This window comes from Gastrolobium bilobum, unplaced genomic scaffold, assembly GCF_033153095.1.
Source record: "Gastrolobium bilobum isolate Gb01-03AN ecotype WA unplaced genomic scaffold, APGP_CSIRO_Gbil_v1 utg54612, whole genome shotgun sequence".
Lineage (NCBI taxonomy): Eukaryota > Viridiplantae > Streptophyta > Magnoliopsida > Fabales > Fabaceae > Gastrolobium > Gastrolobium bilobum.
The window spans coordinates 1-72,089 of NW_026899184.1; the positions used below are offsets into that span (position 1 = coordinate 1).

At 34.2% G+C, this 72,089-nt stretch overlaps 4 protein-coding genes, 1 non-coding gene and 1 pseudogene across 6 annotated transcripts in view; 3 read left to right on the forward strand and 3 right to left on the reverse strand.

Annotated features, from left to right (window-relative positions):
- Positions 1-14,614: 14,614 nt before the first annotated feature.
- On the reverse strand, positions 14,615-18,431 carry LOC133288019 (uncharacterized). Its single transcript, XM_061485712.1, has 4 exons — positions 17,840-18,431; positions 15,959-16,425; positions 15,224-15,829; positions 14,615-15,169 (listed from the first exon to the last, which is right to left on the reverse strand). The coding sequence occupies exons 1-4, from the start codon at positions 18,429-18,431 to the stop codon at positions 14,615-14,617; spliced, it is 2,220 nt and encodes a 739-aa protein (XP_061341696.1).
- LOC133288022 (small nucleolar RNA R71) lies at positions 17,956-18,062 on the forward strand. Its single transcript, XR_009748322.1, has one exon. It is a non-coding gene; the product is annotated as a small nucleolar RNA R71 (small nucleolar RNA).
- A 17,828-nt stretch (positions 18,432-36,259) lies between the features above and the next one.
- Positions 36,260-39,027, reverse strand: LOC133288021 (protein HOTHEAD-like). The gene is made up of 5 exons (XM_061485713.1): positions 38,933-39,027; positions 38,027-38,671; positions 37,542-37,939; positions 36,720-37,273; positions 36,260-36,436 (listed from the first exon to the last, which is right to left on the reverse strand). The coding sequence occupies exons 1-5, from the start codon at positions 39,012-39,014 to the stop codon at positions 36,391-36,393; spliced, it is 1,725 nt and encodes a 574-aa protein (XP_061341697.1). The 5' UTR covers positions 39,015-39,027; the 3' UTR covers positions 36,260-36,390.
- Positions 39,028-45,484: 6,457 nt separating this feature from the next.
- On the reverse strand, positions 45,485-46,358 carry LOC133288020 (uncharacterized; annotated as a pseudogene).
- Positions 46,359-58,265: 11,907 nt separating this feature from the next.
- LOC133288017 (calcium-dependent protein kinase 26-like) lies at positions 58,266-61,969 on the forward strand. 2 transcript variants are annotated; one of them, XM_061485710.1, is made up of 4 exons: positions 58,266-59,717; positions 59,925-60,125; positions 61,007-61,435; positions 61,519-61,969. In XM_061485710.1, exons 1-4 carry the CDS (start codon positions 59,132-59,134, stop codon positions 61,749-61,751), a joined length of 1,449 nt encoding a protein of 482 aa, XP_061341694.1. In that variant the 5' UTR covers positions 58,266-59,131; the 3' UTR covers positions 61,752-61,969. The 2 variants fall into 2 exon arrangements, with proteins under 2 accessions (XP_061341694.1, XP_061341693.1); XM_061485709.1 differs by having other exon boundaries at positions 59,829-60,125; positions 61,519-61,968.
- A 6,275-nt stretch (positions 61,970-68,244) lies between these two features.
- Positions 68,245-72,089, forward strand: part of LOC133288018 (valine--tRNA ligase, mitochondrial 1-like) — a gene marked incomplete at its 3' end in the record, with an annotated part of 7,823 nt that continues 3,978 nt past the window's right edge. Inside the window, exons 1-10 of the mRNA XM_061485711.1 lie at positions 68,245-68,418; positions 68,704-68,754; positions 68,872-69,047; positions 69,127-69,199; positions 69,759-69,824; positions 69,903-69,986; positions 70,656-70,733; positions 70,842-70,925; positions 71,215-71,294; positions 72,087-72,089. The exon at positions 72,087-72,089 is cut by the window's right edge and continues 55 nt beyond it. Of these exons, the coding sequence (XP_061341695.1) occupies positions 68,335-68,418; positions 68,704-68,754; positions 68,872-69,047; positions 69,127-69,199; positions 69,759-69,824; positions 69,903-69,986; positions 70,656-70,733; positions 70,842-70,925; positions 71,215-71,294; positions 72,087-72,089 (779 nt within the window). The remainder of the gene's footprint in view (positions 68,419-68,703; positions 68,755-68,871; positions 69,048-69,126; positions 69,200-69,758; positions 69,825-69,902; positions 69,987-70,655; positions 70,734-70,841; positions 70,926-71,214; positions 71,295-72,086) is intronic.

The window sequence follows — 72,089 nt, forward strand, 5'->3', positions numbered from 1 at the left end:
TGGTACTATTCCTTGAGTTGTTTTGCAGTATGGCCGCTTCCGACGGTGATTCAACTCTAAATTTATCTGAAAAAAATTCTACCTCATCTGTGGTGACCCCTCTTGGTCACAATGATCTTCCAAATCTACATCAGAGTTATCGATTTGACGGATCAAATTATTTGTCATGGTCTCAGTTCATTCGTACTACCATCAAGAGTCGCAATAAGATTGCTCATCTTGATGGCCCTGCTCCTGCTGCCACGGATCCCGATTTTGCTGTTTGGGATAATGAGGATTCTCTTATCATGACTTGGTTGTGGAATTCGATGACTCCTGAAGTGGGTCGTCATTGTATGTTCTTGTCTTCTGCTATGGAGATTTGGGAAACTGTCCGCTCCACTTATTCCTTGAAACAGGATATGGCTGCGCGCTATAAATTGCGCAATAAAATATTCACTACAAAACAAGATTCTTTATCCGTGACTGAGTACTATGGCACCTTGAAGGAGTTATGGACTGAACTTGATCAATTTCAGAGTTTGAAGATGAAATGTACTGCAGATGCTACTGCTTTAGCCAAGGAGGTAGAAAATGAGCGTATTTTTGATTTTCTTGCTGGTTTGAATTCCGAGTATGATCCTATTCGGGTTCAGATACTTGGCAAAGAAACTTTTCCATCCCTTTCTGCTGTTTTCAATACTGTTCGGGGAGAGGAGAATCGTCGGGGTGTTATGATGAACCCTGATAAATCTGTCATGTTATCATCAAAAGATGGTGCTGCTTCTAAACCCACTGATGAGTCTGCTATGATTTCAACAAAAAAGGATGGTTCTACTTACAGGAGTTCCTTTCCAAAATATTCTGATGGAGCATCTTCTAGACCTAAGAAAGATGATCGCTGGTGTTCTTATTGTAAAAGAACAGGTCATATCAAGGATCTATGTTATCGCCTCCATGGAAAACAAACTGTCTTAGAAAAGATGGCAAGGATGCGTGGTCAAGCGCATTTTACTTCTTCTGATATAGCTCCTACACCTAATGAGACCCAACCTGCATTTCGTCCAGATGAGTTGGAACGACTTCGAACCATACTTGATTCTCTGAGTAAGCCATCTGGTACTAGTGATTTGGCTATGACTGGTATGAGCTCCAAAATTTCTTCTTTTCTTACTTCATGTATTGATTTTAAACATTCTTGGGTTGTTGATTCTGGTGCCACTGATCATATGGCTTGTTGTGCTGACCCCTTTGTCTCTTATAACCCTACCATTGGCACTCATACGATAGCCGTAGCTGATGGCTCCCATACATCAGTTGCGGGTTCTGGTAACATAAAATTACAGCCTTCCTTACATCTCAAAGATGCTCTTCATGTCCCTAAACTTTCTACTAATCTTCTTTCTATTCATAAAATTACAAAAGATTTAAATTGCATTGTAACCTTCTTTCCTACTCACTGTGTTTTTCAGGATCTCGCCACAGGGAAGACGATTGGGGGTGCTAAAGAGCAAGGTGGGCTGTATTATCTGGTGTCACAATCTCCTGCAACTCATGTTAAGGATCACATCTTACTGTCACATGGCCAGTCAACTGCTGATTCTCTGATTTGGCTTCATCATAAGCGCTTGGGATATCCTCCATTTAGTTTACTCAAGTCTTTATTTCCGTCTTTGTTTTTGTCTAAGTTTGTTGAGTCTTATCATTGTGATGTTTGTGAGTTTGCTAAGCATCATCGTGTGTCTTTCCCTTCTAGTATTATTAAAAGTGTTGAACCTTTTGATCTTATTCATTCTGATGTTTGGGGTCCTTCTAAGGTCCCTCATTCTTCTGGAAATAAATGGTTTGTTTCTTTTATTGATGATTGCACTCGTGTAACTTGGGTTTACTTAATGCATGAAAAGTCTGAGGTACCAAAACTGTTCTTTCAATTTTATAAAATGATTGAGACTCAATTTTGTAAAAAAATCAAAAGAATAAGGACAGATAATAGTACTGAATATGTCAATCACTCTTTTTCCCAATTTATACAAAATCAAGGTATGATTCATGAACTTACATGTGTAGACACCCCTCAACAAAATGGGGTTGCTGAAAGGAAAAATCGTCACCTTCTTGAAGTTGCTCGTGCCTTATTATTTCAAACACATGTACCCAAATGCTATTGGGGAGATGCCATTCTTACTGCAGCATTCTTGATCAATCGTCTACCCACTCGGGTTCTCGATCATGTAAGTCCTATTCATTCCATGACTTCCTTTTTTTCTTCTATTCCAACTTTGCAAAGTCTTCCTCCTCGAGTGTTTGGATGTGTTGTCTTTGTTCATATTCATAAACAGCATCGCAGTAAGTTGGATCCTAGGGCTCTTAAATGTGTCTTCCTTGGATATGCTCCTGATAAGAAGGGCTACAAGTGTTATCACCCTGGAAGTCGGAAATTTTTTGTTTCTATGGATGTTACATTTCAGGAATCTGAGTTCTTTTTCCAAGGTCCTCATCTTCAGGGGGAGAATGATTCACCAGAAGACTCATCACCTTCCTTCTTTGAAACTTCAGTGTCTACTCCTTCACATGTGTCAGTGTCTCTTCCTCTTGTTCCTGTTCCTAATATGTCTGTGACTGATCCTCCGATGACTGATACATCAAGTACACAAGAGATACGGAAGATTGTAACACCTGAATTGGTATATCAAAGAAGGAAACAACCCACATTGCCTCAACAGCAACCTCAATCGTCTGAACCACTGGTAAGTCCTGAATCTCATATTTCTGATCATGATACTTCTGATGACTTACCCATTACTACTGCTTCTGATGATTTACCCATTGCTTTAAGAAAAGGAAAAAGATCTTGTTCCAAGAAATCTTGTTCTTCCTGTCCCTCTTGTACTCAATACCCTATCTCCCATTTTGTTTCCTCTGCTAATCTTTCTGTGCAGCACAAAAGCTTTGTTTCAGCACTAGATTCTACTTCAATCCCAAAATCAGTACATGAAGCTTTGAGAGATGGGAATTGGGCTCAAGCCATGCAAGAGGAGATGAATGCATTGGAGAAAAATAAAACATGGGAGGTTATTGATAGACCCAACGGAAAGAAAGCAGTAGGGTGCAGATGGGTTTATACCCTAAAATATAATTCTGATGGCACTCTTGAGAGATACAAGGCTCGATTAGTCGCCAAAGGTTACACTAAAACCTATGGCATTGATTATGAAGAAACCTTTGCTCCAGTTGCAAAAATGAATACAGTGAGAATCTTGTTGTCCCTTGCTGCCCATTACAATTGGGATATAAATCAATTTGATGTGAAAAATGCTTTCCTCAATGGTGAGTTAGAAGAAGAAGTCTACATGGAAATCCCGCCTGGTTTTGATTCTGTGAAGGGGAAAATAAAGTTTGTCGATTAAAAAAGGCCTTGTATGGATTGAAGCAGTCACCTCGTGCTTGGTTTGGGAGGTTTACTAAGGTTATGATGACCTTAGGATATAGACAGAGTCAAGGAGATCACACTCTTTTCTTCAAGCACTCCCAAAACGGGAAGCTTACTGTGCTCCTTGTATATGTTGATGATATTATTATCACAGGTAATGATTTTGTGGAGAGACAGATTCTGCAGACACGGCTTGCCTCTGAGTTCGAAGTCAAAGACCTTGGGAAACTGAGATATTTCCTAGGGATAGAAGTAGCTCATTCAAGCAAAGGAATTTTTATCAGCCAAAGGAAATATGTTCTTGATCTTCTCAAAGAAGCAGGAAAGCTCGGGTGTAAACCCTCTAATACTCCTATTGAGCAGAATCACAAGATGGGCTATGAAGAAGAGAGTCCTCCAGTTGATAAAGGACAATATCAACGGCTAGTTGGGAAATTGATATATCTGGCCCATACTAGACCAGACCTAGCTTATGCTGTTAGTGTTGTCAGTCAGTTTATGCACAATCCAAAGGAAAAACACATGCAGGCTGTAGAGAGAATTCTTCAGTATCTTAAAGGTACTCCTGGTAAAGGATTGTTATTCCGACGTGATGGCAATCTATCTTTAGAAGTCTACACAGATGCTGATTATGCTGGATCCATGACTGACCGTCTTTCTACCACTGGTTATTGCATGTTTCTTTGCGGTAACTTGGTGACATGGAGAAGTAAGAAACAAGATGTGGTTGCCAGATCAAGTGCAGAAGCTGAATTTCGAGCTATGGCTCAAGGCATTTGTGAGTTACTGTGGCTGAAAATTGTACTTGATGATCTCAAAATAAAATGTGAGGGACCTATGAAGCTGCTATGTGATAATAAGTCCGCTATTTGTATAGCTCATAATCCAGTTCAACATGATCGGACTAAACATATTGAGGTCGACCGCCATTTCATCAAAGAGAAACTTGATAGCGGGTTGATTACCACTCCATACATTCCCACTGGGCGTCAATTAGCTGATCTATTAACAAAGGGGCTTCCTTCAGACAGATTTCAAGAACTTACTAGCAAGCTGGGAATGATAAATATCTATTCCTCAACTTGAGGGGGAGTGTTGTAAATAATATTGATTTAGTTATTATTTAGTTTATTGTTGTATTGGGCCAAGCCCTTTGTTGTATTGGGCCAAGGCCTTTAGGTTAAAAGTAGGTTACATATTCTCTATAAATAGAGAATCCCTTGTACACATTATTTACAATTCTAATTATATCAGAATACCCTTTTTCAAGTCGCTTTGTTCTGACCCTTATTTTGGGTGCTGCATTGGTGAGTTTATACAACACATGTAATCTGAGTTAACACAAATCGGTATTACAGAGATACAAAATATTTGGGGCTTTTTACGGTATACTCAAGAAACTCAAATCCTCTGTGAATCTTTGATTTAAAGCATTTAATCTGAGATTTCCAGATTTGTTATTTCATATGCTTTAGGGATTTTGAGTTGTTTAATCTGAATATTAAATTCTTGAGTTGTTCATTAGTATAAAAATTTATTGTTAAAATTTGGAATCTGATTTTTGCATCTTGATTTTTCTGTTTTGATTTTATGTGAATATCTTAGAAATCTTAATGCTCTTTGTGTAAGATTTGTGTTTCTAATTTTTGGGAAATATTGATTAAAAATATTAAATCTGAATTTATCTTTACATCTTGTTATACATTGTGTTAATTCAGATTTTTGTTTGAAATTTATTGTTTAGAAACCTAATCTTGAATTGTTCTAGAAATTTTATTGTTGGAATATTAAATCTGAATTTTCTGTTTTAATTGAATTATATTGTGATTAAAATTCAGATTTCTTTTGTTTATTATTAAAAGATTTATCTAGAACTAATTCTGAATTTTATGTGAAATTTTGAGATAAATTTCAAATCTGATTTTTCTCGTTATAACTGTGATATTCTTTTTAAATCAGATTTCTTGGTGTCCATCGATTAGAAAAATAATTGTGTAATATCAAATCTCCTTGGTGCATTAATTTTAGAGATTTTAATACATATGTCATTGGATTAATTTTCTGCATATGGCATAAATTTGTGGAGCTTGGTTTGATATTACTGTGATATATTTGGTGTGATAGGACACTGTAATTTTGGTTTATTTCACTTGTTACAATTCTGAAAATTTTGTATTGATTGTTAAAGTGGAGTAGTTGCGTGCTGTAAATCTGTCCTAGGTGTGTGGGTGCAACCGTGTGGGTTGGCGACCTTGTGCTTGGCTTGAGAGTGTGTCTCAAGGCTTGGAGCCTCAAGAATCCACTAGGGAGAGTGGAGGTCTTGTGTGAGAAGAGTTGGTGAACTCCGTAGGTTCGGCTTGAGAGTATTCTCAGAGCTTGGAGCAGTGTAGGCACTAGGAAGATTTTTGATATCTTGTTTGATTGCATGTGTGACGCGTGTTTGTAAAACTGGTACACTTGTGATAAATAAAATATCTGCAGCTACTTCAGTCTGGACGTAGCACGCTACTTAGGCTTAGTGGGTGTGAACCAGGATATATCGTGTGTCCATTGTCTCTCTGATTTAATTTCTGAATATTTTGTTTAGAGACTGACAGTTACACTAATGCTATTATAATTGCTGCGTTTATACTCTATAAGTTGCTAAGGTACGCATTCTGTTACTACATTGTTCTTAGCATTGCGAAAAACTATTTTGGGCATATAGGGATTGAAGAAAAATTGTGTAATTGTTTACTGAATTCAAAAAGATTTTGAAAAAGGTTAGAACACCTATTCATCCCCCTCTAGGTGTTCCGTAAGCGTTCTGTGTAAGAAGCCACTTGCCCAACATCTTTAACAATAATAACGGAGAAGCAACCCCATTCATTAATCTTGTTTTCAATGCTCTGTCAGCCTGAGTTTTGGTTCTCTCAATTTGTGTGTGTGAATATATATGGAAAGATAATAGCTTTTTGTTAGTTAGCGATTTCTACCTGAGCTGAAAACACCATAGTTTCGCATTACTTGCTTCCTTTGACAAAACTTGTGAACAAAGAAAAAAAGAAAAAGAAAAAGTGGATGGACGGGAATGTAAATGTTTTGGTTTCATTCCCTTGCATACACATAATGCTTCTTTTCAAATGGACATAGCATGGAATAGCATAGAAGATTACATGTTAAGCTAAAGCAGCAACAGGGCAACTCTCCCTTGGCAAGAAAAGACCATGGAATGATCATAACAATTTCCTGCCAAGAAAGAGGTGCCCTATAGCTGGTTTGCTTATTGACTACATCCATCTTGTGGGAACTCATGCTGTTGTACTCAAAATTCCGCGAGCATTATAATTTATATGCAGTTCAACTTAAGCACAGGACATGGAATAAACCAATAACCATAAGCATATGCTTGAGGGTTATGCTGTGAATATTCTTCAAAGGTTGTTATTATGGGATTTTGAGGGTCACTCCCATAACTAGATCATTTACATTCTCCATACCCTCCCTAGTCCTGAAAATGCTTTTTCTGAGCAATAGATTCTTTCTCTTCTGCTTTGGGGATAAATGGGGAAAAGTTGGTGAAAGTTAGATGCTTCTTCCATATTATGAAGGTGCCTCGGGTTGGGGTACCAGATGTAGCAGAGCATATGCTTATGTCTTATTCTGTTTACTTTAACAATGCTTTCTATTTTGCCTTTTTCAGTATTCGAAATTCCAACGATCATTTTATGATCTTGAGTTCGTGTCCTTTGAAATTAAAAATATATATAATGCACGTCATTATTTGAGCTACGAAGTGGATTTAGCTGTCATTTTTTAGGTCTATAAATCAGTGTTATTCTTACTCCATTTCCAGGTTTGATTGTCAGTTTATTGCCATTTGAAGTTGGAATATTTATTAAATAAAAAAGAATTTGAGGCATGATGATTCTTGTCATAGATACCAATATATTTGCTAATTAATTAGTATGGGTTTGTGTAATAATAATTAATCTTTCTTCTCCTTACTTTTGTCTCGAATGATAAGGTGATGTTGCAGAACACAATAAGTGCACCTAATGGCAAATGATAGCCCATCGGTTTACTTTAGATTATTTTTAAGTATTGAAGGCATGAAAAACCATGGCGAATGTATGAAATTTAAAGCAATACAAGTACAACACACAATCATAATCACAGATGAGCCATAGTGTAGGAACGAACGCTGTGTCTGAAATATTGATTTCCCTTTCATTGAGACTTATTTTGATGTGTTTTGTTGACTTGTTTAAGGTGCATCATGTGACACTAATATGAGAAACAAGATGGAAGGAGTAACATTGTTCATAGTGCTTGTTGATTCAGTGGTCTTGAAGATGGAAGTTAAAAATTTTAACTTCTCAGAGTCAAATTTTGGCTTTTTTGCTAACTTCTACTTTTTTTAAAAAGCTACCATCCAAACAACTAAAAAAAAGTTAGTAGCATTTTAAAAAAAAAAAAAAAAAGTATCTTTTGGGATTGGAGAAGCCGTTTATAATATCCCTATTTAGTAAATTGCAAGTGATTAAATAATTAATCATATATTATTGGGTTGAATTAAGTAAAAGATTTAAATAAAAAGGAATAAGGCCCATTTTGGGTCAGAAAGTGCAGTCAGTGAAAATTAAGGTGTAAAAATAGGTGTAGGCAAAAGTACCCAAAATATAAAAATAAAAGTAAAAATGTCCCTAGAAAATTTTTTCAGACCTTGGGGTAAAGTTTGGAAGTGAACGGAGTTAACTAGATAGATGAGCTCATACCCAGTTAAGATAACTTAACTATATTAAGTGTAAAGAGATCACAACCCTTCTCCATTTCTTCTTCTTCACGCGGCTGGAACGAGAGAGAGAGAAAAGGGAGGGAGAGACCACTTTGAGCCTCAAACCCTAACTCCATTGATTCTCCACCAAATCTATCTATTCCAAAGCCAAAAATGTAGAGAATCCTTCCCTCATTGCAAATCCTAGCTTAGTTTGAGTGGGAAGCATTGTGGAGTGAGATATCTTCCTCCCAAGAATTTGACCCACTTGGGGATTTGAGGAGTTTAATGGTATTTTCTTCCATGGGAGCTTAGGAGACAACCATTCATTGGTTGTGTGATCCTTTGGAGTAAGTTTTTGTAACATCCCCGTCTCGAGTCGGTTCAATTAACATACATATGATACTAAACAGAAACAGCTAAAGACTTAACCTTCGAAAATGCGAGCTAACTTTTTCCTTTTTTCTTTAATCCTATTTCACATGATATATCACATTGCATACATCTCCTAATTTAATTCTTATTTGACGAAGACGAAAATCGGGCAGAGTAGCCTCTGTAAATTGGACAACTGGGGATTTGCAAATCTTACTCTCAAGGGTTCCTGATAAACAGTTTATACCATATATGATTTCAGAAATACCAGATATCCATCTAGGACAATATACCCATCAATAGGCGCATGCATAACTTGGCTCTGTATGCAATTCCAACATGTAAGCATATAACTGAATACTACATCGTAATATGAACATGCCTGGATACATAATTGTACATGCATCAAAGCAGAAAACATGTACAAATCATATACATGCCATATACAAAATAAAGAATCAGACATCATGATCCACAAAATAATGGAATACGAAACAATATAAATACACTCCAAAATGGCAGTAGCCTACAACTACTCAAAATCCGATCCGTCGTAGCACCTCTACCCACGGGTCGTGTCCCTGCCTCGTGAGGGCTCATCGGAAAAAATTACTTGTACGAAATTCTTTTCTTTTTTTGTATTATATTTTTGAATTGTTTTTTTTTTTAAAAAAAATATTCTAGAATATTCACTTTTATAAGGATGTTGGTTTCAAGGCTAATTATGATAAATTTAATTAGAAGATAAAAAGTTTCATATGCCTGTATTATATTTTGAAATTGAAAAGCCACCAATTTCTCTTTTAGTTCATATTCTCAATATGAGCATGCAAAACAGAGCTTTCCAATGCATAATTACATTGAATTAGGCTAGGCACTTATACAATAGGCACTAACAAAATTAAAAAAAGAAGAAGGATAAATTAATAGTGATAATTAAAGCAAAAAAATTCCTAAAAGAACAATTTCTTTGAAACTATGTTGTTGGGTTGCACCGATCTAACATCTAGCACACTTCGAACATCCTTTGAAGAAATAAAAGATGGTTTTATGAGGGTCAAAGTAGTATGTGGCGACTTCGGCAAGTGCACCGGTCGTAAAAGTAATAAAGTGTACGAAGTACGAGATCGTTCCCACGAGGATCGGAATTTCAAGCACTAGTTTCGCTAATCACGTCTTAGTTGGACAATCAAGAATTGAGATGAAGAGAATGGTGTTTCCGAAGAGTAATTAAAATTAAAGACAAGTAATAATCATGCAAGAAAATTCAGATTTAAAAGAAAGAGTAAACACCCTTTTTAGTCTCTGTCAATATCTACGAAGTCCTTTTTAGTCCCTGACAATAAAAAAGGACCAAATTGGTCCCTGAAATTACAAAAAAAGGGGGCCATGTTAGTCCTTATGTCAACTCCCAAATATGCAGAGTGGCCCTTTTCTTGTACTTTCAGGGACCAATTTGATCCTTTTTTATTGCCAGGGACTGAAAAGGACTTCGTAGATATTGCCAGGGACTAAAAAGGGTGTTTACTCTAAAAGAAATCAAGAAGATGATGATGTTTTAAAGATTTTAAAGAAAAGCGTAGTTAAGGTTTCGATTTCCCCCAATATCCTCGTTATGTTATGAATTAAAGAATCAAGAACCTTTTCTTAATATATTGCCAATCAATCCTATCTAAGTTAATTAGGGCTCAATTCCTTGTTACCCTAAATCTATGTGATCTTGGAAGAACTCTAGTTCCCCGATTATTCCCCAAGAAAACATGCATGAAGATCAAGAATTATAAAGATTGCATAATTACCCTATGTCTATCCCTAGACCACAAGGATTATGATAAATTTATCAAGTAAGGGTTTATGCAACAACATCCCTATTGTCATACAATTCCCCAAAATCATTCTATAAGGAGCAAACTCATAGAAAGCATTAAAAATAGATAAATTTATTCAATTATAAAAAGAAAGAATACGGAGACAATTTAATCCATAAACATAACGATTCAATTGGGTTCCATCTACCTTTAACTACATAAAAGACTACTCACACATACTGAATTGAAAAATAAAGAAAAGAGAACCCCAAGCCTCCATTGGTGTGATGTTGACTTGGTTACTCAGTGTTCTAGCGCTTCGCAACAGGATTCCTCCTTCAAGCTTGGTCTATGAATTGGTCTCTGTGAATTGGTTTTTGGTCTGACCCTCAGCTCTTTATTTATAACTGTTGGAATGTCCAATCTTCCTTGAATCTCCCAATAATCTGTATCAGATTTGTAATTGATATCATCTTTGTTTCCTTTTGCGTTTATGATCTTGTAGATTGGTGAGAGATTTAAGATATTGAATCTTATTGCAATTTATCTTCAATCTTCCATGAATCCGCTTTGATATGTTTCCGCTTTAGTTCCGATATCATTATCTGACAAATCTTCATTAAATCTCAACGAATCTTGCTAATCTTTGCTGTCAGGATTGTGGTTGGGCGCTTAAGCATGCTGTTGGGCGCTTGAGCGTGCCAAATTGCTTGAAATTGATGTTGCTGCCTGCCAGAGCGCGCTCGAGCGTGCTTGTTGCATAAGATCGACAAGTGCACCGATCGTACCAAGTAATAAAAAGTGAGTAAGAATATCGTCCCACAAGGATTGAGGCACCAAATTTAATTTAACTATTCCTTTCTTATTGGATTAAGAAAAGAGGTTTTTGAGAGTAATTGTGTTGTGACAATTGTGAACTATTCAATATTTCGTGAACAATTCTAAAAGAAGTTTGAAAACTTAAAGTAAAAGGTTGAGATTGAGAAAAATATATAAAAAGATATTGCAGTAAAGGACTCCAACACCTTTCTGATCCCCACCTTGTAATATTGATTAATGTTTATATTTAATTACCCAATTGATCAAACAATTCACCATCTATTAATTAATTAGTTAAGCCCTAATCCCTTAGTGATCTTAACTTTATTAACCCTATTAGAATCCTAATCCCTTAGAAATCCTTTTTCAAGTTAATCCTTTAACCCAGTGAATTTTCAACGTTTGCAGTTCATGTAGCCTATCCCTAGTGCATACATGAACTGTTATTTTACCCTTGTCAGGAACTACAATCCCAATATTTCTATTGAAAACCCTAACCCTCGCAATCCTAATAGAGTGATCAATTCTAAAAGAATTAAAAGATGAAGAACAGGATAAAATAAATGTAATTTAAAATAATTAAATATAAATTTAACCAAACTACAAGAGGTTCACATCAAGGGTTGTGACCCTTACCACAATAATAAAAGACTAGCCAGACATATTCATGTCTGACAATTTAAATAATGAGAAAGAGTTCATGAAAATGTAAAACCGGAAGAAGAAGAAGTCTTGAATCTTCAGTCACCGAGAGCTTTCTCTCCAATTTCTCCTTGCTAAAAGATGATTTTCTTTTAGAGTTTCTGCTTCCTTTATATAGCCAGCTACTCAATCAGGTCATAATACTCTCATTAATTTGATTAAATTTCCATTTTCATCAAACTCCACAAATCAAGGAATGCATTCATGACGCCTGCGCGATCTGCGCCAAATCCGCGCGGATCACGCAGACAAACAGAAAGTAATTTGCCAAAATCACGCGGATCGTGCCATTTTCGCGCGTTTTGCGCGATACTATGCAATTTCAACTTCTCTCTTTCACTTCTTTTTGGTGTTTCCTGCTATCAAAATGCATAAATTGAGTGAGAGAATGATTGAGAAGGAATAAGCAATATTTCTTGCATTTATGAGCTTATTTTCACACATTTATGATTAATTCCTTGCTTCTTTTACTTAGAAATCACCATATGTTAGACACATATCAATGCTCCTTGGCGCTCGAGTGTGCTCCTCGAGTCTGAATTTGAGTCTTCTGGAGCGCTTGAGCGTGCATCTGCGCGCTTGAGCGTCCTATCTAGCCCAGTTTGGCTGTTTTCCTTGCTTGCACGCGCTTGAGCGCCCTCTTGTGCGCTTGAGCGTGCGTTTCTGGACCTTGAATTGTAATATTTTGGCTTCCTTTGGTCCATATTGAGCTTTCCCTTCTTCGTCATGATTTCTTTAGCACTTATTAGCACCATTCTTCGTGGTTTTACCTTCAAAATGCAAATATCATCAAAACGTCAGCTCAATTTCCTATTTCATGAGTTATATGCTATAAAACCTTGAATTCCATGCATTCTACTACATATTTCTCATATAATTTACCCTTGAAACATGGTAAACCAAAGGTTTATCAAACATTCCCAGATTTGAATATTGTTGTCCTCAACAATCAGTCAGAATAAAACTAAGGGGAAAATGGAGCAAGAATCCTCAATAGCATGGAATTTAACAGGAAAGACTTAATTAGAGACATGATTATAGAGCATTCAGATTCTAAAAAGTGATACATCAATCAACAACATTCATAATTCATCAGTTAAAAGATGCATCAAAATTTCTTAAGATCAAGAATAAGGAAAATTTTCTGAAACACTCCCTCACTAAGCATGTAATTCACTCACACTCAACTGTTTAGAGGGTTAGTGTTTTACTCTTATCCTACTGAATCAATACTACCATAGGCTTGCTTATATTCTTGCTCTCCACAGTTATCGTGACATATCTCACAAATCAAGAGGTCTTGCTTAGGGTTATAACTTGGCCTGGTTGAAGGAAGGAAAATTTAGAGAAAGAGTTCCAAGATTAAAATCCAGATTCAAAGAGGAATAAATATAATCGTTACAATTTGTAAACAACTTTCTTTCTTCTTTTGCAGTCCATTCTTCTTTTTCTTTTGAACTTTTCTCTTGTTCGTTGTTCTCTTTTCTCAGAACAATTTATTTTTTTCTTTTCACTTCTTTTCTTTTTCCTCTTTCTGAGTAATTTTCCTTTTCTTTGTTTCTTTTCATTCCAACCAACCTTATTTTCCTTGGCTTTTGCCCTTTTTCCCTGCACTTCCATACATCACAATTTATATAATCAACAATTAACATCTGCTCCTCAATTCAAATCTAAAATTTAATCTCAAATAAGGTGAGGATTTATATGAAAAGTGGCTTATTCATCTTCATAGGTTTTCAAAGAATTAACAGGCCTAGGCTCAAAGGGGTTCACTAAGGAATGTCAGCAAGGGTTGGCTATTTGGCCATCTAGTTCAAGAAAAAACATGCCTCAATCATATCCATAGAATATATCATATACCAATTCAAGCAAGAAACAAAGTAAGTTCTAGAGTATTTCATACAGTGGAATGCACTCTCAATAAAAATTTTCTGTCTAGGCTCAGAACCTCACGGCTATGAATGCACAGTTATTTTTCTATTCTTCATCTCAAAAAAAAATTCATCACTTAAAATGAATCACGAAAATCATTACATTGATGCTCGTTATGAAAAAATTTAAATAAGTGCATCATCATGCTCTGAATCAAATACTTATTAACATTTCCCACCTATCTTTCATTTATTTGCACTGAGAAAAGTTTAAAATTTTCACAAAAACAGTGGCTTGGGGTTTTTCAAAACAAACTAAATATTAAAAAAAATCAATAAAGCAAAGAAGAAAGGTTTTGAGATAGTTCCCTGTTTTAGCTGGATGTTCTGTGTGTGCTCATGAAGTTCCTCTGGCTTACTCAATTGTGCTCAGATGAACCGCGCAAAACAAACTAAAAATTAAAAATTCAATAAAGCAAAGAAGAAAGGTATTGAGATAGTTCCCCGTTTTAGCTGGATGTTCTGTGTGTGCTCATGAAGTTCCTCCGGCTTACTCAATTATGCTTAGATGAACTGCGCGTTCCCCATTCCCAGATTTAAATGTTGCTGTCCTCAGCAACAGATTTAAATCTAAAAAGAAATCGCGTCGAGAAATAAAAACAACTAATTGCTCTCTTGTTGTTTGTTCCCTTTTCTTCACCTGTAAAAATTCACTCAATGATAGCCATTAGTCTCAAAACATTCTCCTATCTTTTTGTATTTTTCTTAATTTAATAAAAAAAGAAAAAAAATCAAGGCTAAAAATAGTAAAATGGTGGGTTGCCTCCCCCTAACGCTTGTTTTACGTCACGAGCCTGACGTACCTGACTTATGATCATGGTGGTTCAAAGTATGAGCTTGGTGATGACCAAGGTCCATCATTCGTAAATTGTGTCCTTCCATAGTGCTCTTCTGCATATGGATGAGGTAAAGTAGTTTCAGGAACTTTGAACTTGACTTTTACATGCTTTCCTTTGCTATCAGGTTTCTCCATCTTAACTTTTGGCTTACTTTCTTGAGAAGACTCCTCATCGTGTTCATCTTCACCTTTCTTTTCACCAATATAGTAGACTTGATCTTTCGGTTGAGCTACAAATGAGGGGACTTCTTTGTCAAAGAACTTGAAAGTTGCTTGCTCTCCGTCTACCCGTAAGATCAGCTCACCTTTAAGTACATCAATTAGTGCACCTGAAGTTGCCAAGAAGGGTCTTCCAAAAATCATAGGAATAATGGCATCTTCTTCAATGTCAAGGATGACAAAATCAACAGGAATGATGAACTTGACTACCTTTACTAGTATATCCTCAATGATGCCATAAGCTTGCTTTGAAGAGCGGTCAGCCATTTGCACTGTCGTCGTTGTCGGCTTCACTTCAGTAATCCCCAGCTTCTTCATCATGGAAAGTGGCATGACATTGATGCTAGCTCCAAGATCACATAAGACGTTATCCACTTCCACTTTTCCTATAGTGCACGGAATGCTGAAGCTCCCTGGATCCTTGACTTTGGTAGGTAACTTCTTTTCGCTGATAGCATTACATTCCTCCGTCAGATTTATTGTCTCACATTCCCGCAACTTACGTTTCCTTGATAATAGATCTTTCATGAACCTTGCATAGTTGGGCATGTTCTCTAAAGCTTCGGCAAAAGGAATGTTGATCTGCAATCTCCTGAATATGTCTAAAAACTTTGAACATTGTTGCTTCTGAATCTCTTTCTTTAATCTCTGAGGATAAAGGATTCGAGCATATGGGGAAAGATCGAAAGGCTTGTCTTGTCTTTCTAGAGCTTTCTTCTTCTCCCACTTGAATAGTTTCTTTTCGGGTTTTTCAGGATTGCTTTTGTCAACTTCAATAGTATCCTTTGCCTTTTCTTCTTTCTCTTCTTCTACTGATGCTTCTCCATCCTTCTTTTTTTCTTCGGGCTGCTCCTCTATGGGCTGAATCACTGTCCCACTCCTAGTGGTGATAGCATTGCAATGCTCCCTTGGATTGACAACTGTGTTGCTTGAAAAAGTACCATGAGCTCTTTCAGTGAACTGCCTTGATAACTGGCCAATTTGAGTTTCCAGGTTCCGAATAGAAGCTTATTGATTCCAGAACGAAGCTCTTGTTTCTTCTCTGAAGGCATTTGAATTCTGTATATAATCTGAGGTTGTCTTGGACAGCTATGCAAATGCTTTCTCCCACTCTGATTGTGGAGGTTGTTGTTGCACTGGTGGGGAAGGGTTCAGCTGATGATTTGATTTGTAACTAAACCCTGGGTGTTGGTTAGGATTTATCCACCCTGGATTGTAGTTATTTCCATTTTGGTTCCTCCCCTGATTGTTCTGGTTCTTTTGATCGTACCAGACTCCGTTAACATCCTTAGTTTCGGGTGCATTGCAGTCTTCAGTAGCATGAGCACCTGCACAAATACCACACGTTATTTGAGCACTATTAGTAGAAGAAACTTGAGAATTAGCAAACTGCTTGGTGAGAGCATCAAGTTGTTCTTGTTGTTTCTTATGGAATTGCAGCATTTGTTCATTCTGGACTAAGATTGCATCATAGCCTTCAAGCTTCATGATTCCTGCTCTCCTTTGAGGTGCTGGAGCATTATCGAACTCCTGAGATGCTAAAGACTCTAACAATTCCAGTGCTTCCTCTGGAGTTTTTGTTTTCAATGATCCTTGATGTGCCTCTGGAAAGTGTGATTTTCTGTGTTAAAATTGATAAGAATTGAGTCATACTAGAGCAATTTAAGTATATATTTGCTAATGATATTGATTCTTTCTAATCCAATAATATTTCTCACCTATTAGTTGTGTTTATACAGGAAAAAAGAGTGAAAATTACAAACTATAAAAAGCCTGTAAACGCGACTCCACACAGATGTATCACAGTACAATGGACAGCAGCATGGCGCCAACCGGCGCCGGATTCTGGAAAAACTAAAAAAACATGTCAATAGCATGGCGCCACTTGGCGCCCAAAATGAAACAAGCATGGCGCCAAGTGGCGCCCAAAGTCAAAGCAAATGGCGCCAAAGGGCGCCCAAGAAAAGGAAAGTGGCGCCACCTTACGAGGAAGTTGTACCGGTGTTTGCAATTTGGACAGGGACGCGGCGCAAAGTGGCGCCACACCGGCGCCAACTGGCGCCAGTTTGCGGGAAATTATATCGTGCTGCACGAAGGGTATTTTTGGAAGAAAGAAAAAAGGCATATAAATAGAATCCTCATGACAGAATTAGGTATTCAGACCTATTCTTCTGAAGAGAGACGACGACAGAGCTTCGAGAGGATTCCTGAGATCAAGTTCTTCTTCTCTTTTCTCTTTAATTTTATGCTTTTAAATATTGGAATTTTAGCCATGATTATGTTTGGCTAGTATTCTTTTTATTGTAGTTAGGGTCACAAACCCTATGTGAACCCTTGTTACGACGGATTGGTTTACTTTTACTCGTTTATATAAATTGTCTTTATCTCTATCCTGCGCGTATTTTATATTTTCTTTATTAGAATTGATCATTCTAATAGTTGATAATAGTCTGAGGGTTAGAACCCTAGATAGGGATATTAGGGTTTTCATCTTGAAAGGGGGTAGGATAACGGTTCGTATGCATGCTAGGAATAGATGTGTATTGAATTGCGGATGCCTAAATTAAAGAGTTCATCGCTTAATTTTCATGAGGGGTTACTAAGAGACTAGGATTCCAATTGAAATTAAAGGGTTAAATTGCCAAGGGATTAGGATTTAACTAATTGTTTTAGATAATAATTTATCCGAGTAGTTTTATAAATGAATATTGTAAATCAATCCAAAGTAAGAAGTGGGGATCATAAGGTGAGTGCGCTCTAGCTACAATGTTTTTCTCATATTTTCAAAACATCAATTCTTATTTTATTGTTCTTTTTCTCAATATAAAAATACAAAAACAAGTCATTATTTTTAGTTCTCGATTTCACACAAATTGACAATATTTGTCAAAACTCTTTGAACTCATCCATTCTTGAAAGGACTATTAATTGATATACGATCACAATCCCTGTGGAGACGAATATTATTTACCACTTTATTACTTGTGCGATCGGTATACTTGCCGGGAAGCATCAATCCTCCTGCTGCAGCATTCACCAGTGTTCTTGTACTTGGCGTCATTCCTTGGAAGAAGATTCGTGCTTTCTCCCAAGCTTTAATGCCATGATGGGGACACTTTCGGAGTAGTCCCTTAAATCTTTCCCATGCCTCATATAAAGATTCGCTTTCTTTTTGTTCGAAAGCACTGATATCTGCTTTGAGCCTTGCCATCTTTGAGGCTGAAAAGAATCTGGCTAAGAACTTAGTTGCGAAGTCATCCCAGTTGGTGATGCTTCCTTCAGGCAGTGACCGCAACCATCCTCTTGCTTCTTCCTTCAGTGAGCATGGAAAGAGTCTAAGAAAGATGGCGTCACGTGAGACCCCGTTCATCTTTAAAGTGTCACAGTATAGTAAATTTTTTTCTAGATGAGTATACGGGTCTTTGGTGCTTCCTCCAGCGAACTGATCTTTTTGAATTACGTTGTTAGCATCCATGGCTAGTCTAACGATGCTTGCCGTCTGCGGTACTCGGGTTGGAGTCATGTAATCTCCCAACGTCCTTCGAGGATTCTGAAGTACGTTGTTGTCGGCCATTGTTTCTTCCTTCGGTTCCGTCAAGCTTGATGTTTCTTTCGCTTTCCTTTCTTTTGCACTTTTTCTGAGTTTCTTTTCTGTCTTTTCTGTCTTAGGATCAAACTGCAAGATTCGTGGATTAACCGTACCTCGCATAAACCAAGATTTAAAAGATGTGCAAAAAACAGAAAATACAAAAACAGAAAATAAAAACAGAAAAAGAATGCAGAATATGAATAATTATGTAGAAAAAAAATGCACAAACAGAAAATAGAAAATAAAAACAGAAAAAGAATGCAGAAAATTTAAATATGCAGAAGATTTAAATATGCAGAAAATTGATGCAGAATTTTTAATGTAGAAAATATATTTGAAGAATGTTTAAAGTGCAGAAAATTAAAACGTCCAATCTAAAAGGTAATTAGTTACTTCTAATGTTGAAGAATTCGATCCCCGACAACGGTGCCAAAAACTTGTTGCGACTTCGGCAAGTGCACCGGTCGTAAAAGTAATAAAGTGTACGAAGTACGAGATCGTTCCCACGAGGATCAGAATTTCAAGCACTAGTTTCGCTAATCGCATCTTAGCTGGACAATCAAGAATTGAGATGAAGAGAATGGTGTTTCCGAAGAGCAATTAAAATTAAAGACAAGTAATAATCATGCAAGAAAATTCAGATTTAAAAGAAATCAAGAATATGATGATGTTTTAAAGATTTTAAAGAAAAGCGTAGTTAATGTTTCGATTTCTCCCAATATCCTCGTTATGTTATGAATTAAAGAATCAAGAACCTTTTCTTAATATATTGTATATCAATCTTATCTAAGTTAATTAGGGAACAATTCTTTGTTACCCTAAATCTATGTGATCTTGAAAGAACTCTAGTTCTCCGATTATTTCCCAAGAAACCATGCATGAAGATCAAGAATTATAAAGATTGCATAATTACCCTATGTCTATCCCTAGATCACAAGGATTATGGTAAATTTATCAAGTAAGGGTTCATGCACCAACATCCCTATTGTCATACAATTCCCCAAAATCATTCTATAAGGAGCAAACTCATAGAAAGCATTAAAAACAGATAAATTTATTCAATTATAAAAAGAAAGGATTCAGAGACAATTTAATCCATAAACATAATGATTCAATTGGGTTCTGTCTACCCTTAACTACATAAAAGGCTACTCACACATACTGAATTGAAAAATAAAGAAAAGAGAACCCCAAGCCTCCATTGGTGTGATGTTGACTTGGTTCCTCAGTGTTCCAGCACTCCGCAACAGGATTCCTCCTTCAAGCTTGGTCTATGAATTGGTCTCTATGAATTGGTTTTTGGTCTGACCCTAAGCTCTTTATTTATAACTGTTGGAATGTCCAATCTTCCTTGAATTTCCCAATAATCCGTATCAGATTTGTAATTGATATCATCTTTGTTTCCTTTTGCGTTTATGATCTTGTAGATTGGTGAGAGATTTAAGATATTGAATCTTGTTGCAATTTATCTTCAATCTTCCATGAATCCGCTGTGATATGTTTCCGCTTTAGTTCCGATATCATTATCTGACAAATCTTCATTAAATCTCAGCGAATCTTGCTAATCTTTGCTGTCAGGATCGTGGTTGGGCGCTCAAGCATGCTGTTTGGGCGCTTGAGCGTGCCAAATTGCTTGAAATTGCTGTTGCTGCCTGCCTGAGCGCGCTCGAGCGTGCTCCTCGAGTCTGAATTTGAGTCTTCTAGGGCGCTTGAGCGTGCATCTGCGCGCTTGAACATCCTGTCTTGCCCAGTTTGGCTGTTTTCCCTGCTTGCACGCGCTTGAGCGCCCTCTTGTGCGCTTGAGCGTGCGTTTCTGGACCTTGAAGTGTAATATTTTGGCTTCCTTTGGTCCATATTGAGCCTTCCCTTCTTCGTCATGATTTCTTTAGCACTTCTTAGCACCATTCTTCGTGGGATTTGATGAGGGTGCTGATTTGACTTAGTCTTAAGTTAATGAGACGCAACATATATATGTATATGTATATATATATATATATATATGTATATGTATATATATATATATGTATATATATGTATAGCCCCTCTTGTTCCTTAGTTTCGTAAATATTTTTCTCTAATTTACTCCACTGAAACCCTAGCCAACATATATTATTTTTTCAGTAGGTTTATAATTTTTTTTTAGTACATTGTTTAAATTCTTTTTAATGTAAATTATAAATTTACATATAATTTTTTGGAAAAAAATATTTCTGCAGTTAATGCAGATAAGTTATCTGCATTTATTCCCAAAACGACGTCGTTTTGGTATTGAAATCTCAAAAAATCATAAATATAAAGACTATTATAACCCTGAAATAAATTAAAATAACAAAAAAAACCATGATTTCTATCCTAAAATGACGTCATATTTGCTTACTGCAGATAATTTATCTGCAGTAACTGTAGAAAAAATGAACCCTAATTTTTTTTAGTAACATTGATATTTTTTGTTAGAGTTAAGGATACAAAGGTTGTTTTACTCAAATTTAAACCCGACGTGCACACACACTGAGAAACCAGTGAACCGATCATCTGACCGTTATCACATTGGATCGGCCAAGTACCAAACCCGGTGCGACCCAGTTCAACCCGGCCGATTTTGGTGAAAATCGATGACCCTGTCAGTTAACCATTGACCCGACCCGGTTCATGTAAAAAAAATTTCAAAAAAAAAAATTCTAATTTTTTTTATAATTGGCATATTTGAGTGATTTGTTGCTTATTGACTTACATAAGTTATGTACCTACAATATTAATATTATCTTAGTTATGCACTATGTAAGGAATTTTGATTTGATTTATAGTTAGAAATATCATTTACTTGACCTGAAACACCAGTATCACAATCATTATATGTTTGTTTGATCATACTTTATTGGACAATAATGTATAAATTTTTATTTTTATATTAAAATATTTAAAATTTATATTATTTTTTCAGCTATTTGAATATGTTTATAATTTTTTTAGTACATTGTTTAAAAAAAAATTAAAGTAAGGAGAGTGTATTGGATTGGGATTTCAAAGGATTTTAATATATTGTTTTTGGACAAAAAAATCAATTAGTATTCAATTAGAATTTTAAAGGATTGAAAAAAAGTCATGTGGTATTCGATTAGGATTTTAAAAGATTATTTTAGAGTCTGCCCAAATCTGTTAGTATTCAATCAGGATTTTAAACAAAGAAAAAATAATCTTGTGGTATTCAAAAACCTGACTATTTTAATAGATTTTTTATTGGTTTAAAATCTATTATAATCCATCTCAAAAACAGACGATTTTTTAGAACTTTTGGAAGTTTAACAAATCATTTTTCAAGCTATGGATCACAATTTTTCTTAGCACAAAAATGCGTGAATTTTGTATTAAAAATAACATAAAACAATGGGAAAACAATAGGGGAACTAAAACCCTCAAAACAATTTTTATTTTACATCAATGAAACAATATCAATTTAAAGAAAAATTGAAACTTTCATAATATGAACCCTATATTTCGTAACAATACATTCATGAATGAAATTCCTTCGCTATAGAAAATGATTTCAATTTTTTTGTGTAAATAGTTGATAACTAAAGACTTGTTTTTCAAAAGCCCCAAAGCAATTTAAGTTTTCAATGTATCGATTGAAAATAATTTGAGAAATTTTCTAAACTTTCATGTAATAAAACCCTGAAATTCAAATTCGAAATTTTCTTAGAATACTTAACGAAAACATGCATATGATATATGGTTAGAAAACTCTCGTCACGTAGAACAAAAACTCCAAAGTTTCCAACGTATATTCTTTTCCAGCTATGCAGACCAGAGATAAGACAAAGCAGAGAACTGAGAATGACAATCGCTGCCTTCACCGCCAACGAAGTCGCCGCCTACGCCGCCGGCAATGTTGTCATCTTCTTTAACATTGTTCTTATTCTTCTATTTTCTAACAATCCAGGAGCAAGATGGCGGAGTACGTGGCAAAGATGATCGGTGATGTCGTTTTGTTAGTTGTATTTATCAATTCTGAAGTTGGGAAGGAATTCCATGAACAGTATCCGTTTCTCGTAGGCATTTTGTTCGCAGCCGTTTACTTAAAATATGTGATCTTGATTCTGGCGGTGTACGAGGGAAACGAGGAGAAGATTTTTTCATTTTTGATTTTAATATTTGGAATTACAATCACCCTTGTTCTTTACCGATTGATATCCCCAGCTACTACTGTCATAATACCCGCTGAGTGGATATTAGTGATAGTGGTGAAGAATTATAGCAAGCAAATCCAGAGGCTCGTATCACTCAATGGATTGGGCGATGGGTGCCGATTTTCCGTTCCACTACTACTGAGCCGCTGCTGCCTTATTAAATTTACACGCTCATCTTTAATTGGATATTATGATTCTGTAATAGAATTGGACTATATATTTGTGGCTGAAAATTTGAAGAAGGCTTTAAGCTTTTTCCATTATTCCATTCAATTCAATTTCATCACCACTGTATAAAAACAATACGCATCTTAGTTTTCATTTCGTAGATTCAGCTACTTATTATTATTATTATTATTAATTATTATACCTTTGGTTTCATCATTCGCTATTGCAAAGATCTTTCACCAACCGCGAGATTTTGATCTGATCAATCTATCAATCACGCAATGGTATTCATTTCTCGTTCTTTCTTTTTTTTTTTTTCTTTTTTTTTGTTGAAATTTGGTCATGATTGAGTCAATTCGAAGTCTTGTGTTGTGTTTGTGTTCTTTTGTGGTGCGAGATGAAATTAGACTTTGTTTGAAATTTTACTTTTTTAGATATGTTTTTTTTTTCTGTGTTGGGAGCTGATCTATATTGCATAGAAGCAGGATTTGGATCTTTGTTATTACCGAACGACATTGTAGGAATCTGATTATAGTGGATAGTGTTTTACCTTGTTGACTAAGCTGTTTGGACAAACAGCAAGTTCAAATTTTCAGCCACAAATTTACACTCAATAAATTTGTGGCTCCTGTGCATATTTTGTGGAGATAATTTCTCATGGATTAACATATCAGTATATTGGATGTGGGTGAAAAGTTTCCACTTTTTAAAACTTTCAATTATGTCTTTGTTTTGTTAGGAGGATTAACTGTGACAAACAAATGGGTATTCTAGATCTGTTCTAGGATCTATTACTCTGTTCTAGGATCTATTACCTAGCTAAGTTATTAAATTTGGTTATACTTTGATAGGGAAATTGTTTCTCATCTTTTGCGCCCTTGTTGGATACCAATAAGGTTTAGAGATATTGTAGCTTTATTTATAATCTTAATGCAAGAGATGCCTAGTCAATAAGCAGATTCATCTGCATTCTTTGGTTTAGCCAACAGTTACTTTGCCTTAAGGTATTAAAGGTCATGTGCAATGTCTAAACCTAAATGTAATGATGCTTGTAAATGACTTCATTCGGTGTCTAGTTTGGGCTTTCTTGTAAAGTTATACATGGTATAGTTATTGATTTCGTTTGTGGTTGCTTCCTGCTTCAAATTTATGGCTGCAAGATGCTTATAATATTAATTTGTTCCTGCAGTAGATTTGTAATCCTTCCTTTTTTTTTCTCCCTTTTCACCTGCTACAAACTTGCCTTTTATTGCTAAGGGAGTCTGTTAGGGTCCAACCAGAATTAAAGGTTACAGAAGAAGAAGACATGGAAAATTATATTGATAATAGTTGATTCAACTGAAATACAACTCGTAACAGTAAAATAGAGCAAGATTACAGCAACAGATCACATGAAGAAGAACTGTAAAATAACAAGAAAAAGGAAAAGATATTCCAAGAGAATTCGAGAGAACCCTAGCATATTTGAATTTAAAACTTTTACTGACTTGCATTCATTGATATTTTAGATTTATATTAGGCATAAGTGTAATATTATATATGTGATTCAATCTTAGTTAATAACAAATAAATTTAACCATTAATTAGAATTCAAAAAAAAGTGATATGATATTTTTTTTTTCTTACTAAGACAAGCGCTACGCAACTCAAGCATAGAACCCTCATTATGGGATTTTAAAAATTAATGTTTTCTGCTATGTTATTTTGAGGTACCCTCAATTATATTTTTACAATATTATAAGATAATACATGCATGCATCGTCATTTCTTAAAACTAACTAAATTCGGATAATATTTTTCTCCGTGTGATAGGATAAAAGGATAATATTGTGCGGGAGGAGGTAATACTTTCCTCTTTCTTATAAATATGGGGCAAAAAAATTAATTTAATGCTTTTTAATAAATTAATTATGCATTTATTACAGCTTTAAAAATAATTACATATTTATTGCACAATATCACGTCTAATTTGGGCGTCACCAATCACGCCTAAATTGGGCGTCACTCAAGAGGCAATCACGCCTAATTTAGGCGTCACTCATCAGGTGTTGACACGTGTCATATTTTTTTTTTCAAAAAAAATAATAATTTAATCATAAAACTTCTGAAGGCCATAACTTTTGACTCGGGTATCCAAATCAGGTAATTCATTTTTTGATTCCACATAACTTTTTGAGATCTACGCAATGACATCTCATTTGGCATATTTTATTCTCACAAACACAATTTAAATTTACAAGAATAGTATTATAAGAGCGGTTAAATCCAGAAAGAGTTCTGGGTTTGTGATTTAATATAAGAAATTAAATAAAATTTTGATTTGTGATTTAAATTTTTTTTATAATAATTTTTTTATTATAAAAAAAATTACGGTTTGTGATCTAAATTAAAAATAAAAATAAAAATTATTATTAATAAGGAAAACAAAATAAAGATTTGATTTGTGATTTAAACTAAAAAATAAATTTGAAAAATCTGTAGAAATAAAGAAAATAATTAAATAAATATTCTAAATCTCTAAGAAAGAAGGATATTATTTTTGAAATTAATGCTTAATGTTATAAGCTTCTGGGTTATTATTCGTGGTCTGAAATTAATGATGGCTTATGAATGTTTTTCAAAAATAAAATTACCTAAATTAGGCGTGATTGCCTCTTGATTGAAACTCAATTTAGACGTGATTGGTGACGTGTTAGGTGTTGACACGTGTCACATTTTTAAACTCAGAAGCCTCTGAGTTCTGAATTTGTGATTTAATATAAAAAATAAATCAAGATTTGATGTGTGATTTAAATTAAAAAAAAAATTATTTTTATTGTAAAAAAAATTTGGTTTGTGATTTAAATTAAAAATAACAATTATTATTAATAACGAAAACAAAATAAAGATTTGATTTGTGATTTAAACTCAAAAATCAATTTGAAAAATCTGTACTAATAAAGGAAATAATTAAACAAATATTCTAAATCTTTAAGGAAGAATGATTTTATTTTTAATTTCAGACTACGAATCAAACACAAATCAAATCTTTATTTATTTTTTTAATTTAAATCGCAAATCAAATCTTTATTAGTAGGATTGCTAAAAGATGATAAGTTGTATGCATTGACCTTTCCTTGGAAGTGGTAGTATTACCTCCATGAGGATAGTATCCTATGAGATTGAGAATTCTCATTGAAGGTCTATACTGAGGGGAACTTCCCTTGGAGTTAGCCTTCGGGACCTCCTTGTGGTCAGAGACCTAAGAGAAACAGCCCGTAGCGGATCTCTCTTGGAAGTTCCATTAGATGAGATTTTATATGAGGTTATTAGTAGGACCGCAGAAGGTCAGGGTTAAATATCAAGTGAATAGGTATGACCCTTGAGGAAAATAAAAGATAAAAGTGCTTGAACATATTAGTATCACCTAATTATAAAACATAGATTGAATCATGAATGAAATATTTCATCTTATGATAAGATGATGAGGAAAAGAGGAACTGATTAATAGGGTAACTTCGGGAACACAAGAAGAGTTCTCCGATAAATCCATAGATGATTGAACGAGTGATTTTGTCGATTTTGAGGACAAAATCGCTAAAAAGGTGGAGTGAATATAACACCCCTAACTTAAATAATTTAATTAATTACTTTCAATTAAGTAATTAAGCATGTATTAGTAAGTAAAATTAAGTATAGGGCCTAATTAAGTGATTTGGGGTCACTTTTGAGATAAAAAGTGTACTCAGTGAAAATTAAGGGGTATAAATGGGTGTAGGAAAAAGTACCCAAAATATAAAAATAAAAATGTAAATACTTCTAGAAAAATATTCCAGACCTATGGGTAAAGTTTGGTGGTGAATGGAGTGGAATAGATAGATGGACCAATACCCACTTAACTTATGTTAAGTGACGAAGCAAACAAAGAAAACCCATTTCTTCCCCCCCAACCCGTCGAACAGCAAGAAAGAAAGAAAGGAAGGAGGAGAAGAAGAAGAAGAAGAGAGAGAGAGAGAGAGAGAGAGAGAGAGAGAGAGAGAGAGAGAGAGAAAACCTAGCTCCATCAAACCTTAACCAATCTTAGTGATTCAAAAGCCTAAAGTGTGTTAAATCTCCTCCTCTACAAAACCCATAGCTTGGATCTTGTTGGGGGTCATTGTATAGGGAGATATTTCACCCTTTACATTTTGAAAATTTGGGAGATTTGAGGGTTTGTGGGTGATTTGGGTGCCTTGGAGCTTGATGAGTCATTCCCCAAGTATTCTAAGATGATTTGGGGTAAGTTTCCACCATTAAATTCTTGTTTTCCTTGAATTTTCATGAATCTAGGTTTTGGGTGAATAGTGACCACGAAATTCATCTATGTTGGGATGGATTTTGATGTGTTGTTATGTTGTTTTATGTGTAGTTATGAGCAAGGTGACCCTTGGGTAAAGGAGAAGCCTTTGGAGGAGCCATTGGAGCAAAAAACCTAGTTTTGGGTTGAAAGGATAAGTCAAGTTAATGTTGAAATTATGAGTAATGTAGAATGATTGAGATGTTTGTCTGGTCCTAGACTTAGTACTTATGTGTGGATTGAGTTGATGAACACATCTCTTGCCTTGAATATAGGTTGTCTTGGTGTTGATTGGAGATTGTGTGGTTTGAGGAAAGGAAAGCTTTAAGGAAAGTGCAAGAGCAAGGTAAACCTTTGGACCTTGGAGTTTATCCCATTGAGTGTTCCACCATACTCCGTTAAGGAGAAATAGTTTATGAGATGTGATAGTAATTGTATGCTCATGTATTGATTCATGCATTGATACATGTTATGATTGATTGATGATTATTGGTTGATGTTTGATTGTTTCAGAGTAATTGAGGAATGGTTATAGAAGTAGCAATAATGAATGAGGTAATGGTTGAGGATTGTGATTGAGGTTATGAGTGATAGTATTATGATGAGGATGATTGGTAGGAACTTCCCTTGGAAACAGTCCTATGTGGATCTCCATGTGGTTAGAGCCTAAGAGGAACGGCCCTATGTGGATCCCTCTTGGAGGTTCCTGTTGGAATTTTTTTAATTCCTCTAAATCTTATGGTGATAACTATCACCTACAAGCCAAGATCCATCATATCAAATCATAAAGAAAAATAAGAACAACATAAAGGTGGAGGCATACCTGTTTCCATTGCAGCGGAATAACTTTTATCTTGTCTCTTGGGGTTTATAGTCTTCCTCAGTCAAATCACCCTAAAACCTTATTCCTTAGTGCGCCGTCTCTCTCTTGATGGGGAAGAGAAACTAGGGTTGTTCATTTGACGTATTGGGGACCATAACCCTTTTTTATAGTGTTTTTATCTTTATTGTTGGGCCAATAAGCTCCCATTATACCTAGTTGGCCCAACACCGGTATCCACTCATTCGGCCCATACTCACTTAGGAATCTATTTGGGAATATTTAACTGATCACTTTAATTTACCCAATATATATAAATAACACAATATAATTATTAATATAATATGTGACCCACAATAATTATTAGAAAATATAATTTCCTAACAATCTCCCACTTGGGCCACATATTAACTTGAGATAATTATATCATATATCTTTAGTGCGCAATTGTATGCTATTTTTCTTTAGATTCCTCCTTAGATACAATCTGGTCCACCTCCTATATCAATATGAGATCATGGCGGCTTTTGTCACTTTCAAGCGTAACTAAACCTTCCATGGTCATCGCACCAATATATTCAATGACATAGATCAAGTATGGATGAGTGGCATGGAAATTACATGCAATGTGATCTTACCATGCTTATTTCCAACTGGTCCTACTTTAATCTTTATGAGATCAATCCTAAATTTTCTGCATACACAAAGCAGAAACACAAGCACAAAATATAATACATTCAGAGGGAAAATAACATGAATTCTTTATTCTGCAGAAAACAAACATAAGAACATTTCTTTTATTTATTTACATAGAACACCAGCATAAAGAACTCCCACTAAACCGTAGTGCCATCGAACAAAACAACACCCATATGAGCAGTATGCTCGTGAAAGACCTTAGGCATTAAGCCTTTAGTAAGCGTATTCGCAAGCATGGAGTTCGTCCCTATGTGTTCTATGGAAATCTGACCACTTTGAACTCTTTCTTTAACAACCAGAAACTTTATATCGATGTGCTTCGATTTTGAAGAGCTTCTGTTGTTGTTGGAGTACAACACTGCTGACCTATTGTCACAATAAATCTTCAGTGGCCTTTCAACACCACTCACTATATGCAGCCCTGTGACAAAGTTTCGCAGCCATACCCCATGGTTGGATGCTTCAAAACAAGCTACAAATTCAGTGACCATAGTAGAGGAAGCTACGAGTGTCTGTTTAACACTCTTCCAAGAAATAGCTCCTCCAGCCAACATGTAGACATAACCTGACGTGGATCTTTTACTATCTTGGCATCCAGCAAAATCAGAGTCAATATATCCGACGATCTCTAATTCATCTGACCTCTGATATGTAAGCATATAATCTTTAGTTCTCTTTAAATACCGCATAACCCTCTTGGCTGCTTTCCAATGATCCATTCCTGGATTGCTCAAGTATCTTCCTAACACTCCCACTATAAATGCTATATCAGGGCGAGTACAAACCTGGGCATACATAAGGCTTCCTACTGTCGAAGCATAAGGTACCTTTGTCATTTCTATCATCTCAAGATTACCTTTAGGGCATTGGGCGAGACTAAACTTGTCTCCCCTAGATATGGGCGTATCTCTTGACGTACAATCCTTCATGCCAAATCTATCCAAAATCTTTTCAATGTAGGCCTTTTGTGATAACTGTAGGATACCTTGAGCGCGATCTCAAAGTATCTGTATTCCTAAGACAAAAGATGCATCACCAAGGTCCTTCATCTCAAAATCTTTAGTGAGAAGTTTCTTGGTTTCATGCAATAAGCCTATATCGCTACTGGCAAGTAAGATATCATCAACATATAGTATCAGGAATATGAATTTACTCCCACTAAACTTGTGATACACACAATCTTCCACTAAGTTCACCTCAAAGCCATAGGAGATAATAACCTGATGGAATTTGTGATACCATTGACGAGAAGCTTGCTTAAGGCCATAGATGGACTTTTTCAATTTGTAAACCATAGACTTTGAATCTCCCAATACAAAGTTTTCTGGTTGCACCATATAAATTGTCTCATCAATGTTACCATTGAGAAACGCTGTCTTTACGTCCATCTGATGTAGCTCCAAATCCAAATGAGCCACAAGCACCATTATTGTCCTAAAAGAGTCCTTCGTAGAAACCGGAGAGAAAGTCTCTTTATAGTTTATGCCTTCTTTCTGAGTGAAACCTCTAGCAACTAGACGTGCTTTATATCTTTCGATGTTGCCATTTGAATCCCTTTTGGTTTTAAATATCCATTTACAACCAATGGGTTTCGCACCTTTAGGCAACTCAATAAGATCCCAAACGTCGTTGTCTTTCATAGATTGCATCTCATCTTTCATGGCATCAATCCATTTATGAGCATTAGAGCTTTCTAAGACTTGTTGGAAGTTGATTGGATCATCTTCCTTCAAGCTTAAAATATTTTCATGCTCTTGAAGAAACACAATATAATCATCCGGAATTGCATTTCTCCTTTCTTTAGTGGATCTCCTTAATGACACTTCTTGAGTTTGTTGAGTTTGTTCTATAGGTGGCATAGGGGGTGATTCATTATTGTCTTGACCCAAAGTAATGTCAGGGACCAAAGCCTGTTCCATAATAATGTCATGAACAGGGACATGATCATTAATTGCTTGTTCCGTAATTGCATCTTGAATGATGACAATATTAGGAAGAGAAATATTATTTTCTTCCTCATCAAAGACAACATTCCTTATTTTATCTTCCCCCCAAACTCAACATCCTCAAGAAATCTGGCATTTCCCGTCTCTAAAAAAGGATCTTGTAGTGGGATTATAAAATTTAAAGCCCCGAGAGCGTTCAGCATATCCAACAAAATAGCAGCTGATTGTTCTTGAGTCCAACTTTCTTTCATTTGGCCTATAAGGCCTTGCTTCTGCTGGACAACCCCAAATGTGTAAATGCCTTATGCTAGGTTTCTTTCCATTCCATAGCTCATAAGGGGTTTTTGTCACTGCTATGCTGGGAACCCTATTAAGGATATAAACTGCAGTCTTTAGTGCTTCTCCCCAAAGTGATTCTGGCAATGAAGAATGACTAAGCATACTCCTCACATGTCTTTAAGAGTCTGATTTCGCCTTTCCGCAACACCATTCATGCTAGGTTTACCTGGCATTGTGTATTGCGGGACGATTCCACACTCTTTTAGGAAGATCGCAAAGGGCCCTGGACGTTGTTCACCTGATCCATCAGATCTACCATAGTATTCACCACCACGATCAGATCTAATGGCCTTAATTTTCTTGCCTAACTGAAGTTCAACTTCAGCTTTAAATTCTTTGAACACATCCAATGATTGTGACTTCTCTCTAATCAAATATAGGTATCCAAATCTTGAATAGTCGTCTATGAATGTGATAAAGTATTGTTGACCATTCCAAGAGGCTATAGGAAATGGTCCACAAATATCTGTATGAATCAATTCTAAGATGTCTGAAGCTTTGTTGGAACCTATTTTCCTTATGTTTGTCTGTTTTCCCTTTATGCATTCAATGCACACCTCAAAATCATCCAGATCAAGGGGTTCAAGAATTCCATCAGTCACAAGCCTTTGAATTCTCTGTTTAGAGATATGACCTAAACGCTTGTGCCACAGAACCAGTACCAACAAACTAAAGTGAGAGTCATACCCTTCTTTTCGCGCCATGCCTTGTATTTGGAACACTCTTTCTTCGTGTGTCCAGATTTCTTACAAAAGAAGCAGGTGGATTCCTGATCCTGCTTCTTTTGCTTCTTTGGCAAAGTATCTGCATTATCCTTAGCTCTCTTTCTCTTCTTGTCTTGAGAGGTTGATGCCAAGTGAGCACTATTTGTCTTCTCTCACTGTAACCTCTCTTCCTCTTGCACGCAGTGAGAAATGAGCTCATTAAGAGTTCATTTATCCTTTTGAGTGTTATAACTCACCACAAATTGACCGTATTGTGCAGGAAGAGAGATAATAACTAAGTACATGAGCAACTCAGAGGGCAGCTCTAACTTTAATGCCTTTAGTTTTCCAGCAATATTAGACATTTCCATAATGTACTCCCTTATGTTTCCCTTTCCTTTATACCTCATGTTTATAAGTTTGGACAACGTTTGACCAATTTCAGCCTTTTTTCAGAAACAACTTGGCATCAGTAGTCTCAACAATCGAGCCCCTAAACGCCTCCGGAACGGAACGTTTCATGATCATCAGACACATGCGATTTGAGCGTTCCCACTTCTCAATTTTATCCGTGTTTGGATTTTCCTGAGTGGAAGTGGGTTTCTCAGTCCTTAGCGCATAGTCGAGATCCATGCAGCCGAGAACAATTTCCACATTCTCTTTCCACAGCTTGAAATTTGCCCTATTAAGCATTGGAAGCATATTCATTTGAGCAACATAATTGGCAGCGGTAGCAGAAACTATACAGAGAACAAAAAAGATAACATACTAATAACATGTCATATCATATATATACATACACGATATAAACAAACAATCCGAAGTAAAATGAGTTTATTATAAGATACCTAGCACAACATTAATATTTAGTCTGTGGACAAAAATATCAAATTGTAAGTGGTACTCTTAATGTAGTAATCAAACATTGACAATAAGTCCTGTCAAATCATAGCCTTCCTGTGGGCCGACTATGAATTACATGGAGAATTCTGGATAATTGTCACACATTTATTACCACGGGTATGTTTGTTACTTGGCCAAATAATAACCTTCATGTGGGCCGATCACTATCCGCATAAGCAATAAACACACACATGATCACACAATATATGTTATTTGGCCAAACAATAACTTTCCTGTGGGCCGATTATTATTTGCATAAATAAAATATATTTATATGACCAACCTATTTGAAATCAAATTAACCTTTATAAATTTGGCCACTGTGGCGGCTAACAAATCTATCATATTCAATTTCAAATAGAAACTTTTAGAGATAATAAACACATTTAAAAATAAAATAACAACAATAAAGAAAATTATTCTTTATCAATTCTCAATGTATATAAATATACATATTGTATCATTATATCATTATATCAATAACAATAAATATCTTTTCATTATAAGGCTTAAAAATTAATGCACAATCGACGCACATGTAAGTCTTTTCAAATGAAAGACTGAAAATGATGCACACAATATATACTTTTTCATTATCATGCTTAAAAATTAATGCACATGTAAGCCTTTTCAAATGAAAGCTTGAAAATAATGCACAATACCCAAAAATTTAAATTTGGCTTTTGACAAAGAATATCAAATCTAAAAGAAAATCCCAAAACCAAAGACCTTAAACATTCGATTTCTTTCAAACTATAAGTCCAAAACATTCTAAGAGAATTCATTGTTTATTCAAAAAATTCAAACAACAAAACCTCATCGATTATAAAGCCAAAATTCTTCCAAACATTCCATATATTCACAGATTCAAAATTTAAATAATAAACTCTTATTAAACTGTGAATCCTAGTTTTTTCTAAAAAATGTAGCTTTTGTTCCAAAACCAAAAATCACCATCAGGGAACAAAAATAACACTACATAGCTAATACAAAATACATGAGATGGAACCCACGTTCAAAAAATAATAAACTTTATGCCAAAAGACAATAAAGCAAAACTTTTCATGATTAATCATATATAAAAATCACAAAACTTAATTCCCTCATAATTCAATATGATGATGACTCTGATACCAATTGTTGGAATTTTTTAATTCCTCTAAACCTTATGGTGATAACTATCACCTACAAGCCAAGATCCGTCATACCAAATCATAAAGAAAAATAAGAACAACATAAAGGTGGAGGCATACCTGTCTCCATTGCAGCGGAATAACTTTTATCTTGTCTCTTGGGGTTTGTAGTCTTCCTCGGTCAAATCACCCTAAAACCTTATTCCTTAGTGTGCCGTCTCTCTCTTGATGGGGAAGAGAAACTAGGGTTGTTCATTTGACGTATTGGGGACCATAACCCTTTTTTATAGTGTTTTTATCTTTATTGTTGGGCCAATAAGCTCCCATTATACCTAGTTGGCCCAACACCGGTATCCACTCATTCAGCCCATACTCACTTAGGAATCTATTTGGAAATATTTAACTGATCACTTTAATTTACCCAATATATATAAATAGCACAATATAATTATTAATATAATATGTGACCCACAATAATTATTAGAAAATATAATTTCCTAACAGTTCCTAGATTGAGGAAAGGACTTCCCTTGGAAATAGCCCTCTGTGGATCTCCATGTGGTAAGAGCCTAAGAGAAACAGCCCTGAGTGGATCTCTCTTGGAAGTCCATGTGATGCTTGTGGATAAGAATGTGTTAAGCTATTATGATTATGTGTACATCGAAAGTGAACCTTAGGGTGGAGTGATCTCCAAGGACCTCTGGTTTACTGTGATATATTCGTATATCTCACCCTGTGTTGTGGGGCATCATTTCAGGTACTGATAGAGGTGAGGTTGATCGAGGCAAGAAGCATGAGTAGACTGTACCTGATAGCTGGATATTTTGAGTTGCATGCCATTTATAATTGCTATATGTATATTTTGATGTCACAATATGTATTTTGAGGGACTTAGTGCATGATCATTGTAGTGATGAATGCCTTGTTGTAAATGGCTTATAGCTTTGATCATGTTCCTTTTGTAGCTAAGTCCTTTGGCATGTATATGAGATTTGTAATTAAGACATGATGTAATATTGTAACTAATGGAGATGTATGTATGATGAAATGATATGCATGCTTCTCTTAGTGTATGAGTACCTTGAAAGCTTAGAATTCATGTAGTGAAAGGACTATATGATGTCAATTAGGTCAAAGAGGACCATGGGTTTGAAAATCCATGTAGAAATATAGACATCTTGTCTTGTGGTCCATTTTTCGTATCCTATGTGATAGATTTGGACTCTTGTGTCTTTATGGAAGTGGTAGACAATCTTCTTAGCTTTCCATAGAGACCAATATTGTGTAATTTGGATGAGTACAACTCAAGTTATGGGTAGAATACCATAGAAGGTCAAATTGTCCTGTTTTTGGGTGTTTGCTGTAGAACAGTCACGCTATGAGCGTGAGATTCACGCTCTAAGCGTCAACCCCACTGTCTGCCCACGCTATGGGCGTGGGGGTCCTGGGAATTTTGCACCCTTTTCTTAGAAAATGCATAACTTGAGCTACGGTGCTCCGAGGCTAATAAAGAATCCTATAATATTTTGGGAAGATTGAGACCATAAAGGCAGTATAGTAATTTCTTATGTAAACAAAGAGTGGATACGTATAGTGTGAGATGAGAACTACAAAGTAAGTACAAGTTGTACAATTTAATAAAAAGAAAAGAGAGTTTAGTATTGAACTTGAACAAATAATAATATGATGTTAAGTCTAGTTCTGATTATTCTGCAAGGTAATAAGGTTATGGTCACGCAATTAGTTATTTTAAACTCGGCATTGTTAATGAGGAAAAGCAAGTAAGTTTTAAAAAGAAAATGAAATTTATCCGGGTTTTTAATTGAACCAATGTGATTGTAATTGCGCTTAATATCATAAAGCAATGTTAACAAATCGGTTCTAGAACGGGGTGTTACAAAACGCGTTACCCGAAATTAGTAAAAAACATAGTTTAGTAAAACTGACATAACTCGAGCTACATAGCTCAGATTTGAGTGCGGTTTGAACTCACTCGAAGCTAATAAACAGATCTATAATATAGTAGGAGATGAGAACTATAGAGAAAGTATAGAATTTATATAATAATAAAAGAGATGAAGACACTTAACAACATGTGGTCTAATAAAATAAGAAATGATGTTAAGCTTAGTTTCATTTATTCCGCAATGTCATATGGTTATGGTCACGCAATTGGTTATTTTAAATTTGGCTTTGTTTAAAAAGAAAATTTATCCGGATATCTAATTGAATCAATGTTATTGTAACGACGCTTAATATCATAAAGCAATGTTAACAAACCAGTTCCAGAACGGGATGGGGTGTTACAGTTACATAGGAATGAAATGAAATTCGGTGTTTTTCACATTTTGGGATCGTTAGAGTTTTAGATTTGCTTTTATTTCTGGTGGCATTTTCATAATACTACATTTTAGTTTAATAGTTTTTTAGGGTTGTTTAAGAATCAAATTATTGATTGTTAATTTTTTGTATACTTGATAATCTTTTGTTAGAATGAGCGTTTCTTTGATCAATTCTATTTGTCCTCTTTAATCAATGTTCCGTGTTTCGGCAAAAAATTTCTTAAGAATCTTTATTATATTATGAGAATTACTTTGAAATATCATACAAAAGAAAACGATGCTAGTTTTCTACGTATAAACAGAGCATTCATTAGAAAATGTCTGGTAATCACTAAGCTAGTGCATATCACATATGGAACAATGGAAAATATGCACTCAGTTGATCCCTTCACTTCCTCCCGAATCTTTTCTTTAAAATCTTTTCTCCCATATACCTGCATCAAATAAATGAAAGAGTAACACCAGATATGTATATCAAAGGATCACCATTATCAAATAGTAAGTCATGGGAATGACTCTTATGTCTCTCCATATGAAAATTTTCAATTATTTATTGATAGATCAAAGACAAGCATTTAAAAATGATAATTTCCACTTTTCCATCTTATGAATTTAAATCATTAAAATTGTCGTTGTAGATCTATCAATGAATGATTAAGATTTTTCAAGTGATATGCTAACATTAAAAAGAAACATGCAGGATTTGCCTATGCTTACCTTCCAAGCATCATTACTGTAGCTTGAGGATTAGTCCCCGGTGAGCGATAAAAGGTGGATCCATCAATTACCCTCAAAGCTTCCACACCAATAACCTTATAATTATGATCAACAACCTTACCAGGTTGACAGCCTCCATGGTAATGCCAAATTGTTAGGACAGTATCTATGCAATATTGTTCCAGAGAAAATGCAGCATTAGCATGTTTTGCCCTCAAGTTCACTTGCAAGTGCAACATCAAGTCTATTAGAGCTTCCACGGGCATGTTGTGATAGCGGAACTTTGAGAATGCTTTTGAGTTTATCACATCTATGATGGTTTTCATGCCTTCAACACACATCCTTAAGTCTTCTGGATCCTTAAAATAGTTGAAGGTAACTGATGGATTATCATTGGGATCAGTGGTTAGTAGCTCCAAATGGCCCGTTGACCGTGGTCCCATAATCTTTTCAAGTATGACTCCTCCTTTAAGAATTGGATTGGCTAAAGATCTAATGGTATCTGCAACACTCTCCTTCGCTTCTGGGGGAAGCATGGTGGTGGTTTGGCCAGTCTTCAAATGAGAGCAAAGTTTCAGAGTAAGTTCCCTTTATTAGGAAAAGAAAAAACTAAAACTTCTAACTTCAAGGTGTTAAGGGTGAACACATTCAGTTTAAATATGAAAAAAGTCACCTAGTAGTATAAAAAATGAAATGACATTAGTGGATATAAAACTGGCTAGAATATTACTTGGTAAATGGTAACCAAAGTGTTATGCGATTCAGTTTGTGCAATTAAACTTGATTTCACCCGATGGATGTTGGTAGTAGTGGGATACTGACCTGGTTTGACACAAATTCAAAGATCCCTTGAAGCCTTTCAGACCAAGAATGGCCAAAGCTCAATCCACTGGCTGTTTCAATGAAGCTACCAAACTTAGTGATGCCCACTGTTTGGATCAGAGAGACTTCAACAGGTTGAGGGGAAGGAACCACTAGAACGTTCATTGGATTATCTGCCATACCTTGACCAACCAAGGGCTGATCCAAAATCACTTTTATTCCATGAGCCTGAAGATGGTTAGCAGGACCAATTCCACTCAGCATAAGCAGTTGTGGGCTTCCAATTGCACCAGCTGATAATATTATCTCATTCTTGGATTTCTTGGTTAAGTATGCTACATGCATTTTTCCAAATGCATCTTTGAATATTACTCCATAAGCTTGTGGCCTCCCTTTCTCTGTTAAAAAAAAAAAATTCAATTAACATTATGATCATCAAATTGATGAATGAAATCAGTGAGGAATCTATATTATTGAATCCTTACCTCTATTATACCTAAATAGTATCTTCTGCACTGTGGCATGCAGATAGACAGAAATCCTTCTTGGATCAGCATACTCTAACAAATCAGCAGCAGTGTGCCTGTTACCCTCCTTATCAAAAATTGTCCCTCCAACCTTAGTCCCATAAAAGTGATCAAAAGTAAAACCATTGTAAGGCAAAACCCCTACTTCAAGCAACCCATTTTTCACTGCCGATTGCCATTGCAGCATTGGAGGCTCAAAAACCACCTTCTTTTCAACCCATTTATATGAGTTCTTAGCCAAAGTTTCATTCCAACCTGATTCCCTTATGTATCTGAAGCTAGCCCTTGAGTAGAACCCAGCATTCAAGACAGAGCCACCACCCAGGACACGAGCCCGGGCATTGAGGACCCCATCCATGGATATGAATTGCTGGGCAAATGATAAAGGACTTGTGTCAGAGAGGGTATTAACAAAGTTCTTTATGTTAATTTGCTCTGGGTTTATGTAAGGAGAACCTCCCCTTTCAAGGACTAAAACTTTGGCACCTTGTGAGAGAGTTGCTGCCAGTGGACACCCACATGTTCCTCCACCAATTATTATGTAGTCATAATATAAGATTGGTGGAGCAGAAGTTGCTTCTCTGACAAAGGTATACTTTGGAGCTGCATAAACACATAGAAAGAAAGAGATCAAAGAAAATGGCTGATATGAAAAGGGTTCCAAAAGAGACACTGCCTACCTATTAATCAACTTAACAGAAGAAACTTAAATGAGTTGTTCTTGTCATTTTTCTATTCTCAATTCGTTGATTAAAAAGGTTGAAGAAAACAATTAGAATTAATGATAAAATCAACTTCATGATAAAGAAGGAATATAGTAAAAGTTTTCAAAATGAGAATTTGGACTCCACATTAAAGCATTACCTTTATGAGAATAAGATAAGTCATTAAAGAACAGGCTCACAGCAAGAAATGCCCATATAAATTGCTTGAACGCCCAACCCATTGTTGTCTATCTTCACTTGTTAGAAGAGCTAGAGCAATTTGCAGTCTTCTCAGAATCCAAGCCCAACTGCTACCCTTTTTATAAAATATTATAACCAGAAAATTAAAGTCACTGCTTCATGCACAACCCTTTGCTCTTGAAATAAAATTTGTTTGTTCAACAACATCCAATTTGCATCCTACTCCATACAAAGATTCAGTGTTCTTGAAACTTGTTGAAATGCATGAAGTGTGAAAATGACATCAATCGGACATCTTAAATTCACTTGGAATTTGTTCTTCAAAATAACTTGTGTTTAACTAAAATAGCATCGATTACGTAAAGGAGTTGAAAAAAAAACTCTCAAGATTAGAAAAAGCACAACGCGTTAAAGTCTTGCTATTCAAGGCAATGTTTGATGTATAAGGTATTGAAATAATATTTCAACAATTTATAAAATTCTTAACTTACATTAATAACATCATAGCAGTAAATTCCACTTGAGTCAGAGTCATGAACATTATATTTAAATTTGTTTTTATGCTAATATCCCACTTTGTTCCTGTTTAAGATACATCCAAGAAATTACAGCTAATAAAATTGTAAATACACCACTTGGTCTGAGATTCTAAGGTAATTGACATAGATAGTAATTTGGTTATATGTATTAACTATTAAGTTCAAGTAATAATAATGACTTGTGTGTTAAGAAATCAAATAGAGCTGAAAGTGTAGATACACTCTTGTCAATGGGACACTAAACAATTACGGATACATTTTGTGAGGTTAGTCAAATGCGAAGAATAGCATGAAGTCCTTTCTGCGTAGGCCTATTATTCTCTTTTGTCTCGCCTCTCTGCTTAAGCAACCAATGACTTAACCATTTTGCATTTCACGTTTCTCATCTTTCATTTAATGGACAATTATTTTTGCCCTCATACTTCAATGTAAAAAACTGTACTTGAGGGGGGAAAATAAGTAGTTCCTTAACAAAGGTCTGATTGCGTAGTTTTGTTTGTTATTTTTGCAAAGGGGTATTTATGATTTTATTTTTTTTAATACGGTAAGGGTATCTTCTGTTATCTTTCACATCAATGAAATTAAGTTTTGCCTGAACTGTAATGTTTAAGAGCGTAATCATCCCTTACATTAAAAACCAAATTATCAACTACCAAAAAAATGAAAACCAAATTATAAATGTAAGAAACCTACCTCCTTAAATATTAACCCAACTCCTCGGTTTACTATTATTATTATTTTTAATTATATAGTTTATTTTAAAAAATTCTACATTTTTGTTTAAAACGTAATGTGCTCATAAATGAGTTATTTGAATAAATAATGTATCCCAGGCCATTGGGCTAAAAGTCTTGTAGTCATTCTTTTAATGGACTAAGTGCTACTTTTTATGGGCTTACCCAATAAAGAAATGTATGGTTTAAAGAAATAGAATAATGTGTCCCCTAAATCCAAAAGTGGAACAAATCAACTACCCAATAAAATATTGAAGCGGTTCAACTGCCACGGTAGGCCTTAATGATGATTTTCTTGAAAAAGAAAAAAAAATGAAGAAGAAGGGGGTACAACATATAATTATCTTATGAAGAGTAACACAAGTATTAGATGATGTTGCTTAAATTGTTAATACGACAACTTAATTCAATTAAAATTAAAATAAATTAGTACGATAGTATTTACTACTTATATAGTCATGTAATATAGATAAGCTTACGTGTAGAATTTTTTTTTTGGGGGTGGGGTTTTCCAGAAAGAAAATCATTTTAATTAATTGTTTGATCAAGCATCAACATATTTGCATTGGACTTGATGCGAGATCTATTAGGAAAAATCAAATTAACGTAAAATTACTATTTATTCCAACCTCCAGAGTCAAGAAAATTGGATGCCGCAACTGATGGGGACATGTGAGAATTATGATCCTCTCCTCCGGCCTTGCTAACCTGTAGTCCAGATTGAGGTGAAAGAAATAACAGTTGTTATTGATTAATCAAACATGTGAAGGGGAAAAAAAAGGAAACTGGCTATAAACTGAAAGATGTTAATATATATTTTGGTTAGTAGAATTTCTTGGATCACCCAATGATTTTTATTTTTTTCTCTCGAACAGAGTATACATGTTCTGGACTGGTGTCATCGTTCAAGATTATGGGTTAGTCTTTAAGGTTCAATAATTAAGGAATTATTCACTTGTATTTTTATATATAGTGAGCATATAGACCTCATGATAGAAGATTTCTTACTCCCTTGTACAACCGGCCATAATACATGTCGTTGATATATTTCCTCACTCAGAGCAATGAGGTGATTGGAAAAAAAGGGCTATGGTTATTCTTTCTCTTATCACATAATATTTTTCACTTATATCTCTCCCTCTTCACCTGTTGAATAGACATCTCTGCTGAAAAATAAAGACACTTAATCATATGACCCTCGTAGTGATATGCTTGACCCATCAAAAGATATACACCCAACTTTACTACACCAAAAGCTCAATACCCCTAATTCTAAAGCCTACGGGTAAAATCTATATATCCAAAAAAAAACTTTATTAGTTACAAATGGATGAATAATAATTTTGCATTATGTTTATAAAATTAGTATTTTGACCGGCACTAGTATACGTGGATAAATTTTTCAAACAAAATGCTATATGGTAAAAATATTTAGAGTTTTAATATATTTTAAAAAAAAAACTCATATATCATTATTATTTAAAAAAATAACATATGTTTTAATTAAAAAATCTTTTTTTCTTTTAAAAGCACAAAAAATGAGCCCTTTCTCTTAGTTTGAATTTTGTACTCTCTTGTTAGGATTCAAAAAATTCATAATAATGAATACATTTAAAGTTAACTATAATTATAGAGTGATAAATATTTACAATTTTGTTAATTTTATATTTATTTTAAATATTTAAATGAATATAAAAACATTACTTGGAAAGATTCTCACGTCATTTCCCGAAGTTTAAATGAGACCGTATGGTCACTCTTAGCAACAGTTACTACCTTTGGCTTTTATCAACTTTGCACGCATTGAAACTACAGAATTTCAGAGAGAGAAGTTTCAAGTTCATAAGAACACATGTTGGAACGGTCAACTCATGAAGTTGAAGCCACTAGAATTAATAATGCGACTAATTCTTTTCTAAATCCTAGTCTATAACATATATATCAACAAAATTCCTGAAAAGTTCCGTTATCTTTTTCTTCCGGAGGAAGAATAATATGTCAGCTTTGTATTTACCAAACCAAAAGCTTACTTGCAAGAAACAGAAGCAGAAGTAGTTATACATCAACTTTGCAAGATTTTTCACCTTTTCTCTTTGCTTTCAAGTACAAGAGTTTTTATCTTTAAGCCAAGCCACAAAATTGACACTTCTTGGTTTGACCAAGTATGAAGCCAAAGCTTATCCAAATATCCTTCACACGCTGTGTGGAGAAGGCAATCTTCATATACCCTTTAATAGCTCATTCTGAAACTGTTTGTTCCTTGAAAATGATCTTAAAAATAACCAGAAAGGAGGGGAAAGCAAAAAATAAAAAAAAAGTAACGAAAAAATACAATTAAGGCACCATATAAGTTACCCTTGAATTTTCTATAAAGAAGGAACAAGATATTCCTCTACGGTTTCTCCAGTGAGCTTTGTAATCCAATGATGTTGTGCTTCCTATAAGGCCCTGAAGGTGGGACTGGCATTGCTTTTGGCAAGAAGCCAGAGAAGTTTGGAGACAAAGCCTGAGCCTTTGGTTGCACTTTGAAAATTTGAGTGTGTCTAGAACCATAACTGTGGCCAGCAAAATATATCAGCAACACTAGCAATACATAAAGATGTCTTCTATCCATTTTGTCCCACAAAGGGAGTTTCCTTTATAGCAAGAGAACCTCAGAAAGCGAAAAAAGTGAGACTGAAATAGAGAGGGTTATATATGTTTAAGGGGGGAAAGGGAGGATAATGAATGCTGCAAGCTACAAGATTGTTTCACGCATACGTAATAAATGAAGAAAAAATTTGTGGAGTGCATGCTTGTAGTGCCAAAGTGGCTTGTTTGTGAAGTATATATATATATATGAAAGAAATGCTACCAACAACGAAGAACGAGGCCTGTGTGCGCGGAAACATGGGGAGGGAGTAAATGCAGGGTCATGTGCTTTAAGATTTTGCTGTTGGTAGTGATATTTGTATTAAGATTTTGGGGGCTTGTAGCAATAAATGAGACAACATGAAACTATAGTCCTTTCATCCAATTATAAAAGAGACTACTAGGAAAGCCTTTAATTATTAAATTGATATTAATTCTGATTATTAAATCTTGTAAACTATACATAACCACCATATTCTAGTTAATTATTAAATTGATATTAATTAATTATGATTGATATCAATTAAAATTATTGTATTTATTACATTATTATTTTAATTTTATTTATGGTAGTCAGTAAGGATTAGGCTGATGTAATAAATCAACCTAACCAGTTTCTTAAATACAAGACCTATAACCTAGAATATCATATTGAATGAGATACTGAGGGTTCGTTTGGTGGACAGAATAGAATAAGGGTATGATATGATATGGGGCTAATAAGGGTAGGATATGATATGAGGCTGATAAGCCTATATCATGTCATGTGTTTGATGAGTACCTTATTAGCAATCTGATAAGATTATGTAAAAGGAGAAAGGAGAAAGAAAAAATAAAATATAATGCAATAAATACAAATATATTGAGTAGCGTGGGGATATATTGGGTAGGGTGGGGATATATTGGGTATCCAATATTGGTATCCTATCCTAAAGAATCCTAATCCAGCTCCCCATATAAGATAAGAAATCATGTATTAGATTGGATAAATTGAGACAATAAGATAAGCTAATCATATCTTATTGACCCACCAAACAAGAGATAAAATAGAATATGATAAGTTATCATATTCTATCTTCTTTATCAAGTGCTCTAAACAGGCCCTAAATTTCTTAAGATCGATAATTGTTATGCTGCTTTTCGAGTATTATAAAAGATTGCTGATTACTTACGATTTGATCAAGAAGTTGACTCTGACACCACTAACATAAGGATAACAATTGGGGTACACTTGATAGTATACTTGATTGTGACCTGCATAACTGGTCCGAAATAACCTTCATATCGAAAGAAAAGTTTTTGTACAGGGTTTGCTTGCTATTGGCATAAAATAAATAAGTTTATCTAATTAGGCAAATAAATCAAAAAGTTGTGCCCAATTCCAATCGAATTGGCGAATAATTGAAAAACTGATAGAGAAAAAAACAATTGTGCCATAAGATATCAAATTACTGATCTTCACTGTTGTCGCATAATATAATTGAAAACTGCCCCCGAAGGAAATAAACGGAGAAGAAAGGATAAAAAAAGACATATATGCATACCGAAAAATAATTGAAGAATAAGTAGGCATATACTTCTAGGCATGGCGAAGTTAAGGTCGGAGTAAGTGGCATTTCCCTTTCGATTTAGACCTCATTTAGTCGTGCACTAACTGATGGAAAGCCACAGACGGAACAAGAAAACATACACTTCTTTATCTTTGGAGTTCTTTTCAATTGAGATCATATATATTTCCCTAATTATTATCATGGAATCTGTTCTGGCGGAGGCTAGGCTAGTTGGGTTTAATTTTAATAACTGATATCTAAAATCTTCTAGATAGTACATCATGGTGAGACATAAAGCTCTGTTACAGGGAATCCTCTTCCCCTCCGCAATCGTTGTGCATTGACAAGGGCTGAAATTAGAGGTGTTAAACGAATCAGGACCTTTGGCTTGGCTGAAATTAGGGTCTTTGACTTGGCACCAGGCCTAAACTTATATAAAAGTTCGTTTAATAAAAAAGTTTCAGGCTCCAATTCAAAAGTTCGATCTTAGAATCTCTCAGGTTGGCCTAATATATCATTTTTTATTTATATTTTATATTTTTTATACTACTTGTAATAGTTATTTCTTTCTCCTCAATTCATTTCACCATATTTTATTGGTTAAACAGACTTTTTGAATGATTTTGTTTTATAATATGTTGTTGGGATATATATTAAATTTATAAATATTTATGAAATTACTAGTGTTGTTGATTGTATATTTTGTTTGGATAAATTTTTGTTGCCTTATTTTTTTTAACAAGCTAAATCAGGCTTTTATTTTTTGTAAATAAATCAGGCCGCATGCCGATAATTATATTTATTGCCGATAATTATATTTATAACAAGTAACAAGCTTGATCAGGTTGACACATTTAAACACAGTCTTAACCTTTTCAGAACAAAATTAACACTAGGGATCTCTCCTCTAAAAAATACCCCATTCTTTTCGTCGAAGGCGCATCTTCTAATTTATTCTTCTTATGATTTGTAAGTTTAAATATACCAGCAAATCAGCAATGATAGAAAGAAACAAATATACAAACGATTATATATGCAGTAGCTGTAATAGCCGCACCAATACATTTCCACACATTTTTTCTTTCTTTATCAAAAACATAAATTAAGAAGAAAAAAAGTTATCCTATTCCAAAAACCTAAAAATTAAGAACTATTTACAACAATGGAAAACAAAAATAAACTCCACTTTATCAATTGTGACAATTTCATTGGCCCACGAAACATAATTTTCACACACAGAAAGAAGATATATGTCTCTGGGAATCCATTGCAGAACGAACTGAACCTGTATATCTTCATAGTTTAATTATTCGTCCAAGGGTCACAAAACCTAGTGATAATGGAAGACGAAGAAACTTTATCTATATAACCAAGAGACACGCTCTTAGTCAATCAACTAACTACATATAAATAATACAAAAGAAAAAAAAAATTAAGAAGATAACGATGATGAGCATCATCTTACAAATTTTGTTCTCCTTTTATATCTCTATCCTGAGAAAAATTTGTACACAACAATCACAAAGATAAGTTCTACCTCTTGAACAATTTCTTAGTATTTGATGGGGGTGATTTTGATGACAAGGCCAGGGAAGACATCATCCGGGTCATGGATATGCGGGTTCCGCTCCACGATAAACGGGTCGCCGCACTTGTCACTGATGGTATGGAGGGTCTCCCCTTCTCCGACGACGTATATCTCATCACACGGCCGTTCACGGAGGTTGCTCCCTCTTACATCCTCGAACTCCTCAGCCATAGTGCTCTCCCTTATAGACCCCAACAGTATCATACCCAACAACACTATGGCACAGTACCAATACCATGATGCTGAATCTGCTATAGTTTTTGTTCCAGCAGAGGAACCCATGTTCTGTATTATATCAGAAAACAAATGGAATCTATGGTCAGAAGAAAGAAAAAACCTTAACTATATATATATATAGGTATAAAACTATATGTACATGTATTAGTTGGGTTACTATGTGTAAATAGTATCTCTGCCGTTTGGGTTGGGGGGAAGTTGGGTTCAACGACGTGAGTTTTGGAGTTTAGCGTTTGATTTAGTCTTCTATTATATGTTATGACACAAATGGTCATGAATCATGATCCCTAGTTAATACGCAAAAACTTTGATTTTGATTGGGAGTTTAGTTGAATATTGTGGAGTGGATAAGGATTTAGTTGAAGGCTTGTTGAAATTGTGATTTGTGTGCAGAAATAGTGGGGGATAGGGGATGGCTGAATTGTGTGCACTTTCGCTCCAGTAAAGTTGGTGTTTGACACGTGAAGTCTTATTCTGTTGCCACATGACAAAACACGTTGATCCCAACCGCCCTATGAAGTTGAACGTGATCATGATAAGAATATTAGATCGATTTGGGGTTAATTCATTAATATAAGAAAGTACATCTTCTAATTTTATGTTTGCTTGATAAACATTATAATAGGGCTTAATGTTTCTCAAGCTGCTTGAGATGATTTTATCTCCGGCTACTAAATTATAACCGTACAAAGATAAATCAATAGTAATGAAGGAAGAGAGAGAAAAGGAGAATCATAACCATTCAAAGGTGAATCAATTAATATAAGAAAATAAATAAACAAAATAACGTAGTTTTGAAATGATCGGAGATAAATTTATCTCAAGTTGCTGAAGAAATATTTTTTCCTATATAATATTGGTGTCTAATTAGTTTAGTAAAATAATTCCATAGGGTTCACGTAATGGTCAAAACAAAGAACATGCCGGTCTTTAAAAGCATTATTGATAATCGTTTCAAGACCGTTTAGGCCCATTTAAGATGAATTGTACTCCCTTTGAATAGGTCATAGGAGAATATGTCATAGCCACCCTTTAAATATTAGACTCTCAAGTCTCATTCCAAACAATGGGAAGTATCCACTATTTCATATTACTTGAACCGAAATTGCAAAAATACAAAATTCTCGATCCAAACAAAGTGACATTCCAACAATTCCATTAGCATAAAGTGAGGTTGGAAAGAGAACAAAAGAAGTAGGGGAAGTGAGAGAATTATCGATTTATTATGATGCCGTTCTCGAGGGCCATACAATTATGCGTAAATATAGCTCAAAATTAGCGTGTAGGAATGGTGAAGTCGTCCACCGAGCCTTTGGGAAAAGCAGAAGAAAAACCAAAAACATAGAAGACACGCATAAGTAGCTTTATGCACCGGTGGTCATTTACATATTATTAATTCAGCTATTAATAAAATTGCTAGGATAGACTTAAAATCAAAATAGTTCAATGTTTTCTTTTCTTTGAGTATTTTAATAATGAAACAAGAAAAATTCATCTTCTTTGTTAGTGAGAGAAATTCATATATAATAGCACAAATGTAGTTTGTTTCTTGTTACTTATATAGAGTTTAAAAAAGAATTGATACATGGTTGTAAGAGTAGCGTTACTAATACAAAGCAGATAGAAGCATGACCGATCCAACCCAACTAATCAACCAACTTGTCCCAAAAACAAACTGGGTGTAACAGTGCTTTAGTTGAGAAACAGGTCCACAATCGAGGTCTCGAGGGGTTGGCAGAATAAAGTGGGAGTGTGGGGACAATTTGACATAGTCGTTTGAATTCTATTGAAGTAACAAATACTCTTTTGGAAATATTATGCTACGTAATTATAGGAATTTTATTAGTAGATAACGGAAACGTGATTGGCTATTAGATAGTATATTAATATTCTGTATTTAATATATACGTAATTATAGAAATAGAATTAGGTTTGCTAGTATGTTAATAATTTGCATTTAATGTATACATAATTATAGGAATATAATTAGCTATCAGTGTAATTTCAAAATTCAAATTGTAAATCTTTCCTATTGTATTCTTTTTGTATTAAAGAGTATGTTGGCGAAAGAATAAAACCAGTCATATTCTTATCAGTTTATTAAATTTATCAATACACGTGTTCAATTTTCGGGCTACGACACTTGCAGTAATAGAGGAGGAATTGCAAACTCCCAATATCTATATAGCGGTGCAACATACGGTGTCTCGATCGATTGGAAATGAGTCGATTAATTAATGCATGTTCACTATTGCAGGTCTGTGTGATTATACGAGTCAAGAAGTGGATCGATGAATAATAGGCACATGGTATGGGGTTTAGGTTTTAAAATTTAGGGTTTAAATGTTGGAAGAAAAAGGTTGAAACACGTCTAATGCTTCAACCCACTGAGAAAACATGATCGCTTCTCGCGCTTTACATATTCATTACATCTAAGTTGTATGACACTCTTATTGCTCCAATTCTTGAAAACTTCATTGCTAGTTTTCTTCACATAATCAATAAATAGTGTTTGGTTGATGAGTTCATCGGAGTATTTGAAGGGTTGGTGGCACAGATTCCACTACCTTCATATAAATAAGTAATGGAGTAATTTTTAAGAAGGATGGATTAAAAATTCGCAAGCAGGTTTAATTCATGGACCGACTAATAATATTCGGGCTATGACACTTGTAGTAACAAATAAGGAATTGCCAACTCCCAATACCTATATAGTGGTGTGGCGTAAGGCGGTGTCTTAATCGATGGAAAATAGATCGATTAATTCATGTATGTTCACTATTGCAATTATACAAGTCGAGAAGTGGTTCATTGAATAATAGGCACGTGGTATGGGGTTCGACGACATTATTTACCAGTACTATGAATAAAGCATGCAATAAAGGTTTCAATGTTTGAAGAAAAATGGTTGCAACGTACTTATTGCTTTTACCCATTGAGAAAACATGATCCCTTCAGGCGTTCTACATATTCATTGCCCTTTTGCTTCAATTCTTGAAACCTCCATTCCCAACTTTCTTCACAGAATCAGTAGATAATGTTTGGTTGATGAGTTCGTCGGAGTTTTTAAGGGTTGGTGGCATAGATTCCACCGCCTTCAGATCAACAAGTATTGGAGTAATTTTTGGGAAGGTTGGGGTTAGAGATTCACAACCGGGTTTAACTCGTGGACCGACTAATAATATTTGAGTTAAGACACTTGCAGTAACAGAGGGGGGAATTCCAAACTCCCAATACCTATATAGTGGTGCAGCGTAAAGCGATGTCTCAATCGATGGGAAATGGGTAGATTAGTTCACGTATGTTTATTATTGCAGGAGGTATACGATTATACAAGTTGAGAAGTCGTTCGAAGAATAACAAGGCGTGTGGTATAACGTTCGACAACATTATTTATCGATACTATGAATAAAGCTTGTAAAAAGGATTTCAATGTTTGAAAAAAAAGATTTGCAACATGCATATTGCTTCAACCCACCAAGTCCTTAATCAGAATATGGGTGTCTACATTAGAGGTGGGAGGAATGCAAAAATTAAACAAGTTTTTCTCAAGCCCAACCATTTATCCATCCAAAAGTAGATGGACTCCCCAATATATGTATCTTATTTCATCCCTTTGAGAAAGTCCTCCCAAATGGAATCTAGCTTCTCCCAGAGATGAGAATCATAATTTTTTCATATAATTTGTCTTCTCAGGCTCAACCCAGTGGCGGAGCCACGTTATAGCCAGCAGTTACCTTGGCACTGGCTTATTTAGCCACATTCATTTAGCTACACTTGAAACGTAGCAAATCCTGTTTCAATTTTTTTGAAAATTAGTCACGTTTTGGTCGTAGCCATAGAACCGTAGCTATTTGGGCACTACCTGAATTTTTTGGCACTTGCTAACCAGCCATGCTAGCTCCGCCACTGGCTCAACCCCTCTAGCGTATTTGGCAATGAGTACTTTAACCCATAAGGCAGAAGGATTAATAAAAACCTCCTAAGCTAGCTTGTGAAGAAAAGCCAAATTTTGATGCCTTATCTATATAATAAAAAATAAAAAAATGATGCCTTGGACTTATCATACCCGGCCCCCGCGCGCGCGCTTGTTAGGTTAACATGTAAGATCCCAAGATACTAAATGGACTCCCATGGTTCGGGGTTAAGGTTCTTTGATCCAACACTCTTGAGAATCGGGCCTTTAATGTTTTGGGCCTCTAATATTGATCCAGAACACCCATAATGCATAAAGTGGAAATTTTTATAAAACATAGAAAACACATACTTTCTCATAAAATGTTATCATCTTGATTATTTAAAAAATGCATAGGAAGAAATATGATAAAACCCAAATGGGCATTAACAAAATACACAAACAATCAAACATATTATGTTTCAGCGGCTCACAAATCTCATGGTGTTTCATGTGATCGGCACAACGGCACCAAAGCTGCTTAGATCCAACGGCCATGGCACCTCAGATGGGTCTTTCTTCGAGTTCTTGGTCAAATGAAAAAGAAAGAAAGGGAGGGAATTGGATGCTAGGTTTGAACATCACAAAACCAAACCCTGAATCAATAGAAGTCGGGTTCTATCGGATTTGACCCAAAGCAAACCTGAATACAAAAATAAACTTGAAACCTATTTATGGATTTGGATTACTAAATTTATTGGATTGACCTAATTAATGAACACTCCCAATATTATTATATCTTAAATTAACTTTTTGTAAAAATTACAAGAGGTACAAACACGCAAGGACGAAAGATTTTGGTCATTCGGTTCTTGAAAGATTTTTTTATTAACTTAATCCTTTAATAATGCAAAATGTTAATATGTTATTACTTTGGTGCTTCAAAAATATTCAACATGGATTTATTCCCTTAATAGTATAAAATGTCATTAATTTAATCCTTCAATCATGCAAAACACCATCAAATTAATGCCTATATTAAGGCTCAGTTATACTCATTTCTCTCGGTCCAACAAAAAAGAACAAATTTGATAACACTTTGATCTACATAATTAATAAACTAAATTGATGATAAAAAAAATTTAAGACAATAAGATAATGCTTATATCTTCGGAGGATAAAGATATATATTCACTCTATATTTTTTCATTTTGGTTCGCTAACTCCTTTTCTTGGTAGGTGCCAGATGAGCTATAAACCCATTCGCTATTAAATGATCAATCTAAGAATTGAATAATGAGAGACTATTAAGTACTTATCTTTCCCTTAGTTAAGCATAAAATCGAATGCGTGTTTTGATTAATTTTTATTTTTTTGAGCTTATTTTCTTTTTATAAGAAAAAATTAGGCCAATTTTTTTTTTTTACAAAAATTCTTATAATAAAAAGAGTTGTTTTATATTAAAAAAGAAGGTAAAAGCCAAAAGCTCATATGAGGAGCTTTTTTTAAGCTTTTATCAAAAAAATTTAAAATATGTGCTTTTTTTTGAAATAAATAGTTTTTAAACTAAAATTTTTATTAACTTTATTTTTAAAATTCTTTTTTTTTAGCTTTAATTTAAAAAAAAAAGCTCTCAGACAGGTTGTAAGACAAAATCACTGGCATTTCTAAAATGTCTTTAGGAGGTGTTTGGTTTGGATTTTCTTATGAAAACTCCAGGCATTACATATTGACATTTTATGAATACAACGTTTGGTTCAACGTTTTTAAAAAATTTCCCAACCAACTGATTTGGCTACGCTTCCACAATTCTTTGCAAAAAGTAACAATAAACGCAGATCAACAATGCCACTTTGAAAGTGGTATAACTAGGCAAATGAGATACATAGAATGAAGGATTTGACTGAACTACCTTTCTATTATGGGCGTGCTATGTAGAAACTCTCTGCAACTTCAATTATGGGCATTAGAAATTCTAAATTTCTAACTCTATCGGGCTTTTGAGTTAAAATTTAGTTATACCATAGTACAGTTTATTGGTTTTCCAAAAATATTTGTATTGATATTAAAAAATTAATAAGAGGTTACTTTTGTAATTTTATACTATTTATCCATTAATATTCTATCCTCAACTAAACATAAACTTCAAAAATTTTAATCAATTTGTCTGATAATATTTTACCTAATCAAACAATTTTTTTTTTTAACTTTTCTACCTAACTTACTTTTTCTGCAGATCCCTGATAATTATATTTTTCTGGTAAAAAAAATTTCATCTGTATCAAACGCTTCCTTAAGGTATTAAGTGAGAAATTTTTTAATGATTTATATTATTATCTAAGTGAAAATTTTAGCCTTCAAACTACATATTGAAGGCATTGCGCCAAATCGGTCTTTCTTTTTTCTAAGATTGATACCCATCAAGCATTTGATTGTCGTCAGGTTATATTTAGTAAAATTTTAAATTATAAAATTAACCTTCAACAAATTCTTGACAAGATAACTCACCCAAGCTATCATTTTTTCATGTGAAAAAGTGGTCATGTGGTCATGTTATTTGATCATAATTACTCTTTTAAAAATTATATTTTTTTTTTCTCTTATCTCATCATCAATGAGTGAGTGGTTGAGATCAAATAACATGACCACTTCTTTAAACACGAGAGGATTCACTCCCATTCAACATTGTCTTAGTAGCCTGACAACTTGAGCGCTTGTTTCAATGGCTACTTCCTCCTTCTTCTTTTTTCTGTGAGAACCTGAATCGGTGAGTTATCAGGCGCTTGATCACAATCTTGCCACTGCCCAATAGCTCAACGCAAAGGGGACAAATATTTCTATAACTGGATATCCCACTTATATTGGCTTCCCAACAAAACAGGAAAGAAACATTATTATTAACTGTACAAAATAAAAGTATACGAGAAGAGTGCAAAGGAAGATCATCTATGATCAAGCATCTGATTTGGCCAATCGATCTTTCTGACAGCTGCACTAATTTTCTTGGCAAATAAGCTTGTAACCTCACAGCTGCTGGAGTAAAGGGAAATCCGAAATGCCACGGCACATGGGGTTGTGAGACTGATGTCAATTTTGATTGTGTCGGCTACTCATTGAACTAGGTTTGTCTCATTGGATTAACACACCAGCTGACAAGCATGGTCTGGTACTAACAATAAAATGAGCAAATTACCCAAAGTGGTGCAGCTCTGTTGGTTGCAGGGGGTTGAACAAGGCAAGGAGAAAATTACTGTTCGAGTTTCACCAAATACCATATTTTAGAGGTAAGAAATACTATAATTCTAGACCACGGATCCAAACTTCGGATTAGTTTCGGAGGTGGCTAAAAAGTCAAATCTGTGAGAAGACAGGAAAATGTGACTCAACTCAAACAAGTAATTAAGATCAATTATAAAATAATAAAAATAAAAGGATTTAATATTTATCTTTTAAAATGATATAAAATTATGTCATTTTAAGTTAAATAAAAAAAAGACATAAGTAATGAAAATGACGAGAAAAAATTTAATTTAAATTTTAGATAAAATAATATTAATTTATATCTTTCTACCCACCTAAAATAACATAATGCTACAAAGATTTCTCTCAAAATAAAATGAGCAAATTGTCACATGCCAAAACTAGGAACTGCTATTTTGTTCTTGTTGTTCTGCTGGGACTTTAGTGCCCAACATTACACCAAAGAAAACAAGAATCCCAAATAACCGACACATGTAAAAAAGTTTGATGAAAATCATGCAACTGGACAATTTAATGCAAAAAAACCCACTACTAATCTCATCAACTCCAACCACCGTGGGTCAACAACTCCAATAATGAAGGGAACTTACACCTCTCATAATTTTTTTTTTTTTTTTATCAAAAACACTTTCTCATCATATTTTTAGTAATTATATTTTTCTGATCTAAAATATTAATTTTCTCCTCTACTAAATGCTCTCTAATTGTGTTGCTAATTTTGGGAATTAGGGTTTCGATAATTTGAAGCACATAACCACAACTGAGATGCAAAGCGGAACTGTGTATTGCACTTTTGTATTTCATTTACTAGGGAAAATATATTTACAACCTCAAAGTTTTATAATCTCTTATCACTAAATTTTAATCGTTGATTTTCATTAATTTAACAGTCAAAATTTATTGAAAATTAATAATTAATTAATAAATATAATCCAATAAATTATAATCATTAATAGTTGAAATTTAGTGATAAGAGATTTTAAAAATTTTAGGTCGTAAGTATATTCCTCCTTTTTTTTATTTGTTGTAGTTTCACTTTTCTTTTGTTAATATGTTATATAATCATTCTTGAAGAGTTCACCCATGTCAATCCTTTGGGTTCACTCTTTTTTTTACTGCTTAGTTTGGAGCCAAAGATTGATGTGGCAGTGAAAGTGTGTTGATATAATATTCGCATCTTCTTTTGCTGAGTCTTTATTCATTCATTAATGGATGCATACAGAATTAAATGGTGATTGATGACGACATCAATTTTCCAATGACAAACAAATCTACAAGATGGCATGAAAGATAGTCTGGTGGTATTAAAATAATTTCTAAAATCAATCAAATAATTTCTCTATCAAGTCTCCCTCACGATAGATATAAAAAATTCCCTACTTTAGTATCTTTTAGTTTTATTACTTATTTGTGGTTGTTAATGCTCAAAGGTACGACAAGAAAAGTCTTCTTGAAACCACAATGATTGAATTTACCCCTTACTATTTGTCAGGGTTCTAATTAACTATTCCGCTGCAGAAGATGTAAAGATACAAATAACGGTTACAGAATCTTACAAGCTACAAGGGTTGCACGATAGTATACGTTTGCATGTGGATGTAGCATTAGGAAAGAAACTAATTAAGTTAATTTGTTCCCTTGCAGGTTTCGAGCAAGACTTACATTTTATAGAGACCAAACTCGTAAGTTACTTAATATGTGGGTGCAGTATTATTTTGTTCTTCCTTGTACGTTTCAACTTCCATTCAACTTGTAACAAAATATATTCTCCCACTTTCCAGAAATAGAAAGTGGTTAGAAACAGCGAGTATTCTACTTTTATGTGCATTTATGCCCACAAACAAGAGCTAGCTGTCAAGTGTCAAATGACAACACAAGCAATTATGGGCAAAAACTATACTGGCTTATATAAACCGCTAAAGCACCATTTCAAAAAAAATTGGCAAAAAATTGTCCACTTGATTGGATAAGTTTTTTCAAAGTAGTGCAGTTAAACATGTCACATATGCTAGTCCCGTCACTGACACTGACGTGCCACGTAAGCAGTCAAGTTATCGTAAAATTTTGGAAGGCCATAACTTGTGACTCGGGTATCCAAATTAGATGATTTTTTTTTATTTTACATAATTTTTTCGAGATCTACACAATGACACCTAATTTGATATATTTTATATCCCACAGACATAGTTTGAATTTGTAACAATTGTACCATAATCACAACAGCGTTTAAATTTAGAAGATCTTCAAACTATGTTTGTGGGAGTTAAAATATGTCAAATGAGATGTCATTTCGTAGATCTCGAAAAGTTATGTGAAATAAAAAAAATCTGATTTAGATACCCAAATCATAAGTTATGACCCTCCAAAGTTTTACGGTAATTGAATTGTCTACGTGGCACGAGTTACTGACGGGACTCTCGTCAGCATATGTTACATGTTTGACTGCATTACTGTGATAAAACTTATCCAATCAACTTTAACTGAGCAATTCTTTTGCCCAAAAAATTTAAAATTGTGTTTTTTCCTATATAAACCTTAATATTAGGTTCAAACTTTGGGGTTGTTGTATTTTACATCCTTACAGAGAGGTCTAGAAATACTGAAAGAATGGAGAATGATTCGTTTATAATTTTTTTTTACAAATTACACTAAGTCGAATCGGTCAAAACTCTTGATTGAAGTATGACCGGCCAGACATAGTATAGTTTGTAAATATAACATTCCCCTAAAAGAAATATATAACTGTGACAACATTTAAAAATTAATTTCATAATTTATATAAATATCTTGGAAAAGAAAAAAAATTAAAAACCCTTATTAATACAATGAATCATTGATTAAGACAATAATTTAATATTAACGTTATATGTAAGCATAGGAGCTAAGCAAGTGGGGATGAAAGCATGTGTTGGAATCTCTCCAATACTATTTTTGGGAGGGATTTAAAGCTTAATCCTGAACCCGCTCTGAATCAGATTAGTTGCGAAGCAATGAACCAATTGGAATATTTTAAAAAACGAAAAGCTTAATAAATACAGGCAAACAAGACAAACGATTTTTTTGACTAATATTAAAAAATGTTATCATATCATTCAATTGTATATTATTCTATTTTTGATAAATTTGATATTTCATATATTATCAAACAATGTAAATATTTTTTTACGCTGAAGGTGAATCAAAATTATTCCGTTTAAACATTATAAGAGATGTAAAAAAGAATGTGCTAATTTAAAACTTGTAATGAATTTATTCAGATTTCAGGCCCTTTTTATCTTTCATGTGAGTCTGGCCTCGTTTGGATGAAAAAGATTTTTTTTATGCTTTGCTTACTTTAGAAATGTCTTTTATAGAAGATAAAGCTACTTAGATTTTCAAAAAAATATTTAGTTTTTTCAAAAAAAAATTGCCTTTCGACTTCTACTTTTTTAGAAGCTATAATTTTCAACTTTCAAAAAAATCAGACTTTTGACTTATTATATTTTTTTTAGAGATCTATTAATCTCATGTTCATGAAATAATTATCTCATGCAACAGAGACAAGATAGTGGAGTTCATCATTTGTAAAAAAACAACAAAATAATAATAATGTGGACTCTACTAATTTTCCTCTGTTGCATGAGATAATTATTTCATGCAACATGAGATAATTATTTCCTATTTTTTTAAAGCAAATATCCAAAAAGACTTTATAGTAAAAGTATTTTTTTTTCTCAAAAAAGAGCAACTTTTGGCTAAAAAAATGGTCATTCAAACGGGCCATAAAGGCATCCTCAAACCTAGCAGTTAGAGCCTTAGAGGTGTTCATCAGCCGATCCAAATCGATTCAAACTGAGGTGTCCGAATCAGAAAATCGATAATCGAAAAACCAAAAATCGAAAAAAGTCACATATTTTAATTGGATTGAATTGATTTTCGATTTGGTTGGTGAAAACTGATCCAAAATCGATCAAATGTATTATACATTTCTTATTTTTGAAAGATTGTGACTTGAAATCTTGTTATTTTGTAAACTTGGAATCTTAGATGTTAAGGATATTAAACTATCTTGTTTTATTTTTTTATTATCTATTAATTTATTTTAATTATTCATGAGTTTCAAGACTTAATTTAGTTTGAAGACTTGAACTTTTGAGTAGTTTGTAACTTTAAATGACTTTATTTTAATATAGCTAGTGATTTATATTGTAGAAATTTTAAGTTTTCCGAAAAATCAAAAATCAATTCTGTTACGAAATATATTCATATCCTAACTACCTACCCAAGAATCTTTTAAAAGATAATGACCCAATTATCCCAACAGCATGAAACAATGGAGTTAACAAGGATAGAATCCTCATCCCTACAAAAGAAGAGTTGAATCCTACTACAATTGGGAAGATATACACAACCCAAGAGGTAACCCCTATAAATACAAGACTCAAGATCCCAGGTACACATTATGAACTTATTTACTTCCCATTGTGCACGCACACACTCACATCTCGGCTATAAGCTTGTTTGTGCGCAATAATTAAGATATTAGCTATAAGTCAACTAAGATACCTATCTATAAGATATCTCTGAGCGCATACCATAGAGTATAGGATTAGTGTTCTCTAGGACACGTTATTCGCGGTGCACAGTTTGCTTTAAAAAAAAAGTACATAAAAAATTAACACAGAAAAAGAAAACAAGAATGTGATAAAAATTAGAAAATAATTCAAAAACAGAACCAAACAAACAAAGCAACGTTTCCGTTTTTGTTTTGGCCGAAGCCGTCGAGGGGGTCCACGGGAGCTGAGCCACTGCTTCAACGGACTCCTTCTATTTTCTTCCTCTCCCAAGGTACCCCTCTCACTTTCCTCTTCTTCTCAGATTATCTTTGTCTTTTTTAATTTCAATTTTTTTTTGTTTTTGTTTGGGCAACTAGTGATAATTCTTTTGGCTGTTTCTGGATCTGGGGTTGTTTTCGTTTCGGATGAATTTTGATGGGTTTGTGCTGTTTTTCAGTTGTTCATGGCTTCTGGTTGTTTGAATTTTTTTTTGTTGTTGTCGTTTTAGAGTTTTTCAAGGATCGTTCATGTCCCTATCGATAATTATGGTTCAAATTTTTGCTTAGTGCCTCATTTATTATTATTATTATTATTTTTTAATTTAAAATTTTTGTTTAAATTTCCAGTAGGGATGTGCTAGATTGTTTTTGCAGTTCTGTTGTGAAATTTAAAGCTGGGGAAGCTCAAATCTTTAATGATTGTAACTTTTGATCTGACTCATAAGTGATTACTTGGGGTTTTTATTTGCTATGATTTTTGTCCTTTACCTTAATTAGCTATCATACAGTGAATGATGTGAGTCTCCGTGTCATTGTTTTGCAGATCAGCAGATTTTTAAGGGGAAGAAGTGTTGTTGGCTGAGGGGTCAAACTTCTGTTTTCTAATTTCTGTTCTGTCTTCTACTTACTTACTCTTCAGATTCATGGCATTCTGAGCCTAACAGTTACAGTGAATGTCTTTATCAAACATCAATCAAGTTGAGCTTCTTCAAGGATTTTGACCTCAAGTGGGGTTTTGGTGGTTGGCAGTTAAACAAGAAGATCAAGTTTGACTTTTGTCTTTAGTAATCTTATTTTGTCAAAGTTGTTGTCCATTGCTCCTAAACCAGATCTTTCAGAAAGAGAATTATTTGGGTAAATTGCTTGTTTCTGATATTTCTGGGGTTTGTTGAGGAATAAGAAAATTGTTATGGCTGTTGCCAAGGGCAACAGCAGCGGTGAACCTTCAACTTCATACAATTGTTACAAAGTAGCAAGCTTGACTGAAACCATATTAGATACAAAGCAAACCTCTAATTTGAAAGATCGGTACATTCTTGGGGAGCAGTTGGGTTGGGGTCAGTTTGGCGTCATAAGAGAATGCTCTGACAAGCTGACCGGAGAGGTTTTGGCCTGCAAATCAATTGCTAAAGATAGGTTGGTTACCTCAGATGATCTGCAGAGTGTTAAACTTGAGATTGAGATAATGGCTAGGTTATCTGGGCACCCAAATGTTGTGGATCTCAAGGCAGTTTATGAAGAGGAAGATTTTGTTCATTTGGTGATGGAGCTTTGTGCTGGAGGGGAGCTGTTTCACAGGTTAGAGAAGCATGGGCGGTTTTCTGAATCTCAAGCCAGGGTTCTCTTTAGGCATCTCATGCAGATGGTTTTGTACTGTCATGAAAATGGGGTTGTTCATAGAGATTTGAAGCCTGAGAACATTCTCTTAGCAACTAGATCCTCGTCATCTCCAATTAAATTGGCAGACTTTGGGCTTGCAACCTACATCAAGCCTGGTACTTGCTTTCTTTGCTTCCTTTTGCAGATATTAATCTTGTTTGCAATTTCCATTGCTCCATTGAAAATGCCTGGTTTTCATCTTCAATTATTGGGGTTTGTTTAATCAGGACAAAGTTTACATGGGTTAGTTGGGAGTCCGTTCTATATAGCTCCAGAAGTACTGGCAGGTGCATATAACCAGGCTGCTGATGTTTGGAGTGCAGGGGTTATTCTTTACATTCTACTGAGTGGGATGCCTCCATTTTGGGGAAAGACAAAATCACGCATATTTGAAGCTGTTAAGGCTGCTGACCTGAGGTTCCCATCTGAACCTTGGGAACGCATTTCCGAATCAGCTAAAGATTTGATTAGGGGAATGCTCTGCACTGAACCTTCTCAAAGGCTCACTGCCCAGGAGGTTTTGGGTAAGTTACACATGTTTTCTTTTGCTGTTAATAATGCCTATCTACTGAAGCTATTTGATATTTTGATTCATATTCATCGTTGTAGGTGTTCATGGAAAAAAATATTGGAGTTGTTGAGACGCAATAATGACAGTTCAATTGAGAAATAGACTATTATTCAATTATTGAACATAAAAGGAATAATACTATATTATTAAATACAAAATAACTTAATTTTAAAGAAACAATTATATTTTTATTCAGCTTTGCTAACCTATGCCTGACAGTTCTGTTGGATTTCAGTATGGAGAATGTTTCACCAATACATTTATGCTGTAACACTTAAAATTATTAAAACTAAAAGGGGATGTCTGTTTCTGTTATCTTGTTTTGCTGCATTTTTTTTTTGGTATTCTATGTTCAGCCTTCAGCCTTCTTCTTATTCTTTGTTGCTACCCTTTATCCTAGTATATGAGTGTTAGAAATATCACCTGGTGCATTTGCTATTACTCCCAGACACACTAAGATTTTTCTTTTGTATTGTTTTCTTGTTTTATAGCCCTTTTGTACTCTTTAACCTAATATTTGATTGATATAAATATCACCTGTTGAATTTGCTATTACCCAGCATATTTCTCAGGTGTACACCTAGAATTCTCTTTTGCCATGTTTTGTTATTTTACTGACCTTAGATTTTATTTTTTATTTTTTTGGTTGCGTGCTGCTTTTTCAAAAATGATCTTCAAAGCTATCATTTAATTTGGTTTAATTATTGCTATGGTGCAATTGCATAAATTAATTAGATGAACTGTGGTTGTAGTAGTCCCAAAGAAGAAGAAGAAGAAAGAAATGAGAACCCAAAAATCTATTTTCTAATCTTCATTTGAACTTTCCCTTTGTAGATCATTGCTGGATGGAAAGCAATCAAACAAATTCCGAACAACTAAATGAACATAAAATCAGAAGTTGTGGAGAATGGGATGTTGGTGGAAACTCATTCTCTGCCTCGTTTATGTCCAGGAATCAGGACATCAGCTTCGGTGCTGGATCACCTACATGTGATGCCCAATCACCTACATGTGATGCCCAATCACCTACATTCACATGCAGATCATCATTTTCTTCCTTTTTGGTGGAACCAGTGACACCATGTGCTGTTTCTGGTGGGTTTTCATTTCAGAGCTCAGGTGGTTCCTCTGGTTTGGAATTTTCTTCTCCTGTTACCACAATGCCTAGCTTTGCATTTCTCAGCCCCAGTTCTGTTGTTGAACAAAGGAGTCATATATTAGAGTTCTCAACTAACACATCAGATGGAAATGCAATTACTGGAGGTAAGTATAGAATTTTTCATTTAAACTATCTTCATTTTTCTTTAGCTCTTTAATCGGATATATATTATTGCTTCTACTACCAGAGTCTCCCCTTTGCTTTGGCCATGATGTTAAAGAAATGGATTGCAAGCCTGTGGAGGCTAAAAGGGCAGGTGGAACAAATTGGCATAGTGCATTGGGATTCCACAGCAAGAGAAACCGGACAATTGGACTTGGTGAGCGTGATCAACTTGATCTTGTGGTGACTGAATCAGTCATTCGTTGGTCATCATGCACACAACTTCCTACATCACCGAGATCATCTCTTGTCTGTTGAAAGGATACACTCTTGGATATATTAATGGAATAGCTTGATGTAATGCCTAAGTTTGGAAGTTTTGTCTGCTTAACACATTGTATATGTTTCCTGAATATGCATGGGGTTGCTTTCTTCTGGTTGTTGTGAGTTGTGCTTTAGATTTTGTGGCAGTTTGATGGTAGTGTGTTTCTGATTGTTAAGTTGTTGTAATGAGTAATGACTCACTATTATTTTATTTATTTTTCATCTTCCTCTGCCTTCTCATGTTAATTTTTATTTTTATTTTTGTAAATTCCTTCTCATGTTAATTACCATGAGAGTGAGTATAGAGCTGGTTAGAGTTTGCGGGCCAGCCTCTTAAGCTGTAATATGATCTAATTGGTTGGATTAGGATTTATCTGCATGCCAAAATATTTTCTTTATCAAAATATAATATTTAAATAAAGCAAAAAATATAATAAAAAAATTGAATATAAATGTTTATAGGGGTTTAATTTTCTGCAATGGCGTCGGAGAAGATATGTTTGTCATAGAGGTTTTTTATTTTTTTTAAAAATGAGACCCACTAATTAAACAAAAAAAGAAGCAGCAGTTAGCACATAGTATATTTTCAGAAATACACTGTCTGCGCCAGAAAATTATTTCTGCCGAAAACTGTTTTCTAATGTTTACATAAATATATATATGAGATATATTTTTTTTATGTTGTAGGAAAAAATTATCTTATGTTGTAGAAATAAAAGTATAAGTGAGACTCACAGGTAAGATGAGAGAGAAAAAAGAGTGGTGAGACTCAATCTTTTCTTGTATGTGTAGGAGAGTTGTTTATCTCATGTAAAATGAGATAAATATAACCGTATATATATACATATAAATATATAGATTTTAATATTTCTACTGTAAATATAGATAAATTATCTACATTTACTCCCAAGACAATGTTATTTTGGATTTGAAGATTAAAAAATTATAATGAAGAAGACTATTATAACCTTAAAATAAATTATAATTATAAAAATATCTTGATTTTCGTCCCAAAACGATGTCGTTTTGAGTTCAATATACATAATTTATTTACATTTACATTATATATATATATATATATATATATATATATATATATATATATATATATATGAGAGAGGATCCACCCAATGGGTGCAGCTCAGTTGGTAACTTGGCGCTGAGTTAGTGGGGTTGGATATGTGTTCGATTCCCGCTGAATGCATTCTTGGGGAGGGGGCTGAACCTTTAGCCATCACTGTTCCCCCGCACTCCGGATTAGTCCCATAGCCGGCTCAAAGAGTCGAAGCTCGTGGGGATACCGGAGGGAGCCAACTCGTCTCAATGAGATAATTAGGGTTGGGTAACTCCAAAAAAAAAAAAAAAAATATGAGAGAGGATCCATTGACACTAGTGTCAAATTTAAAATTTTACACCTCAACGGTCTAATGGCTATCATATGAGGTGTCAAATTTAAAATTTGACACCTCATCTGAGAGCTATTAGATCAAAAAAGATCAACGACTCTATTTTGTAAGCATGTAACACCATTGATCTTTTTTTATCTAATGGCTCTCAGATGAGGTGTCAAATTTTAAATTTGACACTGGTGTCAAAGGATCCTACCTCACACACACACACACACACATATATATATATATAGGGTAAACATTTCTACAGCCACTTTAAATAAGATTATCAATAGCTATTCCAAAAACTACGTCGTTTTGATTAATTAATGATGTTTATGTAGTTTTAGGTGAATTAGTGAAGGGTATTTTCGTAATTTTGTTTATTTTTTATCATACACATTTTACTAAAATACCCTTCACTAATTCACTTAAAATTACAGAAACACCCTTCATTAATCAAATCGACGTAGTTTTTGAGGTAGTTGTAGATAACTTTATCTAAAGTGATTGTAGAAATATTTTTTCCATATATATATATATATATATATATATATATATATATAGTTGTAGATAACCTTATTTAAAGTGACTGTAGAAATATTTACCCTTATATATCTGTAGATAACCTTATCTAGAGTGACTGTAGAAATATTTACCCATATATATATTGTAGGGACCTGCGCGGTAAAGACTCAAATGCACAAGCAACTCAAGCTCCTTATAAAATCATTTAAAAAAAAAAAAGATTGCCAATTTTAATATACTAACAGTAGTGCCACATATATAGTAAACAGAGACAGATAAGAAAAAGAGACTATAATAGAATCAAATATATATGACACAACCAAATGGTGGTAGCTCAGTTGGCGCATAAGAGTTAAGCTGGTGGGGGTGAGAGCATGTGCTCGAATCTCCTCAGTATCACATTTGGGAGGGGTTTAAAGCCTTAATCTTGATCCGTCCCGAATCGGATTAGTTGCGAAGTAATGAACCGATTTGAATATTTTCAAAAAAAAATATATTAAAAAAAAATATATGACACAGATAAGAAAAAGAGACTATAATATAGTAAATTCTGAAAATGATAACAATATTTACAGTTAATATAAGATTAATATTACAACTTGTCTATCAAAAAATAATATTAAAACTTAAGGGAAGGTTATACATACAACTTATTTTTGTTTACAACCTTTTACAACCATATATTAACCGTTGATTGACGGAAATCAACGGTTAAGATATTGGTTATAAAAGGTTGTAAACAAAAATATGTTACATATAACTTTTTAATATTAACCAATTACTATATCAGAAAAGAGGAATGTTATACTTACAACCTATTTTTGTTTATAATTTTTTACAACCAATATCTTAACCGTTGATTTCCGTCAATCAACGGTTATTATTTTCACAAATCAAACTCATTAATTAATATTTAATTTATTATAAATGATAACCGTTGATTGACGAAACTCAATGGTTAAGATATGATTGTAAAAGGTTATGAACAAAAATAGGTTGTAAGTATAACCTTCCCGGTAAATTATATATGCGTGTGTGCGTTTGTTTTGATATATTAAGGTTTCTATTTTACTTTAGGCTTTAAGTTTTAGGGGAATATTATACTTACAACCTATTTTTATTTATAACTTTTTACAACCAATATCTTAACCGTTGATTTTCGTCAATCAACGATTATTATTTTCGCAATATATGCCTGTGCAATATCTTTCAAGTTACCAACAACGGGTTTGTAGGCTAGCCATTAATCAAGCCAGATCATCCAGCTCTGCAACCACAGCAAGGGTTATTTTCGTCCATAGTTTTGCCTCATTATTTCGTTTCCTGGCTAAACACAAAATATCACCATGTGTGTAATTTTCTGGAACAGTGATAAACATCAAATTTTACAAAGAAATCGGAAAGGCTAGGGAAGCAATTTGCCTACCTAAATTTTTTTCATTCCAATACCAAACGTGGTCAAACACAAAACCCAAAGAAAATTACCTAGGTATCTCTACCAAAACTCTCTGCCAAACACTCCCTAAGACTTTAAATTATTAAAGCCTTATTTATTTAGTTAATTATTATTATTTGAAATAATAAAAAATATATTATATTTATGGGAAGCTTTCGGGTTGGTCCTAACTCTTAAAATTTTGTGGAGCTTTTAATCCATACAATCTTTTATGTACTTTTTAACCTTAATCCATATGAAATAGGGTTTAGTGACACGCACTGACACATTTTAACATCTATGGTGAGTAAATAGAAATCGTGCTTGTTTTGTATATGAAGTTGCATTAAATAATACAGCAGTTGTTTTGGTGTAATTGAAATGCTTGGAGATTAAATGTAAATGTGTTAAATTATTATACTTGATTCAATTCTTAGGAGCTGAAGGATTTTTTTTTACATTACATGGGAATTGAATACACACTACTACATTACATACACCTAACACGCACCCCACACCACTAGGCTAATCCTAGTGGATAATAAACTCCGAAGGATGTTAAAAGGTTTGGATTATCAGTCAGTGAAATACATTGCAACTTGAACTGAGAGGTTTCACTGCACGATTCATTGAGGTATAAGAAGGATGCTTAGAAATTGTAGCAGATATTATTGAACTTTATTTATGCAGTAAATATGACCATGCATATCCACAAGGCATGTCGAGTCATTCGCAAAGAATAATGTTTGATGCACCTCTCTTAAGCTTTCCATCTTCTGACATCACTTTGCGAATTGCGGTAGCAGAATTTGAGTGTATACAAAACGAGGTGGAATTAGATGTAGTTATGATAAAAATTATATAAATGTGAAATGATCTGTATATGATTTTGTGTTTGTTATATCATTATTCTTTTGCAAAAAGACTTCTGTAATTGGAATTTTTAGAAAGACGCACTGCTTCATATTTATTCAAATGAATTGGAGCATTAATATTTGTTTTCCCAATAAATAAATAAAAAAAAGCACCATTAACGAGATTCATAGAAAGCAACGAGGGGGCGTTTGGTTCAGGAAATTTTTTTGGAATAGTAGGAAAATGATATAGATAGAGAAATGATTGGAAAGATAGATAAAGTGAGATAGGTAGAAAAATGTAAAAAAAAGTTGTTTGGTGAGAAAAAACTTTACTGGGAAAATTAAGTAACTTTATGAAATTAACAGTGCATTAAAAGCCAGATAAACGGTTTTCCGAAAAATCTCACCTTCAAATTGGGTTTCTAAACAGTACGGATATCTATGTTTCTCATAAATCCAGACAAATTGGATAGATGGGTTTTTGGTGAAAAACGTTGAAACAAACATGGTGTTCTAAAAGCCATACTTGAGAAAGATAGATATCCACTAAAAAGCTCCCAACCAAACACCACCTGAGAGTGAACGACAAAAATAAAACCAATTCCTTACTACTTGCTTCTTACTACTATCATATATATTAATTAAATTTAAGTAAAAATACTTATAATTAATTGGAGAAAGTTGTTTCTTGCTCTTATTTCACAACAAAACTATCATGTATATTATATTATGACTTCGTTGTAAATTTCAGTTTGATTTGCTTTGTATTAAAAAATAAAAAACTTTCCATTTAAAAGACCTTAAAACATTTTAGTTATTAATAAATGGGATATTTGCTTACTTAAAAAAAAGGATAATTATATTTACAATTTTTTTTTTATAAACTATACTATTAACTAAGCATAGTATACTGTGTGTTGAAATATACTATGAAGTTCACCAATGTCCTGTGATTTGCTCCAGAATCACCTATGTCCCTGTGGTTCTTTTTTCTATCACATATGCCCTTGTGGTTTTTTATTTTTTACACAGCACATGGGCATATGAGATAAAAAAAAAAACCACAGAGGCATAGGTGATTCTGAAGCAAACCACAGTGACATTGATGAACTTTTCCCAATATACTATCCTTAATAGATATAAACAGTGTTTAAAAACCCTGACTGGCCATCGACCCCGCCGAAGTCAGGGGTCACGGAGTCACGGGTTCAACCGGAGGGTCACGAGGTCACTACGCTGACCCGATTTTATATATTAAAAAATATAAATAAATATATCCTACATGAAAATATTAAAAAACAAACCACCAATCATCAAAAATTCAAAATATGTCATTACAAAAAAAATACTCAAAATATACTTAACATAATTCATCAACTACAACCACAAGTCAATATTACATAACCTAATTAAAGTATCAAGATATCAAAGTACAAAACTCATATTCTTATGGGTCACTGTGCTGACCCGGTTCTACCTCTTTGTTTGAGTAGGTCTTGACAAAAGAAAATTTAAAGTAAGTAAGAATGAGTTTGTGTTTTCCATTGACGACCGTACGAATTTCATTTGAATGGGTAAAATTCTTACCTTTTTTTAGAAGATTCACGGCAGCGAGGTGAAGATAGAAGATGTCTAGGTCGCTGGAAGAGAAGAGAATGATTAGATTTAGGTTTGCAAGCATTTTTATTTTATTTTTTAATGAAACGATGTTGTTTCATGGAATTTAAAAAAAAAAAAAAATGCAGTGTCCCCTCCTGACTCGGGAGTCACCGGAACCCAGCCAGATTTTGGGAGTCGGAGGGGTGATATGCATATAGGGTCCAACTTGTGACCCCAACCCTCACAGGGGAGGGGTCAGGGTTGACTCGGGTCAACTGGGGGTGGAGTGAGGTTTTAAAACACTGCATATAAACAAAGGATTTTATAAGAGTTATGTTGTGGGAATAGTGAATGTGTAATGTTACAGAGATTCGTTTTGCGTGTCATAATTTTTTTTTTTTTTTTTCAAAAAGTGTGGGCTTCACAAAATGGTATATGGATAATAAATTTTTTTGTGTCATATTAAATGATAAATGCAAACACCGTAAACAAAATTTATAAATTCAAAGAACAACAATTGTACAGAGAGAAAATGAAGATAATTTTTGGTATTTCACCCAGGTCAGGTTAAGAATTAAGGTAACTCTGGGAGTCGTAGGTTCCAATACTAGAAAGAAAAGAAAAGAAGGAGATTATAGTGTGTTTTGTTACTTTACCACACCTAGGTTTGTGCTGTGGCTTCTAACATTGCTTTGTCTCCATTTTTCAAGAGCCGTTGTTGGCTTTGGCTGCGCGGACTCCATACGCAGCAGAATCTTCACTGTTCACCAATGGAGTCTTCTGACAACAACAAGAAAGAGCAAGTGCCACCCACACCCGAAGACCCCGAGAAGAAAAAGAAGAAGGAAGAAAAGGTTTTTCTATCATCTTCATCTTCTTCTTCTTTATCCTGATTGTTTTGCAAATCGGGATTTGCATTAATGAGATTTAAGAAGAAAAAAATTATGCTTTTTGAATACCCTTTTCTTAAATTCGAGTACTCATGGGAATGGAAGGAATTTATTTGTCTTATAGAATGGCTACTGCCAAGTTTTCTTAAAAAAAATAAAATTATTTGAAGGCATTTTGAATGGAATTATAATATGCAATGGTTTCTAATTTATATTTTCTCATGTGACAATGTTATGGCTTTGTCCTAGGCAAGAGAGAAACAATTGAAGAAAGAGAAGTTTCTTCAGAAGCAAGCTCAGGTGAAATTGCAACAATTGATTTTGCTAATTTTTTATTTTTCCTGTGTGATTTTTATCAATTTGATCTTGTAAACAATGTTCATATTTTTTTCCCTTTCTTTCATTTGGTGTTAGCAGCAACAAGCACAACAATCATCCAATGCTTCTAAAAAGAGTGAAAAGAAAACTGTGAAGCGCGGTGCAGAGGATGAGAATCCTGAAGATTATATTGATCCCGAGACTACATTGGGTGATAAGAAACGTATGTCTAGTCAAATGGCAAAACAGTACAGTCCAACTGCCGTGGAAAAATCGTGGGTGTTAAATCCATCTTTATGCTCATTAGACTTTAATTGTGTTAAGTGCTCATCTTTTACGTTTGCTAAACTTTAGGTGGTATGAATGGTGGGAGAAATCAAGGTTGTTTGTGGCAGATGCTAGCAGCTCCAAACCACCTTTTGTTATTGTGAGTTTCTTGTTGAACATATATATGTTGTTTTCTGATGCCATGTGAAACTGTTTTGGCTCCAATTTTTCTACCTGAGAGTAAAAATCAATTATGTGTATACAATTAGACGATTTGGTGTAATTAGAGATTTGCGTGTGCGTTATGGAGTGCGAAGTAACCATTTGCTGAATAGTGGGAGTGATCCTTCCCAATTTCGGAGATCCTTCTAATGAAAAATTAAAATCTATTGGTCCATTTCTTGAAGTGCTTTATCTTGTAGATTAAGAAGTTTCTCAAAATTCAATTGTATTACGTTAGGTGTTGAATGTTATCTCATTAAATTGCACCAATAGATTCCCAAATTGTGTATTATTGATCAGTGCTTGTCTTTTTTGGATTTGAATGAAATATAGTGTCTTGTTCTTGCTTAAAATCTTGAAAAGATTTAGGCTATATGCTTTTTTGCACTTCTTCTGAGGAATGTGCAAAGTGGCTGTACAAATTCAAATGTAATAAAAATTTATGTTTTTTTGCTCCCTTTTTATGTCTATTGAGAATTTGATTGTGCTGTATTTAGGTTTTGCCTCCACCAAATGTGACTGGTGCTCTCCATATAGGTCATGCTCTAACAGCTGCAATAGAGGTATCTTATATATCCCATTTTCCCTGCTCAGTTTAGCTGTTCAAAATGGCTATTCTCAATGAGGTTTATTGCTTGCAGGACACAATGATTCGTTGGAGAAGAATGTCTGGATACAATACTTTGTGGGTGCCTGGGATGGATCATGCCGGGATCGCAACACAGGTTCTATTTCTAAATTGAAGATTTCATGTAGTCCTTAACTCTTGTAATTTATCATTTATTGTGGATGTCATTGTTGGGTGGTGGAGGAAAGGCTACTTATTTGGCTAAGGCTTTCAAGTTTCCCTTGTTTGGATAAACTATGATTGTAGGAACTTTTTTGTTTTAAAAGGAAAAGTTATTTTCAATTTAGATACAATGTTTAAGAAGTACTTGTACTAAAAACCACTTGTTCAGTTGTGCTTAGTTGCCTATGCACATTTAATTTAGTGCTGTCAATGTGTGAACGTAAAGTAGTTTTTGCTCACTGTGTGGTGGGATTTCTTTTAAAATGTTAGCTTCTGAGACAGAATGACTCCCCCCCCCCCCCTCTTTTGTCATACATCTTTTTGTCACAAATTCGTTACTAGAAACAAATTGGATAGTTCTTTCGCTGCACAGTTAAGGGCAGAAAAGGCAGCATATAGGTAGAAGTTTTAATTTTTCCTACAATTTGTGTCATACTGTCATTGACTTCAAATTGTAGTGTAAGCCCTATCTCAAATTTGATTTATGGTGCTCATGTACTATGGGTTACTCTTTAATGATATATATCTTAATTTTCTTGTTTCAGCATGTCTTTTATGTGTGAGGTGACGTTAAATTATGTAAATTATGATTTTTATGCCACAGGTAGTTGTGGAGAAAAAGATAATGCGTGAAAGACAACTAACCAGGCATGATCTGGGCCGTGAGAAATTTATCTCTGAGGTATGTTTTGTAAAACAAATTTATCTCTCAAGGTTCTTAATAGCCTGATATCTTCTATTTTTTGTCCTGACTCTTATGACCAACTTTGAAGAATATTGGCAAAAATAGGTATGGGAGTGGAAAAACAAGTATGGTGGCACGATATTACAACAATTACGCCGATTAGGAGCCTCTTTGGATTGGTCTCGTGAGGTAAATATGTATTTTTATTTTTATTTTTATTTTTATTTGGAGGTGTAGGATAAATGAAGAATCCGTTAAGGAAGAAAAAACATGAACTCGTAAGAACAATCCCTGTTCCTTTGCATGTCCAACCTGAAACACTCTTATAAAACCCATTAGCAGAAGCCCATTATGAAGCTAAGAAACTGAAAAAAAAGCCTATCCAATAGGAATCAGATAGCTATTTGTCATGCCATTGCACTGTCATAGTGTGATAATTGGCTTCCTTATTTATCTCTGTCTCACTTTCTATTTCCAGTGCTTCACAATGGACGACAGAAGATCTAAGGCTGTGACAGAGGGTTTTGTGAGGCTTTACAAGCAAGGCCTTGTCTATAGGTGGGGTGGGCTTTGGCAATATGCATTGTCTTTATGTAATGCTTTTATTCATAACTTCTGAATTGTAGGATCTTCGTTGATGCTGATTTCAATTTTTAATTTTTACTCAAACACTAATTAATAGAGATCCTTGATTATATCTGGACAAGCTTTAGTTAATGCGTTATTGGAAACACTATAGGATGCTTATTTGTTATCAACCATGGGTAATAATATATTATATATACACAAATCAAATTTAGGTGTAAGACTTTTTCTTAGACCTGGTTACCATACGATGTTCCTCAATTACACACACACATATGTCAAAGGCTGTAAGGCAAAATCTTTTAGATAAACTTCCTGCCACATGTGGATCTAAAGTCAGAGCGAATCACGTGGACTACAGCCATATTTTGGGAACATGATAAGATTTAACCTTCAGCATAGACCAAAATATATAGTGGACTTGCAAACTTTTTTCTGTTGAATCACAATTGTAATTATGATGTTGCGCATTTTTGGGCAAAAGATGTGTTATATCCTTTGATGAATTGTTGGAATCTAAATACTAAGATACATTTATGTGCAAATGTGCTACATGGTAAATTATATGATATATATTTATGTGAATTAAGTTAAATTCAAATGTCTTGCTGATGTGATTCTGTTTACTAAGCTTTGAGTGCTCCTCTAGTTATCAACTTCTTTTGACATGATTTATACGTAATTTTGTTATTGTATATGCCCATTTATATGATTCAACTTGCTCTTTTTTGGCGATATTACTTTTTTTTTGGGTCATTGTTGCAGGGA

What these genes read in the sequence shown, in the direction of transcription:
- LOC133288021 (XM_061485713.1), bottom strand. Translation starts at nt 39,014, where the DNA reads ATGGGTTGGGCGTTCAAGCAATTTATATGGGCATTTCTTGCTGTGAGC. An exon ending in CTTATCTTATTCTCATAAAG is followed by an intron (nt 38,672 to 38,932) that starts GTAATGCTTTAA and finishes GTGTTTATGCAG; the next exon opens with CTCCAAAGTATACCTTTGTC. An exon ending in TTGAATTTGTGTCAAACCAG is followed by an intron (nt 37,274 to 37,541) that starts GTCAGTATCCCA and finishes TCTCATTTGAAG; the next exon opens with ACTGGCCAAACCACCACCAT.
- LOC133288017 (XM_061485709.1), top strand. Translation starts at nt 59,132, where the DNA reads ATGGCTGTTGCCAAGGGCAACAGCAGCGGTGAACCTTCAACTTCATAC. An exon ending in TGCAACCTACATCAAGCCTG is followed by an intron (nt 59,718 to 59,828) that starts GTACTTGCTTTC and finishes TTGTTTAATCAG; the next exon opens with GACAAAGTTTACATGGGTTA. An exon ending in CACTGCCCAGGAGGTTTTGG is followed by an intron (nt 60,126 to 61,006) that starts GTAAGTTACACA and finishes TTCCCTTTGTAG; the next exon opens with ATCATTGCTGGATGGAAAGC.
- LOC133288019 (XM_061485712.1), bottom strand. Translation starts at nt 18,431, where the DNA reads ATGGCCGACAACAACGTACTTCAGAATCCTCGAAGGACGTTGGGAGAT. An exon ending in CACAATCAGAGTGGGAGAAA is followed by an intron (nt 15,830 to 15,958) that starts GCATTTGCATAG and finishes CAAATTGGCCAG; the next exon opens with TTATCAAGGCAGTTCACTGA. An exon ending in GAAAAGTGGAAGTGGATAAC is followed by an intron (nt 15,170 to 15,223) that starts GTCTTATGTGAT and finishes TCCATGATGAAG; the next exon opens with AAGCTGGGGATTACTGAAGT.